Below are 67,297 nucleotides of genomic sequence, written 5' to 3'. Positions count from 1 at the left end.
ACCTTGGTAAAACATAAAACATCACTATATGAATGTTAGGAGACAACATTTAGGCTAGTGCTTTGTGGTTCTGGATGTCTTAATTCTCTATTTTAAAGTTTAAAATTTCATTTATATTTCTAGTATATTTAAAAGATTAATAATACATGTAAGTAAAGGAGGCACAATCATTGATAGAAATGTTAATATCTGCATTAAAAGATTTAAAAACGAGTTGGGGGTTTAGCTCAGTGGTAGAGTGCTTGCCTAACAAACGCAAAGCCCTGGGTTCGGGCCCCAGCGCAAAAAAAAAAAAAAAAAAAAAAAAAAAGAAAAAAGAAAAAAAGATTTAAAAACTATATAAAGTTAGTCAAGTGTCACTTTCCTGTGATACCATCTGTTCATAGAGCAAAAACCCATCTTAAAACCAAACAAAATCCACCACAGATATAGACGCCGAGTCGCTCGGCTCATGGGAGGAACAGTTAGCAGCTGCTGCTGAAGAACTACTTGGCACACACGAGGGAGATCTGGCCTAAAACTTAAAATGTACCAGGGACAGGGGACCAACAAGATGGCATATCTAGTGAAGGTACTTGCTGTATAACCTGGTGACCTGAGTTTGGTCCTTGGAACTCTTTTAAACCCTGAAGGAAAGAACACACAAAGTTTGTCCCCTGATAGCCACATGGGACATGACCAAACATAATAATGAGGTACAGCGTGGAGGAGGCCTTTAAAAATAAAAAGCTTAGAGTTAATCATCAAAAAAAAAAAATTGACAACTTAGAAAGGCTGATGCATAATATACCAACTGTGGACTTTTATTCTGCAGGAAAGGGCAGTGTTTTAGAAAATCAAATCAGTGGTATACATTAAAGGTGATTAAACAAAACAAAACAAAACACCAAAAGCAAACAAACAAACAAACAAACAAACAAACAACCCCCCTCCCCTGGTTGAGATGCTGCTAAAAAAGAGAGAAATAACCAGGCACTTAAGTACAGCAACAATTCCAAAACTGGAGGAATCAAAAGACTGTGGCTGCTTGGGTCCCTGACAAACACGAACAAATTCAGTGTTTCTTGGAACCACTTACTTTGACTCTCGAAAAAACGAATCAAGAGGAAAACAATTTGAGAGCCAACAAAGCACTATTAATAAAAACCTGGTTAATCACCCATTTAAACATTTTCCCCCCTTCTCTTAATGGTCGTGGATGGAGGCTCTTGAGTCAGAATGAAAACAGTTTCTTCCATCTGCAAAAGCCAAAAGGCTAAGGAACATATAATTGTTTGGGTTATCCTAAAGCACTAAGACTGAATTTTATATTAATGTCTATCTACGTTATCCTAAAGTACTAAGACCAAATTTTATATTAAACTAATACAGCAGACTTTTAAATATATTTCAAATTGTTACTTATTTGAGTCCCTTCTTTTCTTCTATCATTTAAGTCCTGGGGAATTGAACTCAATCAGGTCACCAGGCTTGGCTTTGCAGGAACCTTTACTAGCAGACTCATTTCAGTAGCCCCAACTTTTAACATGTTTACATTAACTGTAACTCACTCTTGTCTCACATACTCTGTGCTGTTCCTGTAAACACCCCAATTGTGTTAGCTTCAAAATCTTTATATGTGTGACTCCCACTACTTAGAGGTCTTCTTCTGGGTCCTTTATATGGTTTGCTCTCATTTTCACTATTCAAATGTTACCTGTGGGAAACATCCCCCAAACATACCTTTGAAAGGTAGAGTTGAAAAAAGACTTTCAAATAGCAATCACTACCACTCCCATCTTGCCACCTTGGTTTTTCCAGAGAACATAAAACTGTCATTTGCCCATCAGTACTGTAAATTCCATAAAAGCCAGGGACTTAACTGTTTGATTTTGTGATGATCTTCAGCACTGAACTATTAGTAAATCTTTTATCTCTCACTATGTAAATACTACAAATCTCAAATATGCTGTCTAGGCCGACCTAGAGATCCACTTGCCTCTGCCTTGAGTGTTTCAATCTCAATTAAAGGTGTGTGTCACCATGCCTGGCTGTTTTTTGTACTTTTTTTGGCTTAATTACACAGGGCTGGGTTTACATGTGGGTACCACATCGGATTCCAAATATATTTTTAAGGCTACCTGACAAAAAATTTAACATTTTCATATCACTAGAAAATATAAAATTGATATAAAAACCTGTAATTATTAAAATTCACAATTTCTTTCAAGAAATGATTTACATTTTCTCTTTATTTCAGCACAATACTTGACTTCATTGATTCACACTAAAATGTTATTTTAAATATTGCACATGGAAAGTTTACATATCAGCATTCCTAAACATTGTAATACAAAGTAAAGAAACATGCAAGCTATCATTTTCCAAAGATATTATTTATTAGATTCACCAAAGAGAAGTGTGTGTGTGGGGTATGCTTCACTAAGAAGATCCATTGGACACACACATTAATAGGTTAGGCTGAGGAACATTTAGCACAAAAGCAGCATCAGTATTTTTCGCGTTTGGCATTGGTATATATTTTACTAGTAGAGCTCTTTTTGAGGTCCTGGGTTTAATCTCTAGACACTAAAAGAAAACAAACAAAACTAAAGCAAAACAAAACAACAACAAAAAGTGAAAGAGGAACAGAAGTAGTGAAAACTGGCGTGCCTAGGACATATTTCATAAACGAACAAGTCGAGAACATAATCCCTTAAGTTTCTGATGGAGGAATACCCTGTGCATTAAAAGGTTCCAGGTATTAGACATAAACCTGCTCTAAGCTATCCCTTAACTCCTTGGTAGATGGAATGCATCAATGGTCTTTCATTTCTTCTCCAAAATGTATAAGTAGCATGCCTAAATATTTGCTGGAGCCAAGACTATTTAAAACAATAAGGACTCCTTTTTCTCTTTTGGATATTTAATAAAAAATGACACTCAGAAAAAATATTTTTCATAAAGGGATAGTAATATTCATTTGCAAAAGGGAAAACACAAAACTAAACAACCAATTTTAATTAGAATGTTAACCTGTAAAACTGTACGTCTAAAACCCTAGATCACAAAAGAATATCCATGTGTAATTATTTCTTTGAAAGATAATTAAATTGTTATTAATGTAAATGCATAACTTTAAGTTTGCTACTAGCTATTTAGTATAAATTCAAAATTTATCAGAAAGATGGAAATTAACTCTAGATTTCCAAGTCATTAAATATATTTAAAATTTACACTTAAATGTATATTTTAATATATACAGGCTAGGGGGCTGGAGAGATGGCTCAGTGGTTAAGAGCACTGACTGCTCTTCCAGAGGTCCTCAGTTCAAATCCCAGCAACCACATGGTGGCTCACAACCATCTGTAATGGGATCCGATGCCCTCTTCTGGTGCGTCTGAAGACAGCTACAGTGTACTTATCTATAATAAATAAATAAATCTTTAAAAAGATGGGGGGAAAGCTACGTACACTTAAAGTAATCTTAGTGAGTTTTCTATTGCTGTGAAGAGACACTATGCTTATGTAACAAATGCTTACCTCAATGGCCCATAGTGATACGTAAAAGAGCCAATATCATCCTCATACAAAAGCTTCAAATTCTAGCCACAATATATAATCTTTTTCTACTTTACATATGGACACCCCCACCAGAAAAAAGTGATTGCTCCTAAAATAGAGTCTTATTTTATAATTAATTAAATCAATAAGTTAAAACTTACTTAATTGTACCTTTAAATTAGATTTGGGTAGTGGTTCCTTTGGATACAATTCCTTAATAAGTAACTGAAATACTTTTAAGATTTCCACAACACACAGTATTGGGTAGAATTCATTAAGAACCTTTAATTTGAAAAGGTAAGAGGCTCCTTGTAAGTAATGACAGAGGTATAGAACATTATTGTGAGATACCTACATTTTCTTAAATATTTTAAAATAATGACAAAGTATTTCAAATAACAAACATAGGCTAGTCAAAAGAACATTTCCTTTGAAATATAATTAAAATATTCTTAATATATTTATAAAATTAATAACTATGTAGCTTTAATCTGAATTTAAGTATTAAGGCACAGAAGTCCTTCATACTTTTGACTTGTTAAAAATCTCCTATTAAGGACTTAAGGTATTTCATACTTTATCTGTATCTAAAGAAAATTTCAAATCAAGAGAAAAACATGGGGCTGGTGAGATGGCTCAGTGGTTAAGAGCACTGACTGCTCTTCCAGAGGTCCTGAATTCAATTCCTAGCAACCACATGGTGGCTCACAACCATCTGTAATAGGATCTGATGCCCTCTTCTGGTGTGTCTGAAGACAGCGACAGTGAACACATATACATAAAATAAATACATTAAAAAAAAGAGAGGGGTTGGGGATTTAGCTCAGTGGTAGAGCACTTGCCTAGCAAGCGCAAGGCCCTGGGTTAGGTCCCCAGCTCGAAAAAAAAAAAAAAAAAAAAAAAAAAGAGAGAGAGAAAACATTTTTCTATTATAAGTAATAATCTCAGTTCAAATTCATATAGGATATAAAGACACATTAAAATAAATCTATGGTACTTCTTATATGGAAATGCTGGAAAGTTGTACTAAGAATATACTCTACCACTGTAGTTTTTTTTTTTTTTTCCTGGAGATGAGGACTGAACCCAGGGCCTTGTGCTTGCTAGGCAAGCGCTCTACCACTGAGCTAAATCCCCAACCCACCATTGTCGTTCTTAAAAACTCTGGAAAGGTGTTCAGGACTTAAAAAATACTTATATCAATTACAGTCAGTGCTCCATCTGTGAGTCAATCAACCACACATTCAAAACATTTGGGTGGTCAGGTATGGTGGCCCATAGATCTAACTGAAGAATTTGGGAGGCAGAGACAAGAAGTTCTCTCTCTGAGCTCCATGGCAGCCTGGTCTATATGGTGAGACACAGGCTCAAAAGACCAAACCAAACAAATTATTTCTTAAGCAAAACCTGCATTTGTACTGAATTGTCCAGTTTTTTTTTCTCGTCATTATGGGAATAACTTGAGTAATACAACCATCCACTGCACAACACAGTAAAAGCAATATAGAGATAAGTTTAACTATAAGGGGAGGACATGCATTCATCACAAGCAGACATTTTAGACAGGAGACTCAAGTATTTACAAATCTGGGTATCTAGAAATCCTATAATCGATTCCCCACAGACACAAAAGTAATTATATATATACATATATATAAATAAAGACAGATTCTCTTTAGACTTGCTTTATGGCCAAGGATGACCTTAAGCCTCTAATTACTTTTTCCACTTCCCCAGTGCTGGGATTACAGGTGTGCACCTGGTATGCAGTTGTAAGGTAAAACCCATGGCTTTGTGCATGCGAGGCAGAAGCACTCTACCAACTCACAATTATACAGTACTTTAAGAGACACACTATGTGGAGAGCTGTTACTAACATCATTACAGAGTCATACCAAACATAAAGTCACTAATGAAGTCAGAAAAACTGGAAAACACACAAGTAGCATCAGTACACATTGAACTACGGTTGTAGAGTATTGTCAACCTTACTTCAGCAGCACAGTCAATACTGGAGATAATCTCAGAATCTTAACGCCAATATTTACGTGCTGCTAAGGCACTGCTGACATCGCTATCATAGGAGCTATGAATAAAAAGACAGGTACTTTCTTCAGAAGATCAGATCCTTGTATTTTGAGGCAGCACAATATGGCCTGCACCTTTTCAAAATCCACAAACCATTATGTGCTGCTACTTTACTCCAAGGTTTTGTTTTTGAAAACTCATAGCACCTGAATAGTAATTTACAAAAGAATCTTTTTAGGAAAAAAGCAAAATACATAAAATCCATGTTTGGAAAACCCATCACTGGTATGTGCATAATTTTATAAGCTTTCAGCAGAATAAAATATATTTCTATATCATAAATTTAATAAAAGCCTACTGCAAACACAGTGCTATAACTTATATAGTAATCATAAAAGGAGAAAAGCAAGTCATTTTTCCATGACAACTTAATAAGAATCTGATTATTAAATTAGCCAAACTTCTGAATGTATTTAACATATAAAGCAGTTATAAAAGTTGGGTTTTACTTTAAGAGCAGCACACCCTTCAAAGCCAAATTCATAGGATGAAGCTTTATGTTAAAGGTCAAACATAAAACATATAAGAGCTCAGTTTCAAGAAATATATACTAGCAAAATACTTAAGACACACACATGAAATATATACCCCCCCAATCTGCACATGAACACTCAAGAATTACTTCCATATTGGAATAGTCATTTTGAGTTCAGTGTCCTTTATCACCCATTATCCAGAACAACATCTTAGGATGACAGGTCAAGTTGGTTTCCTGAAAGGATACAGAACAGGAATCCTGTAGCTCAGACCTAAGTAACCATTTGTATGGTTCCCATTACAAAGGCTGTTCCTTTAAAGGTATGTCATTTTATATAATAGAACAATTTTATACAAATAAATTTGCTTTCTGTTCTCATTGTTTATAGGATGCACAGTTGTTATTTTGTTCATGAGCACAGTCATATTCCATTTAAGTTTTGTCTTTTCTCTATTATTAAAATGTATGTAGATGATTTATGAATAACCATGGTTTCACCCATTTCTCTATTATTGCCTGCAAGTTTTAATACAATTTTTAACATCTATTTAAGATACATCAACGCATACTTGAATTTACAGTGTGCTAATTTGTTTCCCATTGTTGTGAAAAACATCATGATCAAAAGCAACCTGGGAAGAAAACAGTTTTTCATTTTACAACTGAATGTCCATCACAAAGGGCAGGAATTTAAAATCAGGAACCAGGAGGCAGGAACTCAAGCACAGGCTGTAGAGGAATGTTGCATACTGGCTTGCACTGCTTGCTCTCTTATACACAGGACCATCTGCTCAGGGGTAATGCTACCCAGTGGGTTGGGTCCTCCCACATCAAGTATTAACCAAGAAAATGCCTCCTAGATATATGTGCATAGGACAAGCCGATGTAAGCAATTCCTCAGTTGAGATTCATTCCCTCTTTCTAGATGTCTGTAAGTTTCTAAACCAACCAGCAGAGTTACATGAAAATTTAGGTTCTCTTCAAACCTACTGTCTAGTTAAATTTTAGACATGTTTTAAAACATACACGATTATTTTCACTTAAATATTTTACTGAATATCTACTCTATGTAACCACTCTCCCACTTGTTACACTATGGTTGCTACAGTTATCTTACTTGAGTTTGAATTTCCACTTCCCTAGTATTTAGTTAGCTTAGCATTGTTATTATTGGTAATCATGTATCTTCTTTGGAAGAATGTCTATTCAAGACGTTTTTTGTTTTTTGCCTATTTATTGATGGTGAGTTTTTTTAAAAAAAAAAAATTCTAGCTTAACAGTTAATACTACCTACCAAAAACTAGATACGCAAATATTTTCTTCCATTTTGTCTACCTTTGTGTTTTGTTTACAGTTATTAATGCACAAGTTTTAGATTTTGAGGAAGTTTATAAAATGTTATTACCTCTATTTTTGGTATTAAATACTTGTCAAATCCTCTGTCTTGAAGTTTTACCTTAAGTTTTCTTAAGGGTTTTTCACTTTTAGACGTTTTTGTTTAGTCTCTGACTATCTGAAACAAAATTTTCACTACATAATAAGGTCTAACTTCATGTTTTTATGTGTATAAATATCTAGGTTTTCTCACACTATTAAAAGACTGTCTTTTCCCTTTAGTGGTGGACTGAGCCCATCTCTAGATAAAGAACTGTTTTTACTATTGCTTTCATAGTGGATTGTCCATTCAAACTAGACTGTGTGGCAGTCATTTCCTAGTACAGCCCATGCCATTGCTCCATTCCTATGCACCTTAGGGCACCTGAGATACCACACTGTCTTTACATCTTCAAATATTTGGTTTCAAGTGTGCCAGCTTAAAAAAAAGTATGAGAATAATTAAAGGTAAACGCTACTAAAAATGATTTTGTCCTTTATCTTTATGTAATGGTTATAATTTCAAATTCAGTGGTTTTTAGAGACAAGGTTTCTTTGTGTAGCTCTAGTTGTCCTGTAATTCACTCTGTAGACCACGATGTCTGGAACTTAGAGATCTATCTGCCTGGTCTTCCTCCTGCATGCTAGGATTAAAAGTGTGCACCGCCATGCCTCATTCCAAATTCAGTGGTTTATATTCTAGCCTAAGGACCAAAGTAATTTTCTTTGTTGGGTTTTGATATAGTTCAAGTTTTTACTGATGTTCTTAAAAGAAAAAAAAAGGCATTATGAAAGGTGAGATAAAAATAGGTAAACCTGGCTGGAGAGATGGCTCAGCAGTTAAAAGCACTGACTGCTCTTCCAGAGGTCCTGAGTTCAATTCCCAGCAACCACATGGTGGCTCACAACTATCTGTAATGAGATTTGATGCCCTCTTCTGGTGTGTCTGAAGACAGTGACAGTGTACTTATATATAATAAGTAAATTTTTAAAAAAATAGGTAAACTAAATTGTCTTGCTCAAGAAGGTAACCCAAGGGGTTGGGGATTTAGCTCAGTGGTAGGGCGCTTGCCTAGCAAACACAAGGCCCTGGGTTCAGTTCCCAGCTCTGAAAAAAAAAAAAAGAAGAAAAAAAAAAAAAAAAAGGTAACCCAAGTATATATAGGAATATATGGTAATCTTTAAATATCTGAAATTAATATTCTTTGTATAAGAAACCAGAATTTCACAGCAATTTAAGTAGATCAAAATGTCCTATTTTCCCTTCAACTCTTATTTGTTTCAATTAATATTTTTCCTTAGAAATATTTACTTACCTTAAAAAACTTCCAATATTAATTCATCTTGTTTCCATAAAATTTAGCACTTCACAAAATATTTAAGAGATTTTTAGGCATGTTGCCTAAGCTACATATCATCTTGACTGCATCAGAATAATGGGACAGGTTTTGAATTTAACTTATTATTAATATAATAAGCAACTAGTAATTTGTTGGGGCACAATGACAGAATACAGACTCTGAGGTCAGAACCTTGACATTCTCTCTGGTATAAGTCTCTCCCATGGCTGTTATTCTAATATATGGAGCCCTCTCTGGCTCCTGGGATCTGTGAATGAACATTAACACACACACAGGCCTTTAAAGAACACTTCTGAACCACAGCCATCTCATGAAGCTGTCTAAGAACACCGAGGAAACACGATCAGGTTTAAGGTCTGATGACAGGGCAACAAATCCCAGGGAACAAAGAATCTACTTAAATAGCAAAGCTAAGGGTATGGAATATTGCAACAAAATTTGGGAAGTTAAAAGCCAGCTATGCTAATATTATCTTTGATGTAGCAATAGTACCACTATAAAATCTTTGGAACTGTTTCTTCTCTAAACATTTAAAAACCCTAGTTCTAAAAGTTGATATGTGAAAGTGACAGAACCATTTGTAGTGCATACTACTAAATACTGAAAAATTTCATTTCCACACGTGAATTTTCTCTAAGAAAATGAGCGTATGTAGAATATTTGAAAGAAATTGTTCTAACAACCACCACCACCACCAGCACCACCAGCACCACCAGCACCACCAGCACCACCAGCACCACCAGCACCACCACCACCACAAAATTAATTTACTGGCTATCACAGGAAAACTAAAATGACAGTTTAGGACAAGTCAGATGTGTGATCACTGACAACTGAATATGTACTTTAATTCTGTATTCAGTTTGCTCATTTTTACATGGAAATTTTTGAAGTTCAAGTTTCAGGGCTGCAGAGTTATTAACTCAGTGGTTAAGAGCATTTTGTAGTTCTAAAAGGCCTGGGTTCAATTCCCAGCACCCACATGGAGCCTTGGCATTTTTTTTCTTTTTTCTTTTTTTTTGGAGCTGGGGACCGAACCCAGGGCCTCAAGCGCTCTACCACTGAGCTAAATCCCCAACCCCTTGACACTTCTTCAAGTGCCTGCACACATGCAGACATTCATGAACGTAACATACTCATACAATGATATTTTTTTAAAAGTTCAAATTTCAGAACAGAAGATGAGAATAATCACAATAAATGTTCTGAAGACATTACCCAATGTATTCATGCTTAAAAGTGAAAAATGGGGGTTGGGGATTTAGCTCAGTGGTAGAGCGCTTGCCTAGTAAGCGCAAGGCCCTGGGTTCGGTCCCCAGCTCCGGAAAAAAAAAAAAAAAAAAGTGAAAAATGGCATCATTACATTGAAACATTGCATCGGATTGTATATTTGCAAATTTAAATTCCTACCCAAACCAGGTGGGTGGCTAAGTGTTATGAGTGGAACATGCTTATAATTTCAGCATTCTAGAGACAGAGGCAGAAGAAGTACTATAAATTTAAGGTCAGGGAGGGTTTCACAGTGATAAGCTGTCTCAGACAAAGAAAATGAACATACCAAATTTCAGACCCTGGTATAACCGTTTTAATTTTACCCTCCCCCAACTCACTCCCATCCATACAAGGCATCATATAAGCAGGGCTGTCCTGAATTTCACTAACTAGTCAAGGATGACCTTACTCTCCCTCTCTCCTGCCCTCCGCCCTTCTCTGGGATTACAGGCACGCACCACTGCACCCTGCACCACTGCACCCCATCTACTTGTTGCAGGACATCAAACCCAGAGTGTCATACTTTCTAGGTAAGCACTGTACGTACAAACTGAGCTACACTTTCAGCCAGTTTTAACTTTTCTAAGATCCAAAGTAACCTCTTAGTAAAATTCTAGTACTTGAATCTAATTAGAAGGTGAAACATTACTCAAAGTGGAAAAAGAAAGTTCGTATTTTGCAATAAAACTTAATAAATTCCATGGTTATGATGTTGAGAACAGAAATATCATCATGGCTTAAGCATAAAGATACAGATTCAGCATAATTGTTCTATTAAACATTTACATATCAAAGGCTTTGAGGACAAAGAATAACCTTTGTAATTCTCAAAACTTCAACAATTAAAAAAATTAGAGACTACAATGAACTCATGAATTATAAAGTAATACATATCCTTCAGAACACAGACTTCATACTCTCTGTCTCCAATTTTGACAGTAGCTGGCCCTTTCATCACTATTCAACTCCAAACCAAGCAACTATTTTTCACTTTTAGCATACACTTCTCTCCCAGGAAACATTTCCTTTTAAAGAAACTAACTTTTTAAATAAGCTTGCTTATTTATTTATTTATTTGTTTGTTTGTTTATTTATTTAATTGTGGGCTGGTGTTTTGCCTGTGTGAGCTATCTCTCCATCTTCCTAAAGAGACTTAAGGTAGGTAAACTTTCCTCTGAAGTAGCACAACAGACAGGAGTTGATACTATAAAGAAATTATATTGCAAATAAATTAAAAATATCAAATTTTCAGCTTATCACATAATTACACAATTACATTTTTACTAAAAACAAAAAATTCATCACTTGCCATAAAACTGATTCTAACTTCCTCAATAATAAAAATATTCTGACCCTTCCCCTCTCTCTAGTATTAATTCCCATATTTATATTATTCAAATCCAACAACTGATAACACTTAAAACTGGTATGATTATGTATCACTACTATTGTATTGTTAAGATGACACATTTCTTAATGGAAAATAGCTCTTTTTTAAAAAACTAGCATAGCCTCTGAGAGTAGTCAGAATGTTTCCTGAATTAGGAAGTAATTAGTTTATATCATTATTAGATTACAGCATAATCAATACCGAGAGGACTGAATGTGACTTTTTCTTCATATTAGGACATTAAAAAGATAATCTAATATTTTTTAATGTAGACAATGTACTCAAAGATTTTAAACTATTAATCATATATATTTAAATTACCTTTTCTGTAAATGTATATGTAAAAGTATGTCATTGGTGTGTGGGTCCCAGCAGTGAAGAGAGTGTTGGGTATCCTGGATACTCACGTTGCTGTAAGCTGCCTGATGTAGTCTGCTGTAGGCCCTGGGAACCAAATCTGGGTACTCTGGAAGAGCATCAAGTGTTCTTAACCAGAGCTATCTCTCCAGCCCCTCAAATGATATAGTTAAATAGTTAATGATATAGATTAAATTGGCATTATATAATTAAGTTTATGTAGCTAAAAATGTAATGTGAAAAATCAAATCAAAAATAAAAAGACAAAAAACAAGGAGGAAAAGAAAAGTATGACTTTGAATTTCTTAAGCGGCAAAAATTTTCTATTAGAACTCTAAACTAGAAAGCAAATGTGAAAGAAATCTCTTAGAAAAACGAATGCATGGGGTTGGGATTTAGCTCAGTGGTAGAGCACTTGCCTAGCAAGCACAAGGCCCTGGGTTGGGTCCCTAGCTCGAAAAAAAAAAAAAAAAAAAAAAAAAAAAAAAAAAAAAAAAAAAAAAAAAAAAACGAATGCAAAACTACAATTATTCAATTCAGTACGTCTAGCATATTAATACCATTATGCCACAACTTCTAGGACATCCATATGCACAGAGAAAGTGCTCGTCTTGGACCTTGTATGGTTCTGGTTCTCATCTCTAGCACTGTAAGAAAAAGGAAGGGAAAAAAAAAGACACCTCACCACCACCAAAACAAAATAAAACAAAACAAAACAAAACAAAAAAACCAAACACACAAAAGTCAATCAAACAAACAACCCCCCACCCCCTCCTCTTACACACACACAGTCCATAAGGGATTAACTTAAATCACTATCTTGAGAGAAACTATGGTATTAAATAAATAAAAGAGAAAGGTAGACACAGCAGACAAACCACATAGGGTAATGTAGTGTGGTCACAGTAGGAGTACACTATCAACTGAGAAAAACTGTCTTTCCTAGAAACTTTAAGTTGATACAAGGCTGAAGCTGGCTTCCATGTGACCAATTAATGAACCCTAGCCTAGATTATACAAGGTTAGGATTTATAAACATTTCAATTCTAATTTCCCAGAGATAAAAATTGGAAAAAAGAAAAAAAGCAAACAGCATTTCACCATGAGTAAAATGAAGGTTTCAGTATTTATTCACCTTACCTCTCTACCACCTGGCCCCAAATAAACCATTCTGAATACTCGAGTTGAATGGCTGATCATTTGTAATTGTAAGGTCACCTAACTTACAGGTTCTGGATTACCAATGAGATAGCTGACACAATGGAAAGGAAGCATCTGAAGCACCGACTTTCTTTTAAACGGGGTCACCTAACCCTTAACACCATTAGCAATAGAAACTTGATCCTGAATTCTCTGCAGAGATTTAAAATTAGCTCAAGTGGATACTGTTAATTTGAGAATCTGAATTACTTTCATAGAAATAATTACTTGTATGTATTTAACACAATTTTAATGCTAGTTTTCTTAGAGATATATTAATGTCAGCCAATCTGTTAGAATTATTGTTATAATTTATACTTTTCAAAATTTAAATGAATCAGGACAATCTTAATGTGTGTAAAAGTGTGTACACATACAGAAAAGAAACTGCACTGGCTGTTTTCCCTTCCTCTGAAGTTTTAAAAGTTGAATGTACAAAGAAGTCTCAAATGAATGTATAAACCAAAAATATTTCTCACGAGTCTATTTTCAAGCTATGAAACTGTAAGATCAATACATTTTGAGTAATGATAATAAAAATACCATTATCAGTACTGAAGAGATTGCTCCTTGGTTAAAAATACTTCTTGCTTTTACAGGTACCAGGGTTTCCAGCACCCATATGGTAGCTTACAACCAACACCTTATAACTCCAGTTCAGGGGATCCAATGCCCTCTTTTTGACCTCCATGCATACCAGGAACATACATGGTACACATATATGTACACAAATAAAATAAAAATATATAAGCCTTAAAAATGATCTTTGCTTATTTGTAAATTTTAAAGAAAGGATTAAATACTGTGATTTCAGACTTGGAGATAACAGGGTCTTTCTATAAAATACTTTCCACACTAGTAAAGTTGCCTAAAGCAATGAGATCATTCTTGTTCTAAATTAATATCAAACATCAGTTAGTAGAGAGCTAATGGGCGATTTAAGTTATTCAAGAATAAGTAGAAAAATAATCAGATACAAATGGAAATATGATACCAAACACAAGTCTTCATAGCAGTGGTGCTGGGTCACTGAAGAAGGAAGGAGCTAGAAACTAATACTTACAAAATAATAATTGTTGGGCTACTTAGAGGGCTGTTTTAGTAATATCTTCATTTTATCATTGTTAAACCTAGGAAAAAAGAGTAAAGACTTTAAAATTTGATCTTATTACATAAGCAAAAACATTTTCAACTGATGCCAACAATCACTATTTCCTGACTCTTAAACATTAAAAAAATAAAAAATCAGTGGTTACTAATCTCTATGAGGATAAATAACTCTGAGGGGAGTAAAAGATCTGGAAATAAACCATTATGCCATGTTAAAACACACCAGAAGAAAATACTGTTTAGAAATGTCTGAGGCAAAAAATAAGACAAACTAGCAATGCTGCAATTGTTCTCACGGCTGTGCTTTCCTCTTAAGAGAAAGGGTTTAGGGCCTCACACCCCACCAGGAAATACATCACAGCCCATCCTTTAAAACGATCAAACAAAACTACCCTAGTGACCTTGTCGCACTGTTTGATTTCTGTGGGATATGATTATACACTGTACTTGTACTTTTGAGGCAGTCTTGTTAATATAGCCCAAACTGGCCCTGAATTTGGGGTACTCTTGCCTAGGTGCTGGGATTACTGGAATATACCAACATACCTACATACATGTACTTATTACAAGAGATAGCACAGAAAGAATACACTAAACCTTTATACTTTTACCAGCATATTCCAAGTGTGCATTTTATTACAAAATACTTTCTCACAGAAGTAGCAACATTTCTTTTTCTTTCAAAATCCATCAATCCCCTTTTCCAATAATGCCAACACGATTTTCTACCCCAAAACCAACTCTATACTGAACGCTAAAAAAAAAAAAAAAAAAAAAAAAAATCCTTCTGTGCTAAGTTCTGGTCTCATTCTGTTCTTACAATGTAACTATAATCTTGATAAAGTACTTATCTGTCCTACATGAATTTTTACACCATAACTACAAACGTAACTGTTGTACACATATATTTTCTTGAAAGGGTTTTTATCTGCTGAATACAGTTACAATATACAGAACTCTTATTTTAATGGCTATATAGTTTATATGACTATCTCACAACATATAATGGGGAAGGGTCTACTGTAATTTCAACTGCACTACAAAGCTACCAAGTGGGCCACAAACTACAAATTCCCCAACATCTGAAAATACATTAGAAAAAGCCAGTTCTAGTTAGAAATTAACATTTTTTAAAGTGTTGAGCTTTATTTTTATTTTCCTTTTACTTGTCACATCTATTGTATGTGTCTGCGGGCTTTGCCTGCTTGTGTGTCTGTTCACTTCTTGCATGCACAGAGCCCACAGAGGCTAAAACGTGTGCTGGGTTCTCTGGAACCAGGGCTGTGAGTTGTCATGTGGGTTCTGGGAAGTGAACCTGGGCCCTCTGAAAGAGCAGCAAGTGCTCTCTTTTAACCTTTGAGCCATCTCCCCAGCCAGCAGTTTTTCTTAAGTGATCAATCTCTTCTGCTTTTGGTGTACAGTGAACTCAGGTATATATATTAAGGCTTCCACTAGAATAAACCAGAATTTGTTCCCAAAACAGTTTCATAAAAATAAAGTTCTGATAATGAATTATTCTTCATATGACTGAGACAATACCAACATTAGAAGTGTGGTAGAAATGATAAGCTTTCTAATTAGACCCTGAATTTTGTAGATCCAAGATAACCAGTGGCTGGGATGGTAAAGCCCAGTGCTTGGTTTGGTATGAACAATCCTTCCCACCCCCACCCCATCTCATTTGTGGTGTTCTTTTAAAGAAAGAAAGAAAGTGGAAAGAATCTTTTAGAGCTTGTAAAACGTATAAATTTTAGATACCTAGTATCAGAGATTTTGATTAAACAGATCAGGAAAAAATGCTTTATTTTAGCTTATTTTACTAGCTAGTCCTCAGACATGTTTTAGCAGGAATCAATCAGGGTAGAAGATACTTTCAAGAGAAGATTATGCAGCTAACTTTTAGGTTAAGCACCCCCAATATCAGTATGTCTATCTGTCAAACTACATCAACATATCAGAAACACCACTCTCCCTAGAAAGCAATTACAGTTAAAATGCTTAATTTCACAATGTCAGAATAGACTGTGGTCTCGATTAACTCACTTAAATATACTATATGACAAAAGCTAATTTTTTTAGTAATAACAATTAAGAAATAGTATTCTGAGTTTACTCTGACCAATAAAGCAAACATTAAGCATGGGGATGGATCAGAAGAAATTTTAATGAAGACAACAAAAGAGAAATGATGAGTGCCTTTTAAAAATACTACTGCAAATGTCAGGCTTTAAATCAAAACATTGATCAACAAAAAAACAAACATCACTAGTAGTGTTCTATCAAAGTTTTATAAATAAAACCAGAACTTAAACAGAGAGCTAGTATTCACTTACCTAGGACTGTAATTATACAGACGGAAGAGAAAAACATGTAGGTTGATGCAAGTCTGTTTAAATTACAAGTGTACAAGTCTATAAAACTATATCACTTGAAATATAAAGTCTAATTACTATAAGATACACAAAAGGACATGGTATCATTTTAAGAAGAAATCATAAAAGTATGACTAGAAATATAAAAGTTTAAGGGTAAGAAAAAAATAACAATTTGTACATTTTTACCTTTGGCCTATGCTAGTTCTAATGACAACATGAAGTATAGAATGTTTTTATTATAGTGAAACTAACAATAATTCAGCCTTTTTTATATGAGGCTACAAAAGGAAGATAACGTCCTCAAAGTGAAAGAAATACTCCAAAGTGGTCACAACTTTTCTTTCTCAAATATATATCTGAATTTGTGATACAAGCAACTTATTTTCTTATTCTATTAGCTTAAAAGTGTAGAAAAGCACACGTATTTGTAGAGTTTGCCAACTCTAACATGAAATTTCCTGAATAAAAATTAAATATAACACCATTGAATAAACAGTTAAAAAAGAAGTCCAAAGCCCACAGATATTTACTATTCTCTTAAGGAAGCACTGAAAAGAGTGTGTCTTTCAAAAAGACCATTCTTCAAACTACATATGGGAAACCTTTCCACTTGTGTGCAAACTTCCTTGGCCACTCTGATTATAGACTAACAGTACTCTGCAGTACAAGCTAGCTGACGAGCAGCAGCGATCACCCAGCTTCAATTCTTATAAGAGACAAGAATGACTTATGGTGGTGACACTTGCTTCTTCTACATGATGCTCCTACTATTTAAAAAGCACTACTCAAGAAAAACATATGCATCTAACTCTGAGAAAAGAAGTGCTTCTGTATGGTTTATTTAACAAGTACACTTGTAGCATAGGACAAAGTTATTTAAGGAGAAATTAAAAAAGGGTGAGGTGAAGAGAGAAGATAAAATGACTGGGTTTTGGTTAGAAAAGGAACTTACAATGTATCTTAAAAACTTAACACATTAACAGTCTTCAGTTTCTGAGACTACATTTAATTACTCTATTATCAAATGTCTGATTAGTTTTACCATCTATCAGAACGAGTGCACAGATTCCATAGTTGTACAAATTCCAATCAAAAAATAAAATCGCACTCTTGCTCACAAAATGCCCCAGTTTCCTCCCAGGCACATGAACTGAATCACTATCATATGCTGCTGACTTCAGGTACTATTTAGAAAAACAATCTCCAGAATGGCAAAAATTAAATACAGCATTAAGTGTTCAGCCAATATGATTTTTTTTTCCCTTTCAGGAATCGATCTGGGGTCTTGGCATGCTAGCCAAGTGCTCTACCACTAAGTAATAATACTTCCTGGACCTATCCTAAAAGAGTTAACAAAAGCCACAACTGAAGCTGGCAGAATGGCTCAGTGGGTAGTGGTGCCTGCTATGACAATCTGAGTTTCATCCCTGAAACATGTAGAACTGAAGGCCCCAACTCAACTGTCCCCTGAATTCTGTGATACACACCCCCACCATACACACGGTAATAAAATAAAAATGTAAAAATCACAACTATCAAAAAACTTCCAGTGCAATTGTTAAATGTGTACTGCAGAGCTAAAATCGTAGTTAAACCCAGAGCTATCAATTTATAAAAGAAGTAAAAACACTTATTCTGTTAAAATAATTTATATATAATAAAATGCTATTTAGGACTCCAACTTTAAATGTAAAGTTATGTTTCAACACTTTATTAAATTTAAGTAATACCTAGTCTTGAAATAAAAATTGAAAGTATGAAATAGTAGCAATATAGTAAATTTAGGTATTTTTGCAAAAACAATAAAATAACTGCAATCTTTTATAAAAATGAATAAAATGTTTTCCACTAAGTTGTCAGTATAGAATGTCAGAAATAAACTATTAAAAAATCCCACAGGATAATAAGGTAATTTAAAATATGCTTATTTAGTATGAAAGGTGTTTGTAATATAATTTATAACATTGAGTTGCTTTATTTTTTTTTTGTTGTTGTTTTCTTTTTCAAGTTTCTCCATGTAGCTCTGGCTGTCCTAGAACTCACTAAGTACACCAGGCTCGCCTCAAACTTAAAGATACTTGCCTCCCAAGTACTGAGACTAAAGGCATGCGCCACCACCAACCAATTTATAACACTGAATATACAGAAATAGTAATAGATTAATTTTAGAAGTCACATTTGAAACATGTTGCGTATTTTCTTTCAAGTGACTATATCAAAATAGCAAAGTAATATTAACCTAGTTAATATGTGATAATAAAATGTCCTAAGTGTGGCTCTACTGAGAACAGAAATTTTACTTTAAAGCCATATTTTTAAAAAATTTAAAGACTTAAAATTAACTAAATATTGCCTATTGAAAAATGTGGATCAGAAAGTATCAGTTCTGATACATTACGCCTTATTTGAAAAAAACAAACAAATACATTAGGGATATTTGTTAATTTTAGAAAACCACAATATATATACATGTACAAAACTGCTTCTCATAAACATAATATTTAAAATGTTCAAGTTAATTCTGTTATTATTTAGCAAATCTTTGCAATACTTTAATATATATATCAAAGAAAACAATCCTGCTGACAGTTTCAAATCCAAGTTCTGTTATTAACTAGCATTATAAATCACAGATAATAATTTTAAGGCTCCTCATCAACAAATGTTAAATTACCCCATCCTCGCCTATTAACATATTTTTCACTGTAAGGTAAATATTTCAATAAGATAGAAATGATAGTACAAATGTACTTTAAGGGCAATTATTTTTCCTGAAACCTTGATCATGCCTTTAACTGAAAGAAAAAAAAATACTATATTCAAGATATAACTATCACTGGAGAACAATTTTAATTAAAATATTTAAATCAATTCAATAAATTTCTGTCCTCAAATTCTTAACAAATAAACCACATTTTAAGAGAGAACTGGAGAGATTTGCAAATTTGAAGTATTTACAACACGTCCTATAAAGGGTAGTTAAAGGACACCTCATCATATATAACTGTAACAGCTTTTATTATTAGCAAAGTTAAGGTTTCTTATTGTATCAGAAGTGGTCAGCTATAAGAAACTTTTAATATCTGTACTGTTGCTTTTAGATACTAAATTATTTAACAAGCTAAACTTCCTATGTTAATAAGCCAGATTATAATTGTAGAGAAAACAATAACATAATGTCAAATATTTGGTTCAAACAGTAAATTCTAAGACCCTCAGGTATCATAAATTTTAAACTCTAAATTCGGAACCATGCATTTAAATCCTCGCCTGCACTATAAACTCATATACTGCTTTCTCCTTCATTTAACCATTAAAATTGTGTCAATTATCTAGATTAAAAGTGATAAATTAAATGTCAATCCCTGCCTACCTCCAAGATACTCCATTTTCATCTTAATACTCTCTAACCTAAAAAACACTGGGTAAGATAGAGGAAAAGTTTATTCACACCCATCAAAACTGTTTTGTCATAACTTAAAAATCAAAGTTATAAAGACATTCTACGCTTTGTATTTATTTGAAAGTCACCATGTATACATGTAACAAAAAGTTATCAGAAATTCTTATTTAAATAAACTGATTTCTATTTTGCCTCAATTATTAACAAATGTGCATTTCTGGATTATCTATCTCATAATATAAAAATATCAAACTCTAGTTTTTTATTATTTTGATATGGATCTCGACATTTTAGCATTCTAAAACACACCTGAGAATTTGTTCTAAAATGTTTAAACTATTTAAAGTTAAGAGGTTTTATGGGCAGGAAAACTGTATTTTGATTCTTAAGATTAAATTGCACTTCTTAAGAAAACAAAGCCTTTGAGATTTTTGGTCATTTATTTATAGTCATATTACATAATCAACAATTCTAAAGAAAATTAGTTATATTTTAGCAACTGCCATTTCATCTAGTAAATATTATTAAAACTTATGGTTAATATTTTACTAGAAAAAAACTAACCAAGTAATGTTTAGTAATAATGTCAATATATTCGTTTTTATTAGACCAGATTACCATTTAGGAAATAACAATTGTTTAAGCTGAACACTAACTGAAATGCTCAACTAAAAATAAAAATCGAGTAAAAATAATGTTAGAAAAATGGACTACAATAAGTATTTTGGAGATTAAGGTAGTAGTTACCAAACGTTTAAACATTCTAAATTTTATTATTAGAGTGCTATAACTTTTGATATTAATAATATATTGAGTATCTATGAGTAAAATATTTATTTCTGCTTAAGAAAGTAGGTTTTTCAGTTTCAACCAAATTGTGCCTTGGTAAGAAAGGTATTTGGAATACTTCAAATCTTCTTAAAATATTTTCATTAATCTTATCTAACTTCTAGACTCTACCTACTTCTCCACTTATCAAACCGCTAAGTACTAAATTCCACCTGACTTAAAACACTTCATTTTGTAAGAATAAAGTCCACTACATCACTAGACTCCTCACCTAGCACATTGTAGTAACATCCTTGGGAAAAAGAAAATTGCTACATACAGTTTGTTCTTTTTTAGGGGGTGGGTGAGGGAAAGGTAAATTCAGATGAATCTACAATGCAGTAAAAACATCAACTATGTTCTTAAAAATCTGGAATTTTAACACGCAAGACACTTAAATTCAGCCAATTTACAAGATTTCTGTTTATTCTTTACTTACTGATTTTAGTTGATTCAAATGTTTCAGAATTACTATCAAGTCAAATCATATTGCAAAGATATATAACGACAGGTTTTGAAAATTCATTAGTATAAAGCAGACATACTGATACATATTTACAATCCCAGCAATAAGGAGAGTTTGAGGCAGAAAAATGAGTAGTTCTAGGTCAGCTTAGGATACAGAGCAAGTTCTTGGCTGGACTGGAGAATTAAGACCCTGACTTAAGAAAACAAAAACAAACAAACATTAGTATACCTTAATCTCCTATCATATTCCAATGTATTACGTGGGTATTCGATCAAAAAACTGGTTGTTTTCCACAACTGGCTCTCTTCTAAAGGTTAAAATCTGCAATAAAAATGGCATGTGTTACTGCATGAAGACACTCAACAGAGAAATATCTCCTGTAGTTCCCCCAAGCTGATCTAATCCATCTCGACAATGCTCTCTGGAAATGTTTTTAGAACAAAAAATAACTTGATTAAGAACAAGTTGCATTATCACCCAAAGCCTCTTCAAACAAATCAGGTAAGTTTCTGCTTTCATTTCTCTTTATGAGAGAACTGAGAAAGATTATAAAAAATACTTTGTAATTCTAAAATCTGTACATAGCTTAAAAGCATGCAAAGGATAAGGATAAAATTTGACTACCTTTCCCCTAAAATTACTAAATGAATCAATGATGATAAATTATCATTATTCTCAACTTTAGTATTGTTATACTTGAGTGAACATTTTCAAATATTTTAATATTACAGTTCTACCAATTTAAAAATTTTAAGCAAATGAGAAATAAACAGACCACCACTAGACTAGCCTTTTAATGCTTCCAAATAGAGTTGTAAATGCAACTTTATTTGTTTCACCCTTTCTGGATCTTAATGACTTAACAGGAAACAACTATATTAAAAGAGCAAGTTATTAAATAGCCAAAGAGGTAAATGTACTACATATGAACCATAATGCTTTGTGGGAGTTTTCTACTTTTATTTAGGAATGGCTGAAGCAAGAAATAAAATAAAGAAAGAATGAATACCAAAAGCCCCTTTATATCTGTTGTTAAATATTTGATTGTTTAATGGGAAAATTGCATATTTTTTAAAAGATAAAGTTTTTTATATTTAAATGCATTGAAATATAGATACCACAACCTTAAGAATAATAAAACAATAAAAAATTAAATGTTAAATTTTAACATAGTAATGTTTTTAAGCAGTATAAGAATATTAGATAATAAGGAACAAAAAGTTTGGATATAAAATGTTTATGACTAAAAGAAAAATCTCAAAGCAAAACTCAAATTTATTAGTTTACTATTTATACTTAGAAAACATCACAAGTCTTTCCCATGTAACATTTCTTTGCTCAAACAAGATAGACTTAAATAGGAGCACATTAAACTCACAACTTCAAGAAAAGTATTAAGAATAAATTACACACCCACACCCACACTTATTAAAACTCCATTACTTGAAACCTGTCTCAAAGAAAAATCCATTAAAGTATCTTTTATAAAGGCAAGAAAACAAAAAAACTTACCTACCAGAAAGCATTATTTACAGAATTTATGATCATTTGTACATACTAATATTACATAATAGTAACAATTAAAATAAATATTATTACATTATATAGACAACCACATTTTAAGGTTCTAATACTGTAACCTATTAAAATTAAATGCTTTATATAATTTTCAACACTCAGTTGAAATAAAGTGTTATTTTATTACTGATTTCCTTTAGTTTTATGAGATTTGAGGCCACAAAGTTACAGCAAGTCATAGTTTGAAATCTAATTATATGCTAAAATTAATTGCAAAGCATATAGTTTCTAAATTTGTGCAATTAAAAAATAAAAAGAACAAACTATGCATAGTCTTACAATTCTTTCTAAAATGTGCTGTTCTAATTATAATCATACTAATTATGTATCTCATAAAAGGGGTTAAATAGAAATTAACATGGTGATAAACAAAAGAAAATAAAAAAGCCAAAAGCCTTTTTAAGGTTGGAAACATTTTATGATTTGAGATGAACTTTATAATTTCTGTAACTGTAAATTTAAAATCTAGTTGTTGAAAGCTTTTTGAAGAAATATTATAGTCTGGAAATGTCTTTCTTAAACTCCATCAGCTGAGCAATAGTTCTAGACTGAAGACGTTTTCAACATTCTTTATAGTTGCTACATACAAACAAATACATCAATAATAGAAGTAAACCTGTACACAATTCTTCATGAAACAAAAACTAAAAGCAGCACACAAAAGAGAAGAAAACATGCAAACCAGAACATGAACACTATGAAAATTTATCCTTAGATTTGGTTCCTAATAAACATTAAAACAGATATTAATCTAATAGCATACAAAACCCTAAGGCTGCATTTTGTAAATGTACACTAAAGACAAGTTAATAGGTTTTTAAAATTGTCTAAAATTAGACCTTTAATTGGAACTAGTATAAAGAACAAATAAATGAAAATCAATGCTACCAGGGAAACTGATACTTTTGTTCCCACTCTTCCTACAATAGTAAATGGAGTGCCGGGAGAACTATATCAGCACCATTCTTCAATGCTATTTTCCTGTGGTAATAAATAACTTTTGCAGCTTTCACAAAAGAACAGAAAATTAAGAGTAATCAGTTTCTGTAGAAAAACACAGATAACTATTTAAAGATTTAAATAAGTAGTTATAGATCTATTGGAATTCTGTCTTCTACCTAGTATTACATAAAACATGAAAATATTTTGAATGTTGTGAAATTTATTTAGGTGCTAGTGTATTCTAAATAGTGTATTCTAATACGAGAATTAGTTTAAATAAAGAATATTAGTTTCAACAAGTTGGTAAAACAAATCAAAGAAAAAAGAAAAAAAAAATACCTTCAATTATGGCCCTTAACATAATACAAATCCCATAAACCGAAGTGTCAAAAAAATATAGTTCAATTTCACCAGTCTGGTGGAATTAAAGCTTCTCTCCACTCCCATAATTCTCTCCCAATCATAATTAATTTGAATAAAAATTAAAATAAAAAACATACCAACAGTAAAAAGCAAAACGCACTTTACATATTACATGCAGAATAGAAATGAGATCTACACTTTTAGTAAATCAAATGTTATAGATAATTTTAGGAAAATTTTATAAAAAGATCCAAAATAAACACTCTGAAAAAAAATTATGGGGTTCAGTAAACATAATTGTTATTAAAGTAATATAAGAGTGTATTAATTATAAATTAATTTATAGTCTTATATATTTATGAAAATGTTTCAATTGAATATTTCTAACTGCATGTTTGTCTTAAATTGAAATGTCTCAAAATTTCAATTATTTATAAGATATAAAAATTTAAGTTCCTTTCAAAATCATCTACTCTTTGAAAAACCACACCCTGTTATCAAGATGCAATTAAAAGGAATGACAAGCAGAGTAATAAATATTGACGACTGTCTCAAATAACACTAAACAAAAACTGAAATCAGTCAAATAAACCAACACATATGCACTGCTGTATACAACACATTTCCTCATAATGAATTTGTAAAAGGAAAGCATTAATATATAATATATGCTCACCTGTACATACTTACTTGTTATAGTCTCAACTAAGAAACATAAATGGCTTGTAAACTAAAATTTTAAATTCACTGCAATGCCTCAGTTAGAAAACAATTTAAAAAAGATTTGCAAGTTCTAAGAATATATTATATTTTTACGAAAAAATGTAGAACAGATAATTTAATGTTCACTTTCATCAAAATGAAAGAAACAATTCTCCCATAATATGTATCCAATATATACACGAAGGCTGAGACGAAAAATTTTCATCAAAGGAAAAACCAAACACCTTAGATCCTTCGGACAAGTTTTCAACCAATGAAGAACAGAAATGTCTTATAACTGCAACAGCAGAAATACAGTTTTCCGAAAATAGCCTCTTCAGTTTTACATTTAAATATATATTTCAGAACCATCTGAAAGGCTTTTACGGAAGAAACAACTCTATTATGTACTAACTTAAAAAAAAAAAAACCCAAAACCCTCCGATTTTACAGTTTGTACCTATTTGAGTAGTTCTCTGACTAAACATAGTTTTTCGGTAGGTTAAGAATTATCAGCTCCAGGATCAACATTCAAACCCCCCAGTCCCGCTTCCTTCCAGCCAATCAGTGGGTAAGAAGCCCGGCGTTTGGGAGCTCCGTTAGATACAATTTGAAAAACATCACATTGCGCTCCTACTCTTCTGGAAGGGATCTAAATGAGGGCGGGTCCCCAGTTTTCACAGACACAAACCAAATCCAGGGTTCTGATAAAATTCCAGAGGGAGAAAGCTCTGTAGGGGGCCTGCTCGGAATAGCAGGTCACTGAGGTTCCCAAGAAGCCTTATTCCTCAGCGAATAACTGAGAAGCTGCTGCCAAAGCATCTGCGGAGGATTTTTGAGCCAGGTTCGTGCGACCCTCCCGCAGGACCTCACATTAGCTAAGGGTTAATCTAGGGGTGCTGAGGGAGGAAAGCGATACAAGATCTCATGAGTGTTTAACGTGGACTCCACAATACCTAGCGATTATTACCTAAAGTCAAAGCTGTCACTGGCTTATTCAAAAGCTGTCGACTCCGGGTTGACAAAAAGCCAACAGTCAATGGGGGGAAAAAGAGAAAAGAAACGAACCCCCCAAAAGGAAAGACAACTCCGATTTCTTCCACATCAGCGCCAAGAAAAGTTGAGGACTGCAAAATTACCGTTAAATCGTAGGTGCAAAGGCTTGTCGGCAGGAAACATCAAGTTCCACGCTACTTTTCCTTGAGACGCTGCGTTTCAAGGACTGGAGAAGGAAAAAGTCTTCTAAGAGAGCGACGCCAGGAAATCGCAAGCTCGCAGCCCCGTCCTTCCCTTCACCCCGACACCCCTCCCCCGAGAGAGAGAGAGAGAGAGAGAGAGAGAGAGAGAGAGAGAGGGAGGACCGCCGGGAGAGCAACGACAAAATGACCCAATTGGACGCGTCTGTCCGCCGCGCCCCGGGCCGGGACCGGCCGGCCCGTGCCACCTCTTCCCTGCGCGCCCCGGGTGTCCGGGGCAGCAGTCCCTCCGGCGCCCCAAGTTTCCCGGCGGGACACGGCCTGCGACCAGACTGCGGTGCACACCGGGGAGGGCGGGCGCCTGTCGGGGAGCCGCGAGCGAACCTGCCGCGCCGGCCTAGCTCCCCGGCCGCTCGCGCTGACAGGTCGGGCGGCGGCTGCTCGGCCGCGTCCCGCTCAAACCGCGCCTCCCCTCCCCCAGCTCAGCGCTCCCGCCACAAGCGGCCAGACGCCGCCCACCCGAGGACACCCAAGTTACGCCGGTCGGATCTCCAGGGGAGCTTCTGCCAGTAAAGTGAGGGCAGATCTCGAGTCCGGTCCCTGTTCCCCTCACGGTCCTCCGGTCCCACCGCTGCCACCTCCCGAGACCCACTTTGCTACTTGAGGCTCTTACCGATGGCGCCGGATCTGGCGAAGCCCCACCGACTGTCCTTTGGTCTAAGTTATTTTTTTGATGATTTTTGGGGGATTTTCCGGCGCGATCCTAGCGTCGCGCTACTCTCGGACAGGTTATCCCTTCCCTCCCGCTAGATTGATGAGATCAGGCATCACTCGAAAATGGCGCCGAAAGCGCTGAGGCTCCTCATTCAAATTCGTTAGAGCCAACCCCGCCGCCCCGGGGCATGCCGGGAAAGCGGGCTGTCTCCACAGCTGTCCCAGTCGTCTCCCCCCCACCCCGCCCTCGCGCGACCCTGTTGCGCATGCGGAAACTTCTACCTCCCTCTTCCCCTGCACATGCGCAGAATCGTCGTGGCGCAACACTCTCCACTTCCTCGGTTCCAGTCCCCGCCGTATCTTGCACTTGCGTGTGTGCCCGCGTTACCCCTATGCGGCAGTGGAGGTGGTCAGCTTTCGGACACAACTCCGGTGACACACTAGTATTCTACCTTTGGGATGAAACAAATTATGGCCTATCTTAAGCGTTTCGTAAAAACAAAACAATAACAGCTTTTAACCGAAATCCGAGCCACCGAGTGTGCCTTAGAGCCTTGTGTGGCTGCTCAAGAATTTAAAACTGCACAACGGGTGTCGCGCTCTCGCTCTCAGCCAGCGCTTCGCAGATCTGTCAGACCTAAGCCTCGAACCACTTCACGAGGTAGGAATTTTACGGTTCAGTCACAGGACCAGCGGGCGGCTGTCACACACCGACGGTTACCCCCCACCCTAGACCCCGAGGCGTGCGACCCACCCACTATTCACAAGCTTTCGATTCTGTACTGGAGACACTTTGTGGGCCAGGTGTTTCACTGCCCACAGCACCTCTAATGAAGTAGGTATTATTTTTGTTTTATGGCTGATGATACCTGATGTTCCGATTAGAAATTCTGCCGTCTTACAGCTAGCTGGTGAGAGCAAGGCGCTAGGCAAACCGCTTTTAAGAATGGCCCTATAACAGGACAAAAAAAATGATGAAGTTAATATTTTAACTTTTCTTACCAAACAATCGTTTTTGATCCTTTGCTTGCAAGACATCGACCCTGCCACTAGGCTAATTAAGATGAAGTTTCTAAAAAGGAAAACTGCCATTGCTCCTAAATGACTATAGTTTAGGGTTGTGTTTTGGTTACCTTTCTCTTGATTCTCATGGACTTTTAAAAATGACTTTCTGTGAGTGTTTTGCTTACATGTGTGTATGTGCATCCTGTATGTGCCTTTAAACATCGAGAGAGGAGGGATTTCCTGGAACTGGAGTGAGAGATGGTTGTGATCCACAGTGTGGGTGCTGAAACTAAGTGTGGGTTCTCCGCAAAAATCAACAAGTGCTCTTAACTGCTGGGCTCTCTCTCCAGCCCTAGCAAATGATTTTTTTTTTTTCAAAAAGAACCCAACCATTTAAAAATCAGGAACATTACTCTGTTTTCTCTAGTTTTTATTATAAAAACAACTTGTGATGAATTGTAACTCTAAAAAATATCTTTTGATGGAGTTGAGGCTGGCCCAGGCTGATAATCCTGCTTCAGTTAAGTGCTGGGATTACAGGTTTGTGCCACCACACCCTGCAGAATTGTAGCTTTTGAACATAAAAAAGGATGTATGTTGTTATTAGGGCTGTTAAAACAGTGGATATGAGACTTAAGTATCAAAGAGTAAGCGAAGTGCAGAAGGCTTCCACGGTTTGCACTAGTGAGGTACAACTGGAAAAGAAATAGACTCTAGCAATCAGATCAGGACCAGACTTGGCCGAGTAGTGTTCGGTTATCTACACTTGCTCCGACTAAAACTTACATGGCGATCTCTTTTGGAATATTTCAGTCCCATTTTATTTAAAATCTTAACAAACCATAAATCCTTATTGAGTCATTAAAATGGGAGAAACCAAAATCCAGTAACAAAGTTCTTGTGCCTGAACAGAAAGCCAATGCGGAAATTTTTCTTTCCACCACAAGAGGGTGCAAATCCCTGAGTTGCACTTCAAAGAGGGGAAAAGGGTGATTTTCTATCAGATGATCTCACTCAGGAGTAAAAACCTGGAGGAATGTCCAATCTGAATTTACAACCCCAAAATATGATACACCTTATGGAACTACAGAACCCCACTCTCCAGCTAGTAATTAGTATTTGGGTATCAGGGTGTGCATTTCCAGCTGTCTTTTAGAAGTCTGCCCACTTCCACACACTGCTTAAGCCTCTGCATACAGTATACTCTGTGTACTCCTGTCAGAGAGTAGAGCCCAAACTGTATTTAAAATCTGGAATGCAGCCACCAGCAAACGAATGGTAGATATGGATACTGTGAAAAACAGGTCTGGAAATCTCAGCCTGCCCTCCCCGTCACTGTTTTCAAATGGGAAGTACAGGGCTGGAGACATGGCTCAGCGGTTAAGAGCACTGACTGTTCTTCCAGAGGTCCTGAGTTCAGTTCCCAGCATCCCCATGGTAGCTAAAAACCACCTTTAAGGGGAACTGAGGCCCTCTTCCAGGGTGTCTAAAAACAGCCACGGTTTACTAAAAAAAAAAAAAAAAAAAAACCCAAAAAACCAAAAAAAAAAAAAAAAAACAAAACAAAAAAAAAAAAAAAAAAGCAAAAAAACCTCAAATGGGAAAATACAACTGGCTTCAAGATATTAACTTATTTAGTTAAAGCTATAAAAAAAACCATCATTCAAGAGACTCAACATATCAGAATCAGAAGCCATTTTGAATAGTAACTTGAAAACAACACACAATCAAATTGTTCAAAAACTATTCATCGGTTTGCAGGTCTTGTTGTTATTGTTTGTTTTCTCCTAGACAGGCTCCTCTATGTAGCTCTGGCTGCCCTGGAACTCACTATGTAGACCAGGTTGACCTTACATTCAGAGTCTACCTGTTGCTTTCCCAGTAATGGAAGTAAAGGTGAATACCACGAAAACCAGCTTCTTCAGCAGTTTTTAGCACCCTTTTATGCTCCTGTTGTTTCTTTAAAATGAACTTAAAAAAAAACAATAAATTAGAAATTCAAATTAATAAAACATTATTAGATCTTCCACTCACTTGCTGCTTCTTGTGGGGAGATGAGTTCTCTTTCAGTCCAAATATATATTACCTGCCCCTCCCTCCTCCACACTTTTTCTTCTCAGCTTTTCTCAGGCAAGCATGGGTCCTAGCGTTCCACTTCTATATTCTTGGGAGTGCATTTCCCGACAGCTTGATAAGTGTACATTTGAACAGTATTTTTACCATCCTGTTAGAGTTAGCTCTTGTTACTGTTCCTCCCTCCCTGACAGGAGTCTACCTGGGGCCAGGGAATGCATTTAATTGTCCCATCTCTTTTAGCATCCTTTGCGCTGGAAAATTCTCACTCTCTCTTGTAAGTCCTGGTTGTATTTGAAGTATACAGCGTCATACATCCTTAGGAGAATGTCCACTCTATGTTTACTTACAATTGGCCCATGCATTTCAGCTGAGTACTACACAGACTCTGTTGCCTGTACCTCAGAGTATCACTTGTAGAACATGGTACCCATGTACTACTCACTGGTGATCATAATTCTGATCACCTTGTCAGTGTGTGATTCAGACTTCCCACTGTGTAGTTACTCTTTTTTTTTCCTTCCTGGAAATAGAGAGCAGTTTGTGGGGACATTATATCCTACTTATTAGAAGTTCCTCTCATGATCAGCATTCATGATTGCTTATACAGTTCATGTGATGGCTGCAAGACGACTGAACAAATCCACAGCTCTCTTCATCGTCAGCCCACGGCATTCTCCTGAAACAAAGCCCTTCTGGTTTCCCTGCTTACCTACTCATTAACTACATGAGTACATTTGAATTCCTGGTTTTCCACTTCTGTATTTGCTCATTCTCGTTTATGACATCCATCTACAATTTTTTTTTTAAATTTGGATTTTTATATGCATATTTTGCCTATGTGTATGTGTGTACACCATGTTATGTCTGGTGCCTTTAGAGGTTAGAAGACGGACAGTATCAGATCCCCTGGAACTGGAGCTGTAAGCCACCCTGTGGGTGTTGGGAACGAAACCAAGATCTTCTGCAAAACCACAGGGTTCTTAACTGCTGAACCATCTCTCCAGCCACTCTGCCCATAGTTTTATTTGTATATTTGTGTACTGTTTTTCTGAATCACTTAGGGTAGGTTACATATGTCATTGCCTGTCACCTCTAATCTTAAACTGTATATTAATTATTTTGATATTCAAATTGTCATGTGTAGCTAGTAGAAGCATGTCTTCTTGTGGCTTCTGTTAACATTACTTTTTTTTTTTTTAAAAGCACTCCCTCCCTTACTTGCTTGTATAATGAGGTAGGACATGTTTATCTCATACTTAAGTTTGCTTTTCCATGGAATAAGCCTTTTCCTTTTTAAAAAGCCTGTTTCCATGTTAGTGGAAAATGACCTTAGGGACCAGTGTTCAGTATGTGTATTGTTACTGGGTCATCTGCTTCTTGGAGCTTGTAGGAGACAGTTCTGAGAAATATATGCATGTATATATTTGTGTGTATATGTGTGTGTATGCTCACAATTATTTATACACAGATCTTGCAATTTGTAAGGATATAAGTTTAATTTTAAATTATCTTAACTATAATTGAAAGACTACTCTAGTGACATTTATAAAGTTCCAGACAAAAGAAATGAAATCCCTAGCACTCAGAGGCAAGCAGATGTCTCTGAGCTCTAGGGACTACAGAACGAGTTCTAGGACACAGAGAAACCCTGGAAAACTGAGAGAGAGCGGTGCAGGGAAGAAATGAAGTCACAGCCACACCATCAATTCATATAGTTTTCATGTTCCCTTTTAGTCAGTGTCTATATACATAATTATATAGAGTCATAGTTCTCTTAATCCCCTTTCACTTAACAGGCCATAAACAGATGAGTTACTATGTAATTTTCACAATCTTCATTTTCGATTGCTCTGAGATATATCATTAGAATTTTCTATTCCTGGGCATTTAGCTGATTTCTAGTTTTTTGGTATTATGATTCTGAAATGAACATTTTTATACATATGCCCCTTTTAATTTAATGTTTTATCAATCGACTAGAATTTTCCTAGAAGTAAACCTTCTGTGGGTTTTTATATATGTTCTCACACAGAATGAAACAAACATTTACCAGAATTCAAACTAGAATTGGAGATCAAGACAAAGAAAAAGAGTAATCTCTTTTAGTAGACAGTTGAATATACAGCAAGAGAAAAAATTTCCAAACAATTATAGCCTGAAAAATAGAGGAAGATCATGTAATCCGTGGAAACGGGTAACACAGGAAGCTTTTAAAGGAGGTAGTAATTAGACTGTTGAAAGAAGCTTGGTAGAGACTTAGCACACCGGGATGGACTGAGTTATGTTAGTGTACAAGGTAGAGATAGCCGATAGAAAGCATTTTAGGTAGAGTCACTAGTGTAAGAAAATGGAACTGTTGGGAAGAGCCTGGCATTTCAGACAGCTGGATAAGTCTGCCATGGTTTGTAGCTTGGGAATCTTTGAAAGCGATGAGTATAAGGTCAGCCTGCTCAAATGGTTAGAGGTTAGACTATTAATGGTTTTATGTGCTATTTTTATATTGATACAATTAGAAAATCTTAAAACAAATTAATTTGGTTTTTCTGTTTTTGCTTTTTGCTTGTTTGTTTTTTTCTGACACAGGGTTTCTCTGTGTACCCTGAATGTCCTGGAACTAGCCCTGTTCCAGGCAGGTGGAACTAGCCTCAAACTCACAGAGATCCACCTGCCTCTGCCTCTTGAGTGCTGGGATTAAAGGCATGCACCGCCACTGCTCTGCCCAATATGAAATGTGTATTTTAGAAATTTACTTTCTCAATGAAGAGCTGGAGAGATGGCGCAGAGGTTAAGAGGGCATACTGCTCTTCAAAAATAAACACTTCCATCTCAGCATTGCATCCACACAGACATACAAATACATACACCTAAATTAAAAATAAAACAAATCTTTGAAAGAAATCCACAAAATTTCTTAATGAGGTTATTCAGAGAACAGAGAGGTGTGGAGAAACTCCTTAGGAGAGAACTGTCCGGGCAAAGTAATGAGCACTTGAACTTGGAGGAGAAGAGGCGACACGAGTGAAATGAGGTATAAAAGAAAAGGGAATTATTTGTTCGGCATGTAGTACATACTCCTAGGTAACCATTTAGCACTTACTCAGTGCTGCATGTAATCTATATTTTTGTTAGTTATCAAGTACGTTAAGGGTGAACAAACAACCACACTTTCCTCTTATGGTCTAATCTAATGAGAAAAAAGATCTTAATGGCCTTACCAATCACAACTCTCGCCAGTAACAAGAAAGTACAGGGCGCTATGAAAGCTTCATACTATGGGGCGCTCACACTGGACATAGTTTGGTGTGTGTGTGTGTGTGTGTGTGTGTGTGTGTGTGAGTTAAAGTGCCACAGAGTGAGTGCATTTGGAGGCCAAAGGACCATGTGGCTTTTGGAATTGAACTTAAGTTGTTAGGTTTGGCAGCAAGCACTTTACCCACTGAGCTATGTCTCTGGCTGAACAAATGCCCTACCAGAATGTCCAAAGACAGCTTTGTCTTCATCTCTGGACTCTGAATATGTAACAAACATGTCAAGAGAATGGTGTTTTGTGATGCTTTGTATATGCTTGGCCCAGGGAGTGGCATTATTAGAAGGTATGGCCCTGTTGGAGTAGATGTGTCACTGTGGGCGTGGGCTGTAAGATCCTCATCCCAGCTGCCTGGAAGTCAGTGTTCTGCCAGCAGCCTTCAGATGATGTAGACCTCTCAGCCTACAGCATGCCTGCCTAGATACTGCTCTCACCTTGATAATAGACTGAACCTCTGAACCTGTAAGCCAGCCCCAATGAAACGTTGTCTTTTATAAGACAGATTTGCCTTGGTCATGGTGTCTGTTCACAACAGTAAAAGCCTAACTAAGACATGTTTGAAAGTAAGACCACTATGTGGTCTAAAAGTCGATTATCCTAGATTATCCGAGTAGACCACTCACGGTCTTTTAAGTGTGGTAGAAGCATGAGAGAGGTGGTGGTGATGACATGTGAGAAAGGCTTTACAAGGATTTGCTGGCTTGAAGATGGAAGGTTTGGAGGCAAGGAATAGCTTGTGAGCTTTAGAAGCTAAAGAGAGGTTTCATAGAGCCTCCAGGGGGTCACAACTCTACCTTCGCCTTAGTTTTATGATACTGAGGCTCATTTTGGATTCCTGACCTATAAGGTAATATGTTTTTATTGTTTGAAGCCACTAACTTAGTAATTGTGTAATTGCACAGCAATAGGAAACGTAAACAGCCATTGTCTTTGCCTTTAAAACATTCATGTGTGTTATGTGTCATGGGGATGGGGACTCATGTTTGCCAAATGCATATGGAGGTCAGGAGACAACCTGGAGAGTTGGTTCTCTCCTTATACCATGTCGGTTCTAGGGAATCAAGCTAAGGCCAGCAGTCTTGGCAGCAAGTGTCTTTACCAACCAAGCCACCTCACTGGCCAGCAGTCAGCCATTTTCTATGTGTTGTGTAGCTGTGGTAGAAAAGTGAACATTAAATACTAAGTACTATAGTATACTGCTTTGCTTATAGAAATGCATAGAGTATTTTTTAGTTTCCTTTTCTAAGTGCCAGATCTCAAGATAAACAACTTTTTAAAAAAGGTTATTATATGTAAGTATACTGTAGCTGTCTTCAGACACACCAGGAAAGGGCATCAGATCTCATTACAGATGGTTGTGAGCCACCATGTGGTTGCTGGGATTGAACTCAGGACTTCTAGAAGATCAGTCAGTGTTCTTTACCACTGAGCCATATCTCCAGCCCAGTGAACAACTGTCTAAATATAGCATCTAGTCTACCACTGAAATGATGTACCTGGAGATCACACCGTAATTTGTTGGTAGGAATATGGAGAGCTTTTCTTGTGAATTTACTCATCTAAGTATTCTACTTAAAATTTGAGATTTATTTTAGGTTCATATTTAGTTTGTTCAAATAACTTAGATAATTTCTCCCCTGTAGCTAATGGATCTTTAGAAAGAAATCCTTCCCAGAGGGTATTTATATAGTATGGTGTGATGGCTTGGCCATGTAAGGGACAGGATGACATGATTTCCTGCCCCTGGAACAGAGCCAGCAGGGCATGGGCCACCACAAGTATTGATAGTTACTGTGGGCATAAGGTTTGTTTGTATAATAGTGTATATAGTATTACCCTCCTCCTTCAATGAATGCCCTGTCTGCCAAGGTTAATGACTCCATGATAATCAGAGACATCAAGAGTCCAAGAGGCGATGGCATGTCTATATCTCAGCAAAATGGTAGAACGCTATGACCTTATGGCTGTGAAAGTCAGGACAGCCCTTAAGGCTATAAAAAAGAATGCTGAAAGCATGAGTTTGAAAATACATAATTTCTCAACTATGCAAAATGTAAGGATGCAATATGAATTGTATAAGGAGCTTCACGAATCTAAAGGGACAGAGGTAGCATACTATGAGCCAGCTTGTCAGAAGGGTACTAAGGAAGGAGATAAAGAGATTTAGAGAGTGGGAATGGCAAAGTAAGAGCCCACCCAGTTTTGTTTGTTTATGCTTACAAAGGCGGGTAGATTCCTGAGTTCAAGGTCAGCCTGGTCCAGGCAGGGTCGGAATAGTAATTTCAGGCTGGCGTCCTACTCACCTATCTTATTGTCTGTATGCTTGCTGTCTCTTAAGAATCAAGGGGCTGACTGAGGTCCTGGAATGCTGATTCATGTGATACTCAAAAGGGAACCTGGGGCAATGACTGAATGGACAAGTAAAATAAAAAGTGGGCTTTTGATCTGCTATCCAGAGAGTTTTTAGAATAGCAAGAGAAAGCTGTCTGGAGTAGAGCAGAAGAGAGAGCAATCAGGAAAGTTGTCTCGAGCAGAATATAGGTAGGTCTTCAGCTTGGACCCACAACTGGACTTGGAGTTGTTTGTTTTTGTCACTTCTAGATACCCCTTCCTCAGAACCCTTCTCCAAGCTGAGGCTGGTCCTTGGCAGTATGGGATTGTATGGTTTTATCCTGTGGCAGGGGCAGATGCAAGTGTGTGACTATACCTCTGGCAGCCTGGAGACAGCACTGGGTGCCACTGTTTGGGTCCCATCTCTCTCTCTCTCTCTCTCTCTCTCTCTCTCCTGGCATTGGACTAAACTGCACGTACCATGCTTGTTTTGCTGTCATGTCCTCATGCCTTCAAGGCATGTACTTTACCGACTGCGCTCTCTCCGTAGACTTAGAACTACATGCTTTAATCAGTGACTGTCTTAAGAGAACATATGGTCTAGGTGTAGATTTACTGTGTAAGTTGGATAGATTTGTTTCATGAAACATCAGTGTGTATACTTTACCTTTGTCGTGTGACTCCTAAAGCTGGTTAGACAAAGTTGCATGGCGGTGGTGGGTATTTACATGCGTTCCAGGAAGTATATTTCTGTCTCAGGAAACTGACCTTGCATTGCTTATAGCCCTAGTTTCCATAAGTGCAAATTCAATATCTACAGCATTTCCAACTCTGTTCAGCATATAGGCCTAAGAGTTCTTTATTTATCTTTTCCTGTATGTGTCATCTTGCCTTCATGTTCAGTACAAACCACTGTGGACTGTAGTAAAATTCATTTACAAATTAATAATTAAGGTTTGAAGGCTAATTAGCTTTTTTACTCTCCACCAATAAGGATAATTCAAGAGGGAATGAGCTCATTTCTTTGAGTTATCTACTTTCTGAAGTTGATGTGAAAATGCTGACTTTGGTTAAAGCAGTAAACAGTGCTTTGTAAACATTGCCATGTAATGATGTAATGTAATGTAATGATGTAATGTAGTGATGTAATGATGTAATGAGGTAATGTAATGTAATGATGTAATGTAATGTAAAGTAAACCTCGTGAGAAACTAAAAGGAATTGAGCCTATTTCGGTTTGGAACCACAGAATCCTAGAGTTAAAACATACCTCTTTCTCACTGCACCTATTGTCCAAGTAGCTCCCCCACCAACCTATGAAAACAAACTTGTCCCACCCGCTTGTGACAACCCTTTAAATATGGCCATTATTGTTTTCAGTCTGAGTCCCCACTTGCTAATCCCCATAACCTGAATGGGCTCTTTAATGCTTCCTCAGTAGTTTTATGATTTAACTCTTTTTTTTTTTCTGGTTAGATTGTAATTTAACAGGACAGGGCCCTCTCAAAAAGTGACAGCCGGATTTGTATATGTTCTGGAATATATCCTTACAGTTGACGTTCACTTTTTGTCCTATCTATTAAAATTCCTGTATTTGGGGAAGCAAATTTAGACTCATAAATAATAAATTTATTTAAAAAAAATTGATGCCCTTGAGTACTGTCACTCACATGGCCCACTGTCAGTCTTGGCACCACATCTCTGTTTTAATCTGTGCTATCCTGTACTTTGATAAAGTTATCTTGCTACTTTTGTAAAAATAAAAGTTAAAAAAAATGGAGGGACAAAAGAGGGCATCAGATCCCATTAGAGATGGTTGTGAGTCACCATGTGGTTGCTGGGAATTGAACTCAGGACCTCTGGAAGAGTAGTCAGTGCTCTTAATGGCTGAGCCATCTCTCCAGCCTGAGGAATAAAACTTTATGCTGTGAAGAAAATGTCAGATTACATCTGATGACAAGAGAGGCTTTGGTGATTTGGAATGATCCTGGAAGGTGAGGAGGACAGGAAATCAGGAGTCTACAAGCTCGACTTATTTATTTTTAGTAAACAGAAATGAAACCAGAACTGTGGTTTCTAGGATACATGAATGAGGATATGTGACCAGTTCTTTAGGACAGCGAAGTTGTATGCTACATTTCTATCATCAGTGTGGAAGGTTAGAACAGATCTGTGGGGAAATAAGATAAAATGTATGACAACACTTACTCTTTTAAGTAGACTGACTGTTAAAGGCAGCTCTGAAGAAACTGCAGAAAGGTGAGGTTGTAGTTCTAACGGGAACACTTTCTCTTACAAGAGGTGTGCCACGTTAATTTAGTCCTTACATTTTTGCTGTTGATGTTTAATTAAAGTCTCTGAGAAGTCAAGAGAATAAATGCCCTGCTATACCAAAAGAAACTATAAAACAAATGGCAAATGTGACAGGAAACAAGACTTTATGTAATTTAATCAATTTAATTAATCTCCTCATATTAAAAGAGAAGTATATGAAAAGCAAACATAGAGGTGTTTAAAGTAGAAGTCCCGCTATTTGTGAAACAACACAAAGTTGCTCTGACTTAGCTACAGGCTTCTAATAAGCTGCAAGGCCACACAACAGGCTTGAGGGCTGACAGGCCTCCAGTCCTCTTCCCTCCCCACCGCCTCCCCCACCTTCTTCCTTTTGGAGACAGGGCTTTATTCTGTAGCCAAGCTCATCCTCAAACGCGTGATCCTCCTGCCTCAGCCTCCCAAGAACTGGGATTACAGTTATCTGACTCCCTTTCCAATGTACTCAATGTTTCTTCTACATACTATAGATGCAAAAAAAAAAAAAAAGGTAGTGTACACAGTTTTTAAGTTCAAGATTATTTCTAAATTGTGTGATATAAAAATATATTATGTCGAGGTCTTTTTTTAGGGGTGGGGGTGCTTTTAAAGTGTGAAGTTAGACATTTCCCCTTGAATTACCATATGTATTAAAGAAGATTGAGGGTGATTGGCAGCATTAGGAATGATAGGAAGACATTGTTTTCTGAAGACCATTTAACAATAAACCTCTCCTCCATCTCTTTTTTCAACGGACAAAAGAAGGCCTCATATTTGTCTTTTTATAACATCGATAACACTTTTATAGTACCAAATAACATTACTAGTTGGGTGGTGGCACACAAATCAATTCTAACACTTAGGACAGAGACAGGAAGATCAAAGAGTTCAGAGCTAGCCTGGGCTATATAAGAAAACTATCTCAAAAAATGAATTTTATCTCTTTAGGATTATTGACTACTGTTTTTTGTTTCTTTTTTTTTCAGGAAATTACTGTTTAATATTTTATGGAATAGAAGGTTTCATCTTTCAGCCATCAACTAGAGAGCAAAGTAGGAAAGACTTGGGAGTGAAAAAGAGCCCCTGTCTCACCTAAGAAACTGCTTAAGGGTTGCCATGAAATTGCATTTGTTTTAATCACCTTGGAGTGTGTATATTGATTCCGGGACTTCCCTGCTGCAGTGAGACTAATAGCTATTTTAGCCTGCTTTCCTTAGGATAGCTTAAAAGTTTTGGTAGCGTCTTCACAGAGAAACAATTACAGTGTTTTAATTGTGCACTTTTATTCCATCTTTGACTGGAATTGGGAACTTGGACAGAATAGCAAATACTCACACATGCAGGCATGCGGACAGCCCCAGGAGTGAAGACTGCTAAGTAAATGTTCTTCACCAGGGTATTTGATGATGCTTACTTAAAAAATGTGGAATCAGGTCCAGAAGATAACTTAGTGGTTAAGAGTACTTACTGGCTTCTTAGCATCCATGTTGGGCAGGTCATAACCACCTACACACACACACACACACACACACACACACACACACACACACACACACACACAAAACGTGCGCACATTCATGGGCACAATAAGAGGTGATAATAGTGGCCAATTTAGAAATGCATACTGAAATAAAAAAACTTTCATGTGCCTTAGTAACATTCAACTTCAGTAAGGTTTGTTTTTCTCTCCCAGGTTTTAAATTGTGGTAAAATTTAAAATTTCAGTTTTGTGGTATTAAATATATTCATAATGTGAATATCCATTATCGCTATCTATCTTCATCTAGCAACATTTGTCAGTCATTAAGACTCTCCTCCATCCACCCCTGCCCAAAGTACGGTTACTATAAGAGTGAACAAGTGCCGGGGTTAATAGCTCAGTGGTAGAGCGCTTGCATAGCAAGTGCAAGGCCCTGGGTTCGGTCCCCAGCTCTGAAAAAAAGAAAAAAAAAAAAAAAAAAAAAGAGTGAACAAATGCCTTAAAAACTGGTCCCAAACTAGATTTTCTTTAGCTTTATGTTTTGTCCTAAATTTAGTGTGAATGCTCCATTGTTTTAAACATAGCGATAGCACAGTGTTGTCAGTCTCAGTGTGGACGTGGTATTTTAGGTAGAGCCCCCATCTTTTCCTCCCCCAGTGGCTTTCATCCTCAGGCACACAGAAACAGCCCCACTCCCCACCCCCGCTGTGTTCCAAGCTGGACTTTTAGAGGCAAGGTTCTAGGCCATTCTGTGGTTGTATAACATGTCCCTTTTAGTTTTCTTTACAGCTTAGCCAAGGCTATTTATAGTAGGCTGTGGAATAGACTAATTGATGCTTATCTCCCATGAACATGAATGTGTCACAGAAACTGAGAATTCAGAATGAATGTTCAGAAGCATCCTTTTGTATTATCTCACACTTCATCATTACAAGTGTACAAAACAGTTTTACTGTGCAAACAGTGATTTAATGTTATGGCTAGGGCCATACATACCCCACTTTTCCTAAGAGTAGTAAATTTTTTTCAGCTGTCTATGACTTTTCTTTTCTTTTCTTTTCTTTTCTTTTCTTTTCTTTTCTTTTCTTTTTTTGAGACAAGGTCTCACCGTGTAGCTAAAGCCTGTAAATCATGGTCCCCTGCCCCAGCTTCCCAACTGCTGTGATTACCGGCATGTAACTCTCGGCCTTGCTTTGCAAACCGTCTGGTTATAATAACTTTAGTCTTTCCATCCAGCTATAACACCAGGGGAGTGTGGCCCACTTTGACAAGTGATGGCAACACTGGAAGTAAAATATGGATCCAAGTGTAGGAATGGGGCTGATGCTAATGTCCTGATCCCCAATTGGTTTTTGATCTATCAGTAAAAAAGCCATAGGCCAATTGCTGGGCGGAAAGAATAGGCGGGACTTCCCGGGTTCCCACAGGCAAGCAGACAGATACAAGGAGAGGAGAGGGAGAGTTCGTTATGCTTCGGAGAGAGAAAAGCCAAGCAGCAATGTAGCAATGTAAGATCTCAGGTGGAGTGGCCATAGGCCACTTCTACCGGTGTGCAATTGGGGATGTTGAGCAGTGCCTAAATAAACTGAATGACTAAAGTTGAGGGCAGGTGGAGAGGTATGGCGCTAAGAGTATTGATAAGGGCACACTTCTCCAGGCAGGATATATGTAGCGCCCAGCAACTGTGCCAAAAAGGCAAGTTGAAATTGAACAACTGTGTGTGTCTGTGTTTCATCCACAGATCCAATATTCTTTGGTGGGGTCTGGTAGCACAGCCCTGTCCCTGGGCTTAGTCGGGGTAGCAAAAGCTACATGCAGCTTCCAACCTCCAAACTGAAGCTCTTTTCAAGGATAATAAGACATAGCTCATCCCTGCCTATCCTCATAAAACCACTCACACTGTCTGAAGAATAGTCTCTTCCCTGTTGGTTGTCTTTTCTTTGGTAGGAGGTCTAACTCTAAAGTACCCCAATTCTCAGAATTACTACATTAAGAACATTTCTGTGGTCTGTTAAGAGGGCAGATCTCACACTGAACATGTTACCATAGGAAAGACACACAAGCAGAACTGTGGGTGCTTCCCAAGAAACAAAGGGGAATGTTCTTGTCCCTGAAGCTCAGCACCTCAGGCAGAGAACTCAGGTCAGGGTAATTTTAGAAAAAATAAGAGGCATAAGTGTGGTATTGGAAGTCAGAAGGCTAGAATAAAATTATTTTTTAAATGATTCTTTCATTGATAATAGAATGCAGTCACAAAACTGCTCAACAGAGGTTTCTGACTCCTAGGATTCCTATTTATTAATACTCTAAAATACTTGTGTTTTATTATTTCTAAAAGGAAAATATAAAAGAGGCTAAGCCTAGTTACCCTGTCTTGTTCTATAGAGGCAGTTTTGTTCAGAACATTAGAACGTGCTGTCAGCTGTGTTTAAGAATAAATTCTTGTTAGTTTGTGCCTGCTCAATGTCTATATGTGAATCAGGTAGAACTTAATTTCAGTATTGGAATCTGTTTGAAATAGCATTATTCTTAATATTTAATTTAAAACAACACCTTCTAGAATCTGGTATTAGTAAGCTTATGCAGGCACACTAATAGCCGTACTATCAGGAACCAAGCAAGTATCTTACGAGGTAGTCTCCATAGCTTGTATTTTTGAAGTTGTGAATGTTTCAGGTGATTCATTTTTCCCCCTTATTTATTTATTTATTTATTTATTTATTTATTTATTTATTTATTTAGGTTTTCCAAGAGGGTTTTTCTACGTAGCCCTTGAACTTGAACTCAGAAATCTGCCTGCCTCTGTCTCTCAAGTGCTAGGATTAAAGGCTTGCACCCGCACACCTAGCTTCTTTTTTACATTTTTATACATTCTTAATCAAAATAGAATTATATCACCTACCCTTCTCCTTTTCCTTTTCCACCCTGTAGGTGATTCTTTTTAAACCACTTGGAAACTGCAGGAGACAGGAAAGAGGACAGTATCTAATGAAGCTGTATGTTTCTCTTGACTTCTGCATAGTCTAGTTTGGTGGGACTAACAGTTTTCTCTCTTCTAGATTACTTTGTAAAACACCGTGGTTTTTACAGCTGTCAGAACAGGCTTGGACAGGCTAAGGTGCATTGTATGGTCAAGCGTTCATCATGCCCATGCTTTTAAGCTGTATTCACCCTTTCATGCACTGCCACAGGGCAGTCAGTCCAAAGTCACCTTTACTCTCAAGAATGTTCAGTGTTCTTGACATCTCAATTTTAATGAAATGAGTTTTTTTTTTTAAATCAGAAGTGGAATTAAATATGCTCTGGGGTCAGGTTAGGAAGCCTTTTGCTTATCTAAGTCCTAACTTAAAAGATCATCCTGCTGCATTTATTCAGCCCACCGTGTATTACTCCCAGAACAGTGAGCTGTAGGCTGAACTCTATGATAAAATTGTAAGACCAAAAGATCAAACTTTTCGAAGCATCCCAGAACAAAACTCAGAAGTATTTACAGAAATAGAAGAATGTCTAGCAATATGCCTGGTATCTAATTAAAGAGCACTGGGTACATAATGAAGCTAGAAAAGTGACCCATGATGAGGAGAACAATCAGTTAAATGAAAATGATCTTATAGGGACATTCATGCCTGAATTAGCTGAAAGGGACATAAAACAGTATTACAGTAATGACCTACATGTTTGAATAGCAGACAGATAGGACATATTTCTACTTTTAAAAACAAAATTTTTGGGCTGGGGATTTAGCTCAGTGGTAGAGCGCTTGCCTAGCAAGCGCAAGGCCCTGGGTTCGGTCCCCAGCTCCGAAAAAAAGAAAAGAAAAAAAAAATTTTGGAGATGAAAGCTGTAATAATATTTGGGATGAATAAAATGAACTAAGTATGATTCATAGCATATTAGACATGGCAGAAGGCTAGTGAAAGGCCCAGCCGCAGGAAGCGTTCCTACTGAGAGTTGAGAAGAGGTGGCTCAGCAGTTAAGAGCCAGGACCCCTCGTGGAGAGGTCCTGAGTTTGGGTCCCAGCATTCACGTGGGACATCTCACAACTGCCTAAAAATTCCAGCACCAGGAGATATGACACTTTCTGACCTAAAGGTCACTCCCTCATCCACCCATACATACTTTCCAACCTACTCACTCCCACATTCTTAAAAATAGTTACAAACAAACAAAAAAATTTGAAAGAATGAAGACATGATGATGAGAGAATAAGTGATCTATGAGGTAAATTTCCAGGGGTCTCATATACATGTAATGGAGTGAGCAAGGGAGAAGAAACATACCTATAGAAGAGAAATTTGAAAAAATAGTGGCCCACATACTTGAATTTGCTGGAAACTATTACAACCCACATTCAAAATATCCAGAAGCAGTAAGAAACTACCCAAAGCACAATAACCGAACTGTTCAGAACCGGTGATAAAGAGAAAATCTTGAGAACAGCTACAAAAAACAAAACAAAACAAAAACCACTAAAAAGGCAAAAACTCCAAAAGTTTACAACGGCTCAGAGATGACCTATTCTAACAATGCCTTCCTTCTAAGACCAGGAATGATACAAAAGTATCTGTTCTTACTCAATCAGTTAAGAAACTGAAATAAATCTGATGAAATTTATCATCTCTGAGAGTGCTCTCAGCCTCTTTCTTGTCCTTCTGCCTTCCACCCCGTTCCTCAGGGAGTCACTGGTTGGCCATGACTAGAGATTAGGTTGCACGCTTTAGAACTCTACAAATGGGGAATCACGTGGTATGCATGCGATTAGTCTGAAATTCAGTTCATCTTAGAATCGATGTGCATTTCACTCTCTTCAGTCCCTAGGATTTCAATGTGTATATTACGGTAACTTTCAGACAAACGTTTATCAATCAACAGGTCTGATAGCTTGTTTGATCTCTTGAGCACCGCCCCAATCACCTGAAGATATCTTTTCCAAACTGTCAGCTGCTGGTGATAAGAGTTTACATCCTCAGAGTAAAAATCTTGTGTTCATTTCCTCATTTTCTTTCCTCCCCACGACAAAGATAAACCATTGCTAAACTTGTTCCTCCTTTTGGTTACTGCTTCCTCACAGACAGCCATTTGCTTCTTGCTAGACACCCTAGCTCCTTCCCTTACTACATACAGCTCCTCCTCTGCCAACCTGTACAGATAGAGAACACGTGGACTGGACACTGGAGGGAGTTTGAGTAGATGAATGAGGCGACTCTGATTCCCTGGGGAAAGGGAGTTTAAATATGATAATCTCTTTTTCTTTTTAATGATCCCACCAGGAAAGAAAGCAGAAGAGTGGAGCCTCCAGAGACCAGGACTGCAGGACACAAGGACACATGCTGAACACAAGGCTGTCTCTACAGTGCCCATTCACTGTAAACTTTAAGCCACTGGGAATGATAAAGAGATAGAAGACTGAAGGCTTGCTTCCGTCATACTTCATCTGGGATTCTTGATATGGCCAATATTTATTTTGTATTATGTGAGTCTTTTAGTTCCTAGGGTAAGGAAAGCACGAGAGAAGAAAACCATAGTGCTGTAACCAACAGCTTAGCAACAGCTTTCCCAACACTGGAGGCCTCTAATGAGTCCATTTCCCTCCCCACCCCTTCTCTACTTCTCCTTTGACAGACTCTCCACACAGCCTGCTGGCCCCCACTCAAACTAGCCTCAAACTCTTGTTCCTCCCGCTTTACTCTTCTGAGCGCTGGGTTACAGGTGTGAACTACTATGCCTGGCTTCTTTCTAGTATTTCTTCCTATCAAACTGCCTATCAAAATGCTTGGGAAATTACAACCTTCCTTCTCCTGGGCAGTTTTGTTCATTGCTATGTCTAGTGTGTTGAACCTATACTAAGCATGCAGTCGATAAACCTGATAAGCCATTTCTCTCTGGTAATCCAAGTCCATCACTGCTTTAAAATTACACACACATACACACATTCTCTTGCACATGTAAGATCTGCCTGAACTGGGTGTGGTGGTGTGCTCGTAGGAGGCTAAAGCAGGAAGGCTATACTCAGCCTCAGTCTGCCCTCAGCCTTCTGTCTACATGGTGAGACCTTGTTTAAAAAAGCCCTTTCTTGTTCCTCACATTTCCCTATTCTGTAAATTTCAGTTTTCATTCACTTCATATTACACATTCTTAGCAATTATTTAATAGCTTTTACTCCATTTTACATGTGTGCTTTCCTTATATGCCTATCTAGTCTATATAGTTATATTTGCAGTTAAAAAGCAGTGATTCAAGTACATATACGCTGTGTGCTACAATGTTGTATGTGCAGAAAAAAAAAAAAAAGGAACCTGACACTGATGGTGGTGGTGCTACCTGTAATCTTAGCACCTGGGTGGGCAGGCGTGAAGACTGTTCACATCCAGCCTTGCCTGCACGGTGAGTTTTAGGCCAGGCTGGGCTAGTGAGCTTCTGTCTTAAAAAAAAAAAAAAAGGAGGAGGAGGAGACATCAGTAGACAGTCATATTCTGAGTCTATGCTCTTTCAAGAGAACTTAGATACTAAAATATATATATATATATTGCTATTTTACTCATACATATTTTTAATAAATTCCTCAATTTTTAGCTTAAAACCAAGGAAGTTTCCTAAGAAAAAGCATATAGTTATAAAAGCATTTTTATGTTGGTAAGTTTTTTCAGTAATAAAGTAACACAAAAGCTATACACTAGCCATTCGAGTCTTGGCGTTTTCATAGACATTTTTATGGGAATCGTGTTCCATAGTTAATATGAATGCTTTAAGAACGTCTCTATTACTTTTCAGAGAAGCGCCCTGGATTACATCACCCTGGACCTCTACAGCACCTAAACTGTTCCTCGTTGCCTCATGAAGGAACGGAAGAGTTAGGACCCAGTGAGAGGCTTGCTGAGGCGTCAGAATAAGGCTGTAAAGGTGGAACTCTGTTTTCTATAACAGATTTTCAAGTATCTGAATGAGAGTAAGTCACTCCGCAGTGACCTCCCTCTCCACGCACCATCTCCCTGCCACAATAAAGCCAGGCAGTGAATGCTAAGGGGGATCTAGTGACGGCACTTCATAGCAGTCCCTTCTTTTCCCTCCGCCAGCGTGCCAGTGTTGAGGATGCTGCGCAGGTTTCCCTGAGCGTGACAGGCTGTCAGAGAGTACTGTCTTCACTCAAAGCCTATTTTGTGCATATTAAAGCACAAACACAAACCATGGGAAATAGAAAACCTCAACTACAGATTTTTGTTCTACTGACATTTACATGGTAGACTTCCCGTTTATGATTTCAGACTTTCAGCTACACAATACTAATAAAAACTGAGTTTGAGAACTTATTTGTTCAGTGGTCACTTCCCACTTGAGGATTTGTGTATGGCGGTGGTGGTGAACATCCAAGCAGGAAACCGCTCCTGACGGCATAAGGAGCTGTGTTCTCACCCTTTGGCTCCAGCAGAGAACCTTCGTACGCCATTTTCCCTGTTAGGTATAGTCATTATCTGACTAGGCTATAGTCAGTGTGATGAGAATGGAACGATGCCTATTACTCTGAGACCCTTCCCTAAAAATCTCTGAGGGCTGGGGGCATAGCTCAGTTGGGACAGCAGTTGCCTTGCATGCTCAAAGCCTTGGGCTTCATCGCTGACACCACAGAAATTGGCTGTAGTGGTACATGCGGACAGTCCAGGCACGCAGGGAGTTACAGACCACCTTCAGTTATGTATCAGACTCTAGGCCAGCCAGGGATACATGCAACCCTGTCCAAAAAACAACAAAAGCCCTCCAAACCTCTCCTCTCAACAGACGAGACCAGATCTGAAGGAAATCTTGGAGCATTCAGTTCTAAAAGCCTATGTGAAGAAACGTCCCCTCCCCCCAACTCCTTAACTGAACTGTTCAGTTACTTCAGGAAGAAACAAATTTGAGCCATTACTTATCTGTGAGTCGATCTATTACAGTAGTTAGTCTACCTTCAGTGTACCTATCGCGCACAATCTGTGTGGGTACTATTCCTATGTGAACATGCTTCATAGTCACGGGGCTGTGGGTATGTGTAAACATCCCTTCCAGGACACACAGCGCAGCCAAACGGATTCCCACTACTCATGGGTTTCACTGTGGATGAGCACTGAGCAGTGTAAAGGCACTGTGTTTGTGGTAACGAATGGTGACGCTGGTGACACGGCCTTCACTAAGAACCCTAGAGGAAGGCTGCAGAGGTGCTCAGTGCTCGCTGTCCTTCCAGAGGACTGGGGTTCTGCTCCCCGCACTCACGCCGACCAGCTCACAGCTGTCTGCAACTCCAGTTCCAGGGACTCTGACACCTTCCTCTGGCCTCCACAGGCACCCAAATACACTCACACATACACTTAGAAAAAGCAGTTAAAAAACATAAAATGTCATTTAGAAACAAAAATCAAATCTTAAAAAAACTTCTAAGAAAATGGAATGACCAGGTCTTTTTCTTGGATTGTTTAATATGTAACCATCACTGGTTTTGTGTCTATAACAAGTATGTTACGAGCCCCCTCTCTCAATAGCTAGGTAGGTAAATTAGAGCATACTGTCCTCAGCTATAAGGATATTTTTTCTCAGCTATTCTAACAAGCTGGGTTGTGTGGCTTCACTGTTCGCTTTCTTTTCTTTTTTTTTTTTTTAAAGATTTATTCATTTATTATATATAAGTCCACTGTAACTGTCTTCAGACACACCAGACGAGGGCATCAGATCTCTTTACAGATGGTCGTGAGCCACCATGTGGTTGCTGGGAATTGAACTCAGGACCTGTGGAAGAGCAGTTGGGACTCTTAACCACTGAACCATCTCTCCAGCCCCACTGTTCGCTTTCTTTCTTTCTTTTTTTTTTTTTTTGGTTCTTTTTTTTTTTCCCAGAGCTAGGGATCGAACCCAGGGCCTTTTGCTTCCTAGGCAAGCGCTCTACCATTGAGCTAAATCCCCAACCCCCCCTGTTCGCTTTCTTAACCAGCACTCTGTCATCTATGACTGCGATGTCCTGGTGCGAGCTATACTATGCTGGAAGTCATTTTTAACTCAAATGTTCCTCAGACTCTAAACTGACACTGGAGAGCTGCCCTGGGAGCAGCTTCAAGACTTAAAAACATGTTTGAGAGAAAGTTGCACTAGCACATGCTAGGCGTGGACGTCAGCACGGGTTTTGAGAGCTGGTGTTCTTCCACCATGGGGTCCAGAGACTTAGGTCATCCACCAGGCTTGCATGATGAGTGCTGTTACCCAGAAGCCATCTGGCTGGCCCAAGAAGAGTCTCTTACATGTTAATTTTCAGTAAAAACAGAATTGAAGATTGTTCTTTAAATTTTCGTTTGTTAGGGTTGGGGATTTAGCTCAGTGGTAGAGCGCTTGCCTAGCAAGCACAAGGCCCTGGGTTTGGTCCTCAGCTCCGAAGGGGGGAAAATTTTTTTTTCTTTTGTTTATGTGTTTTAGATTTTTGTGTTTTGCCTGCTTGGATATTAATGTACTATGTGTGTTCCTGGGGACCTCCAGGTCCCTGGATCTAGACTTACAGATAATGTAAGCTCTCTTTTGGTTTCTGGGAACTAAACCTGGGCTTCTCCAAGAGCAATAGTACTCTTAACTGCTGAGGTATTTCTCCAGACCCAAGAAAATTTCTTATTTCCTTCTTCATTTTGGTTAAATGTGAGCTTCAGGTAAGACTGTGATCTGATGTTATCGGTGAAAAAGGGGTTTCTTGTGGAAATAACCTGACAATACCTACCTTATAGGATTGTTAGGGTCTTAATGATTATGTTACTGTCTAGCACTCTTCCTGGTTTGTATTTTGTAAATGGTAGCCATTATGATACTACTAACAGCACCGAGAACTCTCGCCCGTCATATTCCTTTTATCTTGGTATATTGTGTATCTCAGGTGCATGTGAGTGTGGAGGCCAGAGGCTGACACTGTTTTCCTCTGTTACGTCTCACCTTGCTCTCTTTTTCTTTCCTTTTCTTCCCGAGACAAGGTCTCTGATCGAACATGGAGCTCACCAATTAGGCTAGACTTTTGCTGCTAGCAAGCACCTGACTCCATGCCTCTGGCATTGGGGTTATAGGCATGTGCAAATATGCCCAGCCCTTTTAATATGGGTCCCGGGGATCGAAGTTAAGTCTCCTTGCTTTCAGAGTACGGAGTTTAGTGACTGAGCATACGCCCTCTTCCCTTACATTCCTATACAGACAGCACCCTAACAAAAGAAAATGAAGTTTAATCTAGTTAAGCCAAGGAGAGCTTCACACAGGGAGTGGAACCAGTCCAAGAAAGGAGGGCGAGAGAGGGGAAATAGGGAGTGGGTATGTTATAGGCAGCAAAGCTGGAGGGATAGAGTCGTCTAATTCTTTTAACACTGGACACGGAGCTACCAAACTTGGAGTTTGCTCTGCTGGGTTTCCATCTCGCTTTAGTCCAGTATCTCCTCACTACACTCAGGTTCTTTTTTCTGGAATAGTAATATATGTTCTGTGCCACCGCGTGTTGTAAGTATGTGATTTACCTTCTGATGGGGAATGCAATTAAAGATTGTCTTGAGTCATTGGCTTTGCACTTTTAAACAGTTTAAACAGTGTTGAGACTGTCACTGCAAGACTACAGGGACTTTAAAAATGGGAGTAAACGCAGTTTCCATTCTGACATGGCTGCGACACTCTGGGGACAGGGCAGTATGGCTCCTGTGGGCATGGTTCCCAGTCAGTGGAACTGTCTGAAAGGATTCGGAGGTGTGGTCTTATCACTGGGGGTGCCTGCAGTTGGAGCTGTGAGCCCTTAGCTGTTCCTGCTGCATGCTCTGGCTCTGCCACCATGGACTCTAGCCCTCTGCGACTCAAGCCCAACTAAGCAACTTTATGAGTTGCCTTGGCCACAGTGTCTTATCATAGCAATAGAAGAATAACCATTACAAACGCTTCTAGATAATTTCTTCTTCACACATGTTTGGGAGCCCCCAGACATAAACTCCATATCTTTTTTTTCCTTGTTTGTGGGGATTCATTTCCCCCCAAGGTCATCTCACCCACATTTCCCATGTCTATGTTTTGTGACATCGATGTTCTTAGGAGTCTTAGAGCTTGTGTTCGGTCCCTGATACTTCTGTTGAGTTCTGGATTCTAATTCATTAGGATGGTCAGCAACTCCACATAAATGTAATAAAGGCATCTGAACTAACATGTTTAAAACACATCTTGTTCCCTCTATAATTCATTTCCTCTGTATCTTGTCAGATGTCAATAAGTTGCGCAATTTTAGTCAAGTGGCTAGGTTAAAAAGCAAACTTGAAGCCATTAACTCCCGTGTGTGGCCATTTTCTGTTCCCTCCCAGCAACAACCTTCTGGAGCTGTTTCCGTGTTGCTGTGGTTGGTGCCCTGAAAACAATCTACTTCCATGTTTCCAACTGAACTCCTTCCAGGCCATCAGTGAAGAATAAGGAGAGGCCCGGAGAGGGAAGAGCCTGTAAGCAGGGCTTTGGCTCCCCCAACGCAGCACTGCAGCTGGCCTCTCGGTACAGGGCAGCAAGGCCAGCAAGGCCAGCAAGGCCAGCAAGGCCAGCAAGGCCAGCAGCACTCGTTCGAACCTCCCCCTTGCAGCTCTCCAGTTATCTTCCCTCCCTGTTTCCCAGTAGCAAGAGTCAGTAGCTGCTACCACAGGCTGCTCCATTATTTGGTAATGATTTCCTTTCGAGTCTTACGTCTGTTTGACTAGATGCTTCTTCCTCCATCTCTACCCCGAGGCAGGGCCTCCCCCTGGCCGGCCTAGAACTCACTGTGGGCAGACTGGCCTCAGACTTGTAGGACAATGGATCATACTAATCAGGAAATTTGGTAAGGTGGAGTGGGGTCTGAGTCCCCAGGCATTCACACCTGAGATGCTATGCAGCTCTGCTCCCTGCCAAATCCCTGGCCTGCCAGACTTCCCACCTAAGAAAACATGAGGCCTCGACAGTTCTCCATGCTAATGAGGTACCTAGAGGCCCTGCAAAAGGTGTCTGATCTCAGGTTCACCCTGAGAAGTTGGTACGCATCCATTTTCCATGACGAACAACCAATAAACAGTTTGGAACCAAGGACTGTCTCATCTACCAGTGTCATGGGGAAGCATGGGGAAGGCCTTCACCTACAGCACCACTGCCTAGGTCTCCCATAGAAGGTCTCCCAACCGTGCTTCCAGCCAACCGAAACCAGATTTAGGACAATTACCACAGAGCTAAGTAGAAGCTCCCAGCCCCAGCTCTGGGTTAGACTCGGTCAGCCCAAGGGCCCCCAACAATCCTGGCCTCATTGAGGCCTGTGGACTCCTGGCACTTTGTTCCTGACAGCCCCCAGCAGCAACTGGGTGCCCAGGGGTCAGGGATACATCAGTTCTGAATTTCTCACATCTCAGACTGTACTTGCCCACCCACAGCAGTGTCTTGGTGTCTGTGCGCTCCCCTGAAGCCCAGCACGCACCCAGCTGTGCATTTCACCTCCCCAGGAGCCGTGCAGAGTGGCAGGTCCCACACAGACTCATGGAGATTCTCCTGCCCATGTCCTGCCTGCCTTCTGAGTGCTGGGACTAATGGTGTGTGCTCACACCAGGCAAGACACAATCCTTTCTGCTCTGGGCCTCCTCTTACTCAGCCGCCTGCACGCTTCTCACATTTAGAGCAAAACTCAGACTTTTCTATGACCAACAGATTTTGTGATTGAACCCATGTTTTTCCCTGATCTCCCATCTTTTCCCTTGTAAGTCATTAGGCTTCTTTAAAAAAAAAATCACTGTTATTGCTATGAGGACTGAACCCTGTGCCTGGCAAGCTAAGCAAGCGCTGTATCACTGAGCAAGATGCTCAGCCCGGCTCGCCCCACGCTCTTGAACACAGTGCTCTCCCGCAGAGCCTTTGCACACACTATTCTCTGTGTCGAAGTTGCCTGGGTCTTTGCCAAGTCCACTTCCTCTCTTTACGCAGTTCTCTTCTCAACGTCGGACTTACAGCCTTCTAACAACTCTATCGATAGCAGTGGTTCTCAGCTTTCCTCACGCTGCGACCCTTTAATACAGTTCCTCCTGTTGTGGTGAGCCCCAGCCATAAAATGATTTTCACTGCTACTCATAACTGTAATTTTGGTACTGTTATGAATTGTAATGTAAGTATCTGACAATGCAGGATATCTGATGTGTGACCCCGGGCCCCCTCCCTGTCACACTATCTGTTTCCTCATTGCAATATAATATAAACTTTATAGAGGCAAAGGTCCCTGGTTCAGAGTTAAGGTATTCAATAAGTTCCAGGAAACAGGTAGAGTTAAGGAACTGTAGGGATCGTAACAAATACTGGAGGAAACAGACCAAAGTAACTGCCAAGAAGACGCTGTCCAAGCAAGACAGAAGACGGAATGCATATTCACTCATCTAGAACATAACACAAGTGAGATAAAAACACTGCACTTGGTGATGGACCAGAAGAGCATTTCCCAAAACTCGTGACAAACTGTATCTGCAGAAAACGCTTAAACAAAAATGGGCGTATAGTCCTCAATTTTGAGGCATATCCTGGTTAGGCTGTTTTTGTTGTTTGAATGAAATAAGATCTCCCGTAGTCCAGGCTGATGTTGCCCTTGGACTCTAGATCCTCCTGCCTGCAGGTCTTGGGATCTGGGATTAGAGGCATGTGCTCCCATACTCCGCTGTGGATAATCAGATGTGAAAGGAAGGAAAATCTTCTCAGACCTCCAGGCAGAAGACACAATCACGTACAAGAAAGGAGGACATCTAGCTGACCTTGCCCTTCCTCTAAGCAATTATGTATCAGAAAATAAAAATATCTGCACTTTTCATCAAAGGTTGCAGAACCTTAAACTATCACATCAAAGTGACTGCCACCCAGGAGTTAATGGAGACGGTGGCCAACAAGAGAGTTCAGTGGGTAAAGGCGATTGCTGCCAAGCCTGATGTCTCAGTCTGATCTCCAGGATCCACACGGTGGGGGAAGGGAATGGACTCCTGCAAGCTGTTCTCTGACCTCCACATGTGTACCACGGCACACAGAAACACAGGCACACACACATAAAAATAAAATGTCATAAGAAGAAAATGCAAAAGGCAAATATATGAATATATTATACATGCATTATAATATGTATATGTTTATATATATGGCAAAAATAGCATCTGAACATAGATGAAAACCAAATGACCAGTGAAATTAAGATTACAGAAAAGAACTAAACATAAAACATCTTGTAATTATATTTTTCATGGAGGTGATTCTAATTTTGAAATATGCAGATAATAGTAATTTTTTTACTTTCAATATTTAGCAACTAAGGTCATTTTGGCACAGAAATATTTTCCTAAATGCTCAGCAATTTCTCTTTCAAACCCCATCCATGAATTTTTGGTCTTATTCATAACGGACACATCAAGGCTTATGCTTAACATGATAAAAAATATGCTCACATGATAAAAAATATGCATTTTAGTTGACTTTGGAAATATTCCTTTTAAAAAATAAACCATAGGGATTAGGAGATGGCTCAGTAAGCAAGAACGTTTGCTATCCAAGCAAGGGGGCATGAATTTGAATCCCCAGAACCACATAAAACTTGGCATGACCACACCCCATACCGGCTCTAACTCCTGTGTTGGTAGTTAGAGACAGGTAGATCCTGGAACTTGCTGGCCAGCCAATCTTGTCAAAATAGGTTCAGTGAGAGACCGTCTCTAAGAGCAAGGTAAAGAACAAAAAAAGACACCCAAACATTTTCTTCTAAGCTCTACATGCACATGCATGGGAGCATGTACCTCAAACACTCCAAATTGCATTTTAAACCCACAGAAAGGTATTCTTTACCGTAGAAAGGTAAAGAAAAATAACACAAGGAGTTTGAATTATTCTACTTAATGAACAGTTAGATCATACTTGACTTTTAATTATCCATAGCTACAACATTGTTGTTATTAGCTGTAAGTGTGGTTTGAATGATAACTGCCCCCGTAGGCTTATATATGTGAATGCTTGATTCCCAGTTGGTGGAACTTTTTTGGGAAGGATTGGAAGGTGTGGCCTTGTTGGAGGAAGTGTGACTGTGGAGATGGGCTTTGGGCTTTCAAAAGCCCAAGCTATTCCCAGTGTGTCTCTGTGTCTGTTAGTCAGTCTCTTAGTCTCCCTCCCCCTGCCTCCTGGTTGTGTCTCAATAATGAGTTCTGTTACTGCTCTAGCATGGTGCCTGAATGCCTGCTGCCACGCTCCCTGCTATGATGGTCATGGAGTCTAACTCTTTGAAATTGTAAGTCACAAATAAGGACTTTGCCTTGGTCACGGTGCTTTAACACAGTGATAGACAAGTAACTAAGACAGTAATATCATGGCTTGGTTTTGAACCTTAGTGTGCCAGTTTTACTGTAGGATAGTGTTACATTCTCATTCTTATTCTCTCTCTCCCTCTCTGTCTCTGTCTCTCCCTCTCTTCCTTTCTCCCTCTCTCTCTCATTTTTGTTTTATAGGGACAGGGTTACTCTGTGTAGCCCTGGTTGTCCTGGAACTTGGTTTGTAGACTTGAACTCAAGAGATCCACTTGCCTCTGCCTCCCAAGTGCTGGGATTAAAGGCAGCTACATTCTTAAGTGCCCGTTTATAAAGTTAAAAGAAAGAAAGAAAGAAAGAAAGAAAGAAAGAAAGAAAGAAAGAAAGAAAGAAAGAGAGAAAGAAAGAAAACACTCGTTAGATGGCCTTGGAAATAATTTCCTCAATTCTTACTCAATCTGAAACATCTAGAGCTAGCTGGGCACCACTTCTGGTTTCCTCCCATGTTATTGTTAGTGTGCAGTAATTCTGTAGCCAGGTGTCCTAGTTACTATTGCTTTGATAAAACACCATGACCAAAAGCAAGCTGAGGGAAAAGGGTTTATTTGGCTTACACTTCCACATCATAGTTTATCACTGAAGGAAGTTGGGACAGGAACTTAAATGGGTAAGGAATCTGGAGGCAGGAGCTGATGCATGGGCCAAGGAAGGGTGCTGCTTACTGGCTTGCTTCCATATTAAACTAGAATCTCAACTCACATATTAATCAACTCTGGGTCCAGTTTCATGTTCTTTCCATTATCCCTCAGCCTTAACATCCATTTCCATACATAGTCTCAAGATTTCTGCCTGAATGAACGAATACCCAGTAAAGCTCTTTAGTAGTACAGCACACCTCCTCATGGACTACTTTCTAGCTCCTTGTTGGGGCCTGCTTGGTTTTAACTGGTTTTGGGTCTGGAGGCAACTGTTGGTGGGTACTGAGGGATAGCAGTAATGTCTTATCTGACATTTTTTTCAGAGAAACGCACTGCTGGCTTAGCAGACAAGGAAGGATTAATTTCCCTAATCAAAGTCGGAAGAGGCAGTATTTCAGGGTGGGGGTAGAAGTACGTCTGCTGAAGTTGTAGACTGCTTCCTCAGGTGAGAGAAGCCCCCGGGAGTCTCAGCTAGCAGAGATCTCAGACTCAATAGGACCCTCCCATATATCTCCCCCCAAGTTACAGGAGTCCACTTTTTACCAATGAATGCTCATACTTAACAGCTGACAGCCCCCAAATGCTAGGATCTGAATTTTCACTGTAATTTGGCCAACCTTATGAGGGCTTTGGTTTGATTTTCTATAATGCGAGCTGTAATGGCTGCTGGAGAGAAGATTCACTTCCAGGGCACACTTATAAACCTTTAGACTGCTTCTGTGCATACGGAGCTGGCCATTTTACCCCTGGGTTCACTGTCCTACAATATATTCCAAAATGCTAGAAGCTGGTTAAATTTTTTTTTTTAAATCACAGAGCTCATTCTTTTCCTTTGTCAGTTTATCCAGAGATGCTGGGAGCAACCAACCAGCCCCATCATTTTCCCACAAACACTTAAAAGTTTTATGTACAGACTCACCAAATCTGTTGCCTCTCAGAACTGGTGAGTCAATTGAATACATTTGTCTCCTTAAATCTGTAAAATAGTTCACACCATGGGCTTTCAGTACTGAGTTTCCAGGAGAGGCTTCAGTAATTCGTTGGCAAATTGGAAAGCCTAATCCAGATACTTAAAAAAAAAATTCATGGGGTTGGGGATTTAGCTCAGTGGTAGAGCGCTTGCCTAGCAAGCACAAGGCCCTGGGTTCGGTCCCCAGCTCCGAAAAAAACCAAAATTCATCTGTATATTTCTGCCGTTCTAGTACTTCTGGTATCAAAAATCTGTATTAGTCAAGGCTTTCTAGAGGAACAGAACTTCAGAATGAAACTATGTATGTGTACATGTAGAAACTATGTATGTGTACATGTAGAACTATGTATGTGTACATATAGAACTATGTATGTGTACATGTAGAACTATGTATGTGTACATGTAGAACTATGTATGTGTACGTGTAGAACGGTTTACAGGTTGTGCTCCAGCTAGGCCAACAATGGCTGTTTATCAAGGAAGGTCACAAATCCACAAGGCTACATGTCTCAGCTGGTCTAATGCCAGTGAAGGAACTACCTTGTGAGGAGAGCCACAGCGAGCTTCCCTTTTCCGTGTCCTTTTCCTTTATTGGCTGCCAGTAAAAGGTGTGGCCCAGATTAAAGGTAGATCTTCCCACCTCAAAGTTAGATTAGCTGTGTATGCTCCTATCTCAAGAACTGGATTAGAAGTGTGCCTTCTCACTTCCGATTATTTAATTAAGAAGAAAAACATCCCTCACAGGTGTGCCCAGCCATCTGGGTTTTATTTGATTCCAGTTGTAGTTAAGGTGGCAACCACGAACTGCCATCACACCAGGGGAGCGAGCATTCGGGCGTACGGAGAAACAATCTGTATGGCAGAGTTTGGCTGAGGCTGTTCCTCCTTCAGAATTGCATTATGTCATCTGAAAGTGTTTACTTAAGCTCCTCTGGGCTGCCTCCATGGCAGCTGTGACATCACAGGGAAGTCTAAGGGTTTGGGACCTGATAACAAAGTATGTTAATGTAATGTGGATGTGGTGTCCATTAAAAAAAAAATCACTGTTGTATAAGAAACTTTAGAAAGGACTTTTTAAGAAGCTACTTAAAAAAAAATTACTAAGTGGGCACCATCTACTGGGAGAATGAAGACCATTCTCAGCAATCAGACTGTCGACATTCCAGAAACTGTGGGCATCACTCTGAGGGACGCACAGCCATTGTGAAGGGCCCCAGGGGAACTCTACGGAGGGACTTCAATCACATCAGTGTAGAGCTGAGTCTTCTTGGAAAGAAAAAGAAAAGGCTCCGTGTTGACAAGTGGTGGGGTAACAGAAAGAACTGGCCACTGTCAGAAGCATCTGCAGTCACGTTCAGAACATGATCAAGGGTGAGACACTGGGCCTCCATTACAAGATGAGGTCTGTGTTTGCTCACTTCCCCATCAACGTCGTTATTCAGGAGAATGGGTCTCTGGTTGAAATCTTAAATTTCTTGGGTGAAAAATACATCCACAGGGTTCGGATGAGGACGGGTGTTGCTTGCTCTGTCTCTCAAGCCCCGCGGGATGAATAAATCCTTGAAGGAAATGATATTGAGCTTGTTTCAAATTCAGCGGCTCTGCTTCAGCCACAACAGTTAGAAACGAGGCTATCAGGAAGGTTCTGGATGGTATCCGTGTGTCTGAGAAGGGAACCGTGCAGCAGGCCGACCAGTGAGACCTCAGTTTCCTAGCTCCAGAAACAAGATCCTGATCACAAGTACAACTTGGGCTCTTTGGGGACAATTTGGGATTGAAAAAAAAAAATCACTAAGTGATCTACAAAGGACTCACAAGTACACATTTTCTCACTATCTGCATGTACTTATTGTTTTAAAGACCTATTTGTTATTTTTAATTATATGTATATGTGTGTGTGAATGTGCACATATATGTGCGTGCAAGTGCCACAGAGGTACCAGGTGTTCCTAGAATGGGAGTCGCATGCAATTTTCCCAGCATGGGTGCTGAGAAGCAACCTCTAGTCTTCTGGAAGAACTCTACATGCTCCTAACAGCTGAGCCATCTCTCCAGCCCCGGGCTGTACTTATTTTAAAATGTGTATGGTATGAATGTATAGTGCTTTTGACTCGTAAGTATAATTATGCATTTACAAAAGTGTTTTGAATTGCCTTTAAGAGAATATGAATTATTAAAATAGCTCAACTGCTATTTTTATCTCTAAAAATGAAGCCTATTTAATCTAACACCAAAGAAAGATAAATAAATAGATAGAAGTTTAAGGCAAACTGTAAACAATACCATGTTTTAAAGAACATGTTATTTACCTTGATAATGGTGTTGCTTTTAGTTCCCTAGATAGAGTTAAACCCATTTACCAGGTAACTGTTGACTTAGCATTTACTGTGAAAACAGAGACTCTTATGCTTTCTTTTCCACCGAGAGTGGAATTCTTTTTGGCCCATTGTGTTTGAGACAGTCATATTCTGTAGTACATGCTGGTCTTGATCTCACAGTAGTCCTCCTGCCTCAGCTTCCCAAGGGGATTACAGGCAGTAAGCACCATGCCTGGATCTTCTTGGTCTTAGGAAGGAAGCAACAGGCTTCTCTTCATTCTCAGGTAGCAGGACTGATGGCCTACAGAACTACGGCCATGCACCAAGGATTAGAGACATGGAGGACTAGAGCCATACACTAAGGACATCATCGCTTTTACCTAGCCTTGTCTTTAAAGCCAAGCCTCCTCCTGCTCCAGATCTGCCCTAAGAGTGAGTGTTCCTTGGAGTTCCTAGCTAACTAGACAGCCTCCTGGCCCTCTTTGCCTCCATTTCGGTGACTGCAGAGATCCAGACTTTATACCAACCTCTCTGGGGAAGGTCCCTCCACCCCACTCCCCCACCCCCCGTCCCAATGTAAAGGATGTGTTTCTTCTCCTGGCCCTGAGGTCCATACCTCCTCACCCAAAGACAAGACTGTGTACCCCTTGACCTCAAACAGCTAACGACTTCTCTTGGGGTCTTCTCTCCAGCCCTGCTGTCTCTGGGTACATGGCGGTGGTTCTAACAGTTTCTATCTTAGCTCACAATTCTCTTACCTCCCATCTAAGTCTCCAGGATCCTGACAGGGCATACACAACCAACTGTTACTTCCATCAAACATCTTCCGGAGGTTTTCCCTTTTTTACAGGTTTTGAACTGATTGATGCTTGATCACAAGAACTGACTCACAAAGCAGAGTAACCCTTTGACATAGCTATGCCAAGGCGGAGAGATGGCTCAGCGGTTAAGAGAACTGATTATTTTCCCAGAGGTCCTGAGTTCAATTCCCAGCAACCACCTGGTGGCTCACAATCATCTGTAATGGGATCTGACATCACCTTTTGGTGTGTCTGAAGACAGCCACAGTGTACTCATATACATAAAATAAATAAAATAAATCTTGAAATGCTGTGCTAAATTTTCTGTTGACTTGTAGGAGAAAAAGAACATTTTCCCCTCAAAGCATTTATGTTCATTGTAAAAGGCTAAAAAAAATAAAAGTAAACATTTCCATTCAGGTACAAATGCAAATTCCTCAGCATGATTATTCTGAATAATGAAGGCCCTCACCATCTGCCCAGCTTCCTTCTCGTCCCTTTTCAAGACCCACTCAGCACCCAGACCCACATCTATTGTGCAGGCGCCCCACTGTGCACTGTTCTCTTCTGGACACTTGGTTTTATTCTTAGCTGACCTAACCACCCAGGAAGTCACCATCTTTCTTTCAAGAGACACCCTAGGTGACACTACCTACGGAAAGCTGAGGAAGCTAAGAGAGCTCAGCTCACCCAACTCTTGCCAACCCCAGGCAACCTCACAATCCTTTTCACACTATATGCCTCTTGGATTTCTAAAGCGGGAGCTGGAGGAAGAGTGTGGGAATGTAAGAATTAAAACCACAAAACCCAAACAAGCAGTAACGTAAGAGTGGTGCATTTACACACGCCGGAAGAAAAGCACAGTTTTTTTGTTGTGCTTTCTTGGAAGAAATTGGGTGATAAACATGAAATTTATAATCTCACCAGACCAGACTTTTGACGATAGATAAATGTCATGGACACCTTCCTGTTATAGACTATTGTGTAGGGACTTTGTCAGCATGTAGTTTTCCCTTATTTCATTCTCTCCAATACGGGAATTCTATGCTCCAGGTGTCTAGGAGAGCCGCTGGGTCTTTACTCCTCTCCTGCCTGGTTTGGTAACCTCTACCCAAAAGCCAATTAATAGTCATGACAGTCCCCAAATTCTCCATTTACTCCGGAAAAATGCTCCATTTTCACTGTTCTAAGTAGTCTCCCGACCAGTGTCTTACAACATAGATTCTAAGAGCCAAATAGTTTTCTTTCTGAAGACTTTAAGTTGTTGCTTCTTAATAGAGATCTTTGCTGTGATAGGGCGGACCGATCCCTGCGAAGCGTATTTCCCTGCTCTTAACTCATCTACCTATAAATAGCGCCGCTCACCGAGCTGAGTCACCAAAACCCAGAGTTTACTCAAAATAGCTCTTAAGGACTGCTGGAATCGAGTCGCTCCAGTGGTGACAGATTGACCACATACCCATACCCATCAAGCTGGGCCATGGACCAGAGCCATAGAACTGGCGCCCAGAGGGCTAGTCAGGAGAGTAAGACCCTAGTCCCTGGGATAGCGAAGTCTGGACTCAGGAACCAGCTAGTGGTCAAATTCCGCCTGGACCGAACAGAGTCCTCCTGGTCCTTTTGGAACTGGGAGCCGCGGGGGGCCCGGCACCCGGCACCGCCCTCGCCCACTGGACACAATGGGGAGCGTCGAGGGGCAGCCCCGTTGGAGCTTTAGACCATCTTCCCCCCGGACCCCCGCCGGACCCTCGGCTGTGGCCAAACCACCTGATGACCTCCAACTATTGCCCACCCTCACGAGGGTGCAGAGCCTTAAGAGCAGCAGCCTGGGGGGAAGAAAACGGAAGTGCCACCCCCTGCAGGCAGGGTGGTGACGTCACCCTACCGCCAGCCTGTAGCGGGGGTGGCTGTCCATCACGTGATCCACGCCCCTCCGAATCCCGCGCGCGCGCTCCCTCCCCCCCACCAGACTCCCACCTCTCCCGCCTCCTCTCCCCAACTTTCGCCCTCCCTGCTCCCTCACTGCTGTCAACAGAGCCAGCTCCGCCCTCCCCTTGCCTCGGCGCCCCCACCTACGGCGACGCAGCGGGCTCCCGTGCTCAGGTCTCTGCTCCTGGAGCGCGGGGTACCCCCTCTCAAACCCTGTCCCCAAATCCAGGCGCTCAGGGTGCGTGGGCCTCGGGGGTGCAGTGGCGGCGGCGACAACAGTTCTCCACTCATTCCTCCCACCGTGGACTAGGCGGACTCTGCAGGTCTGCGTTCAAAGGGGATCGAGACACGCACGGCCTCCCGGGCGCCCCCTCCTTTCACTCTGCGGCCCGCTCTGCCCGGCAGCTCTGCGGGGCAGCCCTGCCGAGCTTCGTCTCCCATAGGGAGCCACGCGCAGATCGCTTCCTGGAGCCCCTCACTCTCTTCTCTCCGTGCACGCCGGGGTTACAGCTTTTTTTTTTTTTTTTTTTTTTTTTTTTTTTTTTTTTTTTTTTTTTTTTTTGGCCGTCGCTGCTCCTCGTTCATTTCCTTCCCCCCTGCCCCCACCCCGCCACGGTTCCTTCTAAAAGTGGAGCCTGGTGGAGGGAGAAAAGAAGCCAGAGTCGAAAGGGGCGGTGCGCACTGACCTGTCAGAGACGGTGGAAGACCCCGGGTCTGGGCGAGCTCTCCAGCCAGTGGGGGCACTGGAGCGCAGGGCTCGAGCGGAGCGGCGACTGCGCTCGGCCAGGTGTCCCCCTAGGCCGGTCTGCGCCGCCCCCTCCTTCGGCGCCGAGCTCCCCGCCCCAACATCGGGGACCAGGGAACCCCCCAGCTCGATTTTTTGTGCAGTTTCAGCAAAGCTCCGAGGAAGTTGGTCCTTTTGTTCCACTATTTATAGATTGCGTCAACATTGCGAAAAGAAGAAGGCGGAGCGGTGGCCCCTCCCCCGCCCCTCGGCCCGCTCCCAGGAGAGAAAAGCCCCAGCACACGACCTAAGTACATAGCGCGCCAGCCGCCCGCCCCCGGGCCTCCTGCTCGCCACTTCCCCCTCCCCCCGCCTGGGCCCGAGCGCTGCCAACCCCGTCACGTGCCCTCCCGGGAAAACCAGCTCCCCCGGGCTGTGCGCCGCCCGCCTGGTTCCGTGGCAGCGGCCTCCGCCCTGCGGCGCTCCCCAGCTTGAGGCTGGGGTCGCGGGCCCGGGTGGTGTGCATGACCTGGGTACCCACACTCTGGCCACTCGACGGGGGATCCCATGGACCCACGCCTTGCGCAGAGTGGCGCGGAACGTCCCGCTCGCTCGGGCGTCTCTACCCCCCCCCCCCTCCGTCTTTGGGAGCGCCACCGCCCTACTTGCAGAGAGCGCGCGCGTTTGGGCCTCGCTTTGGAGCCCACGGCCTGGACAAGTCCCTCTGCCCCCTCGTGCGGCGGCACCCGCAGGCGTTGGCTTGCTAGGCCTCACTCCCGGCACTGATGGCCAACAGGCGTGAGGGGTGCGGGGGTGGCTCCTAGCAGCTTCCAGGCGGCAAAAGCGCGGGGCGCGGGAAGCGCAGGGCGGACGCTCTGGATCCGCAGGTGCAGCTAGCTTCACGCTAGCTTCCTTCTCGCTTTCCTAGCTGCTTTAAGACCAGGGAATTTGCGCATCAGATCCTTGACAAGGGAACGCGATTATTGAAGACTTACTCTCTGTTACAGGAGTGATTAGGGCAAACCTTTAGAAGTTGCCTTTAAACCCGTAGGACGAAGTGATAGGCCCCTCCAAACCCCGAAGTGAAACTGAGCGCCCTGCTGGCCTAAAGCCTAGGCGGAGGGCTCCGTGTAAACAAAAAGTGCGGTAAACACCAAAAGAAGACCTTACAATAAAGCCAAACATAAGTGGTTAGTTTAAGCGTTATTAACTTCCGTAGCTTCTGGTCCCTTTCCTAAGTGGTTGAATTAGAGCGCAGTTGTACTTTTCAGGATCAGAATATAAGTTAGCTACCAGTTCACTGGTTCAGGAAAACAGGCTGAGCTCGGATGAGAACAGGAAACGCGTCGGACCTTTCCCGGCAACTGGAGAGTGGTAAACAATCTAGAAGAACTCCCCCGCCCCAAGTTCGGACCACCACACTTCAGCACCGGCCCCTAGCCCCAGTGAGGGGCATGGAAGTTGGGTAAAGGGGGGGGGAGTTGGGTAGAGGGGTGGGTCAAAACTTGGTAGGGTTTTCTTTGCCAAGAGTTAGTTGGGGAGGAAATAGATATGCCTAGAGTTGAGAAACCTTTCCAGATTTAGGCCCGCTTTCTTTTTCTCTTTTTCTTTCTTTCTCTCTCCCTTTTTAAAGGAGAACCTAGATTCTAAAGCTTAGAACATGGCTTCCAAGTTTGCTGTGTGTGCGCTTGCTAAAAGGAAGTGAGACAATATAAAGTGAACCTTTGCAGTGGTCGCTTCCTTTCTAAAGTTTGGAACTGCAGGCCTGACGGCTTCGGTCGCCCACACCTGGGGCACGCAGAGCCTAGGGTGGGAGGTCATTCTTTCTTTCCTGTCCTCTTTGCAATTTACCCAAAGGCCCTAAGCTACTGCTTTCCCATTTTTCTACCCTGTTCATTTTTTAGCATTTGGAAAACAAAGCTCTTAAGAAAGCAGATTCGTTTCTTTCACACTTTGGTTACCACCAATATCTAAAAATTAGGTTTTTTTGCATTTAGTAAACTAGTCAGGGCCTGCTGATCCTTCCCACCCCCGCAAGGGTTAGCGTTTGTCAAAGCTTGGTCATGGTTGCCTTACCCCGTCCCTTGACTTAAGGCTCAGTGTCTCAGCTATTTTGTCAAGACACCGGCTCCCCTCACCCCCTACTTTGTTCTTTCACGGTCTTCCTAGCCGCGGAGGGGAGAGAAGGAAAGCAAAACGAAACCACTCTAGGCGAGTCAGTCAGAGCCACTTCCCTGGGGCAGCGCGGGCAGACCAAAGTGTAGGGTCGCGAAAATTGGCAGAGATGGGGTGGGGTGGGGGGAGCTGTTGCTGGAGGAAACCCAGGAGTTGTCAGGATCTGTCCTAGGTTGCGAGGGTTCCCCCCTCCCCCATCTCCGGAAAAGCGAACGTGGATAGTAGTAGTACACCATTCTTGCATGGAAAGTTTGGTCTGGGCTTCGAAGTTGAAGACTATTTGGGACCCTGCGGAAGTAAAGGAGTGTGACATTGGAGTGAGTTTGGCTTCTACAGCAGATTTCTTAGCAGAGTCTCCGGCAGGAGCGCAGGCGAGGGCACGCAAAGGCCTCTTGGGACTCGAGGCCCCGCTGAAACTGGATAAGTATCCCGCCCACACGCAAACCACCAAAGGTCTACACAATTTAAAAGACTTCACGAAACTAGTTGCATCCCTCTTCCCTCAGAGGAGTAGCCTCTGCAGTCAGAAAGGCGGCCTCAGGCAGGTTTCAAAGAGGCGGGAGGGCAGACTTGGAGACTGCAGACTTTAGCAGTTAAGCGAAGGCATCCTCGCACAGTGAAACACAACTGGTGCGCTCAGGAATGGCAGCTGGTGTCAACGTGGTCAGCTAAAATGTGTCCTCACTTCCCCTTCTTCCCCCACGGAGAAACAACAATGTCTTGAAACAGCTTACACCCTCACCCCACCCCCACACTTTCCGTACCGCACACTTTATTCTGTTTAGTAACACCTTTGTTGCAGCAGTCTCTGTAGGTCTGGGCCAGGGTGAGAAAGACCTACAGAGTCTCGGGGAGTTTGCTGGAAGCGGTTTACTGGAGTGCTCGCTCTGCTCTCCCACACCTGACTAAGGACTTAGCTAGCTGACAGCCATTGCCCTTCCAGCAGCTCAGAGGCTGTTTTGCACTGAGGTCATTCGCTCTGTAAAACCTGAGAGTAGGAGTTCTGTACTCATCTGCATTGTTCAGATTCGGCCTCGCCAATAATTTATTTAACCACAGGACTCGAGAAACGGCCTTGCCTTTTAGAGCCGCGGAGTGGAGTTCTTTTGGTTGAACGTTGGAAAGGCAGAGTTGATTTCCTGGCACTGTTTTGTCATTCCAAAATGTGTTGTTTCTTTCTTTTCTTTTCTTTTCTTTTCTTTTTTTTTTTTGGAGCTGGGGACCGAACCCAGGGCCTTGCGCTTGCTAGGCAAGCGCCCTACCACTGAGCTAAATCCCCAACCCGAATGTGTTGTTTCTTAATTCTACCCCCAGGACCACATTAGTAAAGATCAGAAAGCCCTAACTGTGAAAAGAAAGGCCCACGCTACCCTTTCTTCCCTCTCCATGGGCGAGGCAAACTACCTGTGAAATAGACTCTTACGCTCTGGTTTTACCTCTCCCCCATTTCTTAAAGATATTAAATTATTCAGCACAAAAGCTAGTTTTGACTCAAGAGATTCTAAAAAGGTCTGCGTTTACCGAGTTCGCCCTTTGGTCTTATTATATGGTTACTTTTCTCTGTTGCAAATGCCATATATTCGTGGGGGTGTTGCTGCTAAATTGGGCATCTGTGATTATGAAGTTGATCTTCCCCTCTATTCCTTCTAAATAAAAAGCACGCGCTTTCAAAAAAAAATTGCACACTCTACGTTTTTTACTAAAAAAAAAACCAAACAAACCCCATGCATTCATAGCTAATGCTTTGCCTGAGCTAAAATTAAGACTTAAACGCTCAAACTGCTGTCCCTTTGGGCAGTCCTTAGAGCCATCGAAACCCCTGTCCTTTGCGCTTGCCACTGAAACCCGCGTCAGACACTTCGATGTGGAGTCCAGTTTGGAAATAAATCCACGCCTCTCGAGGTGAAATGGGAGCATACCCAAGCGATGCATCTGGCTTTAGAGTTTATGAGGAATATGGTCTGGAAAAGGAACGCCTGTTTTAGCCGGCTGCATGCCCTGCTAAAGTCCTCCTGGAATTCCTCCTGCAAACAGCACGCCTGGCCTCGACCCACAGGGCCTCAGGCGACCTCTGGTCGCGGAGCTTTTGAGTTAACCCTCCAGCAGCGAGCTCTCCTCGGCCTCAGCCGGGGTCGCTAAGCTGCAGCTGACTTCAACCGAAGGAGAAAGTTTAAGGTTGTAGATCAGACGTCCTGGAGCGGGCTGGAGAAAGGGAGAAGAGACTGCCTCTGCGGTTAGCAGCTAAAAACCTAGGACACCTCGCGCTCGCTGCGAGGCGAAGAAAACTCCCTTGGGGGAAGCACTAGTGTACCCAAGACTTTGCCAAACTCTCCACAAGTCCCGGGGTAGCGTTCCACCCCCGCCCACCACCGGGTTCTTTCGCAATCCAGCCGGCTTCTGGCGAGGGTTCGGCGTGGGCTAGGGGCTAGAAAGATGCAGGAGCCGAAGTCGCCGTTTCCCGCCCGCCCAGCCCAGGAAACCTTGAAGCGGTTAAAAAAGGCGCGACGCAGTGGGGTGTGGGGACGGTGACACGGTTCACTCGGTGTCCGGGTAGGGTCCGGGGGTGGTGCGGGTGGGCTAAGCAGGGAGCAAGCCGAGGCTACAGGTCAGAGTGCCTGCTACTGGGGGTTGGGGGTGATTCCAAAGAAAACGAGGGTGAGAAAAGAATGGAGCCCGCAGTAGGGAGCCCCCGGACACAGTTATGTCCGGGGAGTGCCTGTGCACTGACTCGCTACGAGGGAAGAGGCTCCCCTGTGGGCTTCTCCCTGAGCGGGGCTGGACCGGTGCCGAGTGCGGGGCACCGAGGTCGCCAAGTCGCCTTCAAAGCCGGCGGAGGCGGGTCACCATTCAAGGCTGGGGAGAGGGAGGCTCATCGAAAGTAGCACCCCTCGGCTTGCGTTCCTGGGACCCTCCAAGGAGGAAGGGAGCCTCGGCAACCAGAGCAAGCCGGGCTGAATCACCCAGAGTTTCCCAAGTTTGTAAAGTGAAAATCCTCACAGAACTACGCCCATTTCCCCTTCTAGAAGAACACCAAAGCAAGCCTAAAGCCAGGCCTCCGAGGGCATCTGAACTTTGTGTCCCCACCCCGCCTGCTCCGGCGTGGTCTGAGGGGCGCTACTCCTCAGGCTGCCAGGCGTGGGGTGCGCTGGG

The 67,297-nt window shown here is 40.3% G+C and overlaps 2 long non-coding RNA genes and 1 pseudogene across 5 annotated transcripts; 2 read left to right on the top strand and 1 right to left on the bottom strand.

Moving 5' to 3' along the window:
- Positions 1-12,393: 12,393 nt before the first annotated feature.
- Positions 12,394-62,264, bottom strand: LOC116914019. 4 transcript variants are annotated; one of them, XR_004389656.1, is made up of 6 exons: positions 27,026-27,088; positions 26,703-26,835; positions 25,973-26,055; positions 21,477-21,569; positions 14,127-14,193; positions 12,394-12,510 (listed from the first exon to the last, which is right to left on the bottom strand). It is a non-coding gene; the product is annotated as an uncharacterized LOC116914019 (long non-coding RNA). The 4 variants fall into 4 exon arrangements; XR_004389654.1 differs by lacking the exon at positions 27,026-27,088 and having other exon boundaries at positions 26,703-26,967; XR_004389653.1 differs by lacking the exons at positions 25,973-26,055; positions 26,703-26,835; positions 27,026-27,088 and adding an exon at positions 61,935-62,264.
- On the top strand, positions 27,311-50,678 carry LOC116914020. The gene is made up of 3 exons (XR_004389657.1): positions 27,311-27,404; positions 46,024-46,198; positions 50,574-50,678. It is a non-coding gene; the product is annotated as an uncharacterized LOC116914020 (long non-coding RNA).
- LOC116914017 lies at positions 56,794-58,298 on the top strand (annotated as a pseudogene).
- Positions 62,265-67,297: the final 5,033 nt, after the last annotated feature.

Source organism: Rattus rattus, chromosome 12 (genome assembly GCF_011064425.1).
Source record: "Rattus rattus isolate New Zealand chromosome 12, Rrattus_CSIRO_v1, whole genome shotgun sequence".
In the NCBI taxonomy this organism is placed as follows: domain Eukaryota; kingdom Metazoa; phylum Chordata; class Mammalia; order Rodentia; family Muridae; genus Rattus; species Rattus rattus.
The sequence above is the reverse complement of the archived record's forward strand: the minus strand, read 5'-3'. Positions and strand labels throughout refer to the sequence as shown.